The sequence below is a fragment of the Trachurus trachurus genome (assembly GCF_905171665.1).
Source record: "Trachurus trachurus genome assembly, chromosome: 18".
In the NCBI taxonomy this organism is placed as follows: domain Eukaryota; kingdom Metazoa; phylum Chordata; class Actinopteri; order Carangiformes; family Carangidae; genus Trachurus; species Trachurus trachurus.
The window spans coordinates 15,904,825-15,976,913 of NC_139909.1; the positions used below are offsets into that span (position 1 = coordinate 15,904,825).

A 72,089-nucleotide genomic window follows, 5' to 3' on the forward strand; every position below is an offset into this window, starting at 1 on the left:
AAGTGGAGATGCTTTGTGGCGGCCTTGTGTGCCACCATGGCAAAAGTGAACAGAGAGAGCATGACCTGAACTAAACAGCAAAACTCCTGGGTTGTTCAGAACTCACTGCTGGGACTGTCTCCTGGTTATGTCTATCAGGCCTTTAAGTCCCTCCTGAAAATATTCAGGGTGATTATTGAGGACATTGTCAAGAAGTATGGTCACATCTGGACATTGTTGACCAAACATTCTTTGTGCAGCCTCTTGGTCTTCTGCAGTATTGAAGGGGTTGACTCCAAAGGATGACACTCTTGTTAACGATCCCACCTCCTCCTCGTACCAGTCTGCAGCCACTGATGCATCTGGTAAGAGGTCTGCGCACACTCGTTTTTGGCATCCCTCTCTGGCCAATACATTGGGGATCCCCTTCCCTAAAATAAGGTGGAGGCAAGGATACATGCTTTAACTGTACATTGAATTTTTAACAATTGTTGTGTTGTTGAGGAAGTATTTACCATATTCTGTGTGCCTTTAATAGCTGACAAAGTCTGAGAGAACTTAAATTACCCAGTGATAGCATTAGACCATTTTCCAAAAAGGTTTTAACAAATGAGCTGGTTCTAATTAAGAAATACTATCCAAGAGCTATTTGTTAGCTAGGTTTTTGTTTTTACTCTAAATTAGCATCCAAGAGCACCTTAGACAAACCCAGGGGGGTTTATACAACAGTAAAGAAATGATACTTGATTGTTTTAGAAGTCACATGTTATCTATTCCAGCCTGTTTCCCTTAGAATAATGTTTCTAAATAATTTAAGTTTCTTCTGATTTAATAGAAAAGATGTCTTTGGTCAATTTTTCGTCAGTTTATAAACACTTGGTGTGACAAAATGTGTGTGTTTTTTTCTCTATAATGCTATCACTTACTGACATTTTGTGTCAAAGGGCTTTACACAGCATCATAACAACATCCTCACAACAGACCCTCACATCAACTGAGGAAAAACACCCAGAAACCCTTTTAACTTGGAGAAACCTCAGGGTGAGCAACAGAGAAGGGATCCTTACCCAGGACAGGCAGATGTGCAATAGATGTTGTTACAGACAAGAAAACAGTTTACAACACAGAATATGCAAAACACGGAAAGCTGGTGAAGGCAGTGGGGCTATTGGGGGAGGTTGTTGAGTGCAGTGTACAGTATGTATGTAGAGTCATGAACTCTATATGACTTGACTACACTGAAATTTGTAAATTTGAGGACTTTAAAATGGCAAAGTGACTCAGATATGATTTTTACTGAAGTGTATACAATCAGATTTGACTTTGTTAAAACTTTGCTTGAGTCTAACACAAACCTGGAATCCTGTGTGCATTCCAAGCTTGAACAACACGCTCAACTCCAAGCTGGGCCAACTGGCATGTCAATGATGACACGCAAAATTTGGTCAGGCTGTCCTCCATATCCAGCTCCTCCTGATCAACCAGATGAACCAAGGGGATTTTCAAAGGGTAGTTCACCCTATTGTTGATCTCTGGCCAGATCCTCTCAATTGTGTGATTCTGTCATTGTAGAACAAATAAGATTAGGCATGTTTGTTAGTTATACTTTCTTGCTTACATTTTAGAACCTTATATGAATGATCAATAAGGCATACATTTATATTGATTCACTTAAAACATTATAATTACAATCGGTGTGTGTACAATCCATCTCCACTGTATAGGGTGATATCAGCTACTATTTGGTTAATTGCTTAGGAAACGGAATGTATGACACTGGATTGTGTTTTTAGACATTATAGGGGGGCAGTGTTTAGCTCAGTTGGTAGAGCACCCGCCCCATGTGTTGAGGCTGTAGTCCTCGCTGCAGGCGGCCCCGGTTCGAGTCCCGCGTCGGACGGCCCTATCCTGCATGTCATTCCCCCCATCTCTGCCTCCCATTTCCTGTCACACTCTCAACTGTCCTATCAAATAAAGGCATGAAAAGCCAAAAAAATATACAAAAAAAAAGACATTATAGGGATGTTTTTAATATTTTGGGGTTGAATTGATGTAATAAAATATAATCAATCAGGTCTTACAGCTTTTCAAACAGATGTCCCAATTTTTTTGAGATGAGCAGTGTCCAGGAAAATGGGCCACTTAATCAGCTAAAATGAGCCACTGAAACTTCGAAGTGAAACCGTAATTTCTGATAAAACAATCTGATTAAATTTAATTTTAACACACATAAGACAATATAACATTCCATTAAAAGAACTATAAAATATTTCACAAATAATGAGATTGAAACTAGATTAAAACTAGCAATTTTTGAACTCTAATGTTAGTTTGTGTATGTGTGTGCGTAGCTCACAATGCACCCTGCACCAAGCTAAAACACACACAGGACCTACATAATTAGAAGGGAAATGTGAAGAGGCCTGCAATATGCTTTTCATAAGAAGAACCATCAAAATAAAACTCAACTTTGAAGGTGGCTAATTTTAGCTGAATTGCATTTTAGCTGAATTGCATGTTTGACCTTACAAAAAATATATTTTAATTTAAAAAAAAAGTTATCTTAGCAAAAATCCCCTTTATCAAGTGGGATTTAAATCAGAAATACCTTGGTTGATGGCGTTTGCCTGTAAGGTGTCCTCTCTGTGTTGTGGCGGTGGCTGGCCAACTTTTCCTGCATGTATAGAGTTAGATAGAACTCTCTTCCATTGTCCACCCTGACCTGGTCCCATATACCATGCTCCACTACTGCACTTCTACAAGAAAACAACAACATTGAAGGCCGGTTACATGGGCATGCACTTTTATTAGGAAAAATGCATCAAGCAGTTGATCAATATCATGTAATGAACCTATTCCGGTTCTGTTTTCCAAAATAACAGAATTATTCTGGTTTTAAAGGCTTCATTTGAACATGTATGGGAATATGGGAATATGGGAATATAGTCATTTCATAATAAGGTCAAAACCAGAATAATCAGATAGTAGGCTTCTTTGTATTTTTGCAACAGGGACAAAGAAAGGTTTTTTAAATTAAGTTGTTTGTTACCTGTAGACATCGTTGTAAATGGTGAGATTATTTTTGATAGGCATTGTGGATCGTCCAACAATTTTGCTCGAGAAGCCGTCAATCGCCAGTACATGAGTCACGCCGAACATCACAAGTTTTTCATTTTGGTCAATATGTATTTTATGTCCCACATATTCAGCAGTATATGGAACTGGATTGAGGTTTCTGGCTCCCTTAAAGACAAACAGAGAACATTATAGGATCTCATTACACAGTTAAAGCACAAAAAGAAACAAAACAAACAGGGTGAAATTCCAAAAAACTTTCTTCACTGCCTCAAACAGATCTGAAATCTATTAACCACTTTAACCGGTTGCTTGAGATGCAAATAGGCTTTATGCCTTTGCCTAATTTTTAAGTATATATTTGGGGGGGTTTTGACTTTAATGGAGAACAATTGAGGCATGAAATGGGGAGGCAGAGAGAGGGGGAATGACATGCAGTAAATGGCCGCCCAGTGTGGGATTTGAACACAACGCTTTATGCCTACCGGTATTATAACGGTAAAATTGAAGGGTTACATTTGATGAAACTTACCTCACATCTTGCCCTATGATAAGGATGGTTAATGTTGCGCAATGCACGTCCAACGCGACCCTCCGATGCACGGACTCCCACAGCTGAAAGATAACCAGTCATCATCTTTCTTCCATACGTTGGACCAGTCTAAAGGTAAAAAGAAAGAAGTTATTGTGGTGGCTGAGTCTAGTCCTTCAATCGCTACTGGTTGTCAATTGTGGAATTATTGTGTAAAACTCAATACGTTTTATTGAGTTTTTTAATAGACTGCCATCAAACTGTTTATTACAAGTAGTGTCCTGTAGAAAATCCCCACCTCCTTCCACATCCCTCCTTCCACCTCAACTCCTTCTATCCCTCCTCCTTCCCCTTACATCACCGGAGGGTAGAGCTCGGAGGCTGATTTAGGCAGGTAGCTCACCTGTGGCAAGCCCTTTCTGCTCTGGGGAACAAAGGAGCTGCTGCCTAGTCCTCCTCCTCCCCAACTCCCTGATTGTTGAACTGCGTGATTGATGTAAGTGATTCAGCTAAGTCCCACATACTCTTTGTTTATGTTGTAGGCCTAGTTAATTGAACCTTATTGTTGCTACCTCTTTTACTCTTTATTAAGTTTGAGTTTGAGTAGGTTAACAAAGATTGAGTACTTGTTGACTTGAACATTTGAGTTTTGTGGGCTAATCTTTTCTGTTCTTTCATTCTCCTTTTCATCAGCATTAACCAGCCAAACAATAGGCCTAAATGAGATGAATTGGACCTTCTGCGTTTGTGCCATTGTTTCAAACCACCACTCACTGCGTTGATCTCTACAATAATCCGGAACCAGCCTAGTCCCACAACCAGTCATATTTTACACATTTATTGTACAGTCAACACAGGCCGGTAACACAGAATACGTATGTTTCACATTTTGACCAAAAATGCTCTTTGATAACAGAACAAGTGCGCACAATCTCATTAAAGTTATGCTCCAAAAAAAAGGATGGATGGGTGGTGTTTCACCATTGTAAACGCCCCTGTTGACATCAAAAATCGGGAGCGTGCCTATGTTCCCACAGCCCTATGTTCCCTCTGGACTCTCTCTACCTATCTGGACTCTACCTATCTGGCCTGTCTAGCCTCTACCGGGTCTTTTTACTAAACTTAACCAACTCCTTTCTTCATTGCCTAAACCTAACCAATGGTGGGACCAAAGGGCTGAGGGAACATAGGGCCTAATTTTCAGTGACAACAAAAGTTAGAAATGAGGGAACATAGGGATGACCCCCAAAAATCATGGGGTCATTCACAAAAATATTCACAATAGCCTGCATGAAATAGTTTATAGGCCTACTTACTGTGAACCACCATCAATACATTGTTTTTGGGGCAATCAATTTGTTTTATGAAACTTGGTGTTATATCCTACCTCCTTTACAGCACTGAAAACGGCAGCTTCAAGTTGGTGGTCCGTCATTCGCTGTCTCTGTAAACTGTGCTCTGCACAAAAACGGCGAATATTTTCGACTGACGCCCCCCTTTGCAACCCACACTCAAAAATCAAATAGTTACTTATATCAGCATATGTACATCCACTCTTCAACATATTCTGTATGACTGCAACGTGTGGCACCAGACTGGATTCCATATCTGCACGGAGGCGACAACTATTTTGGCGCCTGACTATCTTTGGCAGCTAAAGCATGATTGGTCGACACTGCCCGCCACGCACGCACGCACGCACGCACGCACTCACGCACTCACGCACGCACGCACGCACGCACGCACGCACGCACGCTCCGGTAACGTAATGTGCCGTATAAATTGGAGCGCGCTGATCTCCAGACCCTTTTGGAGCCGAACATTTTCATACGGAGTTTTCACGACAAACGCTGACATGGACATCGGGAGGATAACGCTGTGGCGTGGGCAGCGGACTGTCCACATTCGCGAAATTGATATTAGCCTACAAAATATTTCAAGGATTTTTAAGGTTTGTAGACATTTACAGCCTCCGTTTATCCAACTAAGCCTGCTTGTTCAACGCAAGTCCCATAAGTCAGGGTCAGTTTTTTTTTAAATAAAAAGTTTAAAAGTCTTATGAATTCATACTGCAGCAGGACATTGTGGCCCTCGCATATTAAATATCAGGTCTGCTTATTTCAATTGGAGGTTCACTCTTAACAGCGCGAGGCCTAATACAACGACATTTCATCAAGATGTATCTTTTGTTTTTGCAGCTGGTGGATTCCAGTATTTACCTTGTTGCCGAGACTGAGGTGGTCCTGCTGCCCAGCTCAACAGGCTATATAGGAGACATTGAGCTGGGGGGAAAATATGAAGTGTGTGGAGATGAAGCCCCTCTGCCCTCATCAAGCCACCCGATGAACCAACCCCCCCCAACCGCCCCAAACAACCGCTTTCAGTTTTGTGCCAGGCCGGTGGCTTCTGCTTCTGCTGGACGTCCAGGACCCACACCCCAAAGAAGGGCCTTTTCAAGGTTTGTTCTCATGCAAAACTATATCTGTGTTGGAAAATTTAGCCACATGTGTGGTATTACAAGAAACTATCGACATCATTCCAAAATTAGTCTTGAAAACACTCAAAAAAAATATATGATTGATGGAAACAACTCTCTGAATGTATCTGTGTGATCTGTATTTCTTTAAAGGAGCATCTCCATTGGAAAAGTAGAGGGGGGAATGCTTCTTTTGGATGGAGCCATGCTCTTCATTGAGTTCACTGAGCGTGAGGCCACTGTGCCCACAATCAGTGAGAAAGTGAAGCAGGATCTGCACGCTGATGAAAATATCATCCTCTGTGACGGACAAGGCAACCGGCTTCTGGAAGGGGCAGGGACAAATGGTATGTTTTTTTGTTTTGTTTTTTTTAACAGTCATTCCAGTATGTATCCCCACATGTGCAACAGGAGTTGAATAAGATCCATATTCACATTGATTATGTTATGTTGAACAGTGGTGTGTTTAATTGCCGTAGGCCTAAATTGGGGAACCTCTCTATACAATCATTTAATACCCCAAATCTTCATGTAATATAAAATGTCTTCACATTATTTTCCAAGTTCACAGTTTTCCTCTGATATGGTTTGTGGTACACAGAATGATCAAATATTTATTTGTTTCAAAGATATGGCAAGAAACACAAAGTACACTTCCTAAAATGAAATTACATAGAAAATAAATACAGGTTGTGTTCTTAACCTCTACTGTGGACTAACTCCATTCTCTTCCCTATAGGTTTGGCATTTTGGAAGCAGAATGCCAGAAAAATAGTTGCACTTCATGAAAGTGCATACCAAGAACTGATGAGGAGGAAGAAGAGGAGGAGAAGGTACTTTTTATCCAATGTGATGGAAATAAACATTTACTTGTCTTTTTATACTTACAACTCAGCGTTCCTATGTACTCTCTACTGACTTGAACTTTGTCCTAGTTTTTCTTAATTTGACGTAATTTTCCACAAAGTGTCATCATAGGGGATAGTTTCTTTCATTTGTGTGAGAAAAAGATTTGAAACATACCGTAACTTGCATAACAGACTTTTTACCACGATCAGCCAACATAAGCTATGTGATTTCTGCAAGACTGTAATGTGTCCACTTTCTTTGTCAACACTTCTCCCGCCATAGTCACATGGATGATGGGTGTCTGGACAAATTGGAGGAGCTGGTTTTGGCTGCTGATGAGCTACCAGCGATCACAAAAGCTCTCCAGGACCTTGGCCAGTGTGCCCGCAGCAACAGGATAAACACAGTGTCCCTGACCAATGATCAAGTGTCCCATGCTAAAGAAATGTTCTGCTGTGTTATATGCAAAGGTAAGATACTCAAAATATTCTCTACATACCATGTCCAGAAGCCATTTGAGTGGGTTCATTATTGGCACACTGCACTGTAATTTTGTTTTGTTTAAGACCACAAATTTAGTCTCATTCTTGTGTAGATACCAGGTTGTTTTAAATAACAAAATATTCTGCAAATAATAGAGCAATTGGTGTAAAAAGAAAAGGGGTCAACCAAAAATAGTTTAAAATCTATGATTCCATACATACAAGTCTGATTTGACTGTCAATCTCTCACTAACATGAGAAAAAAAACAGGACAATTTAAACAAAGTTACCCAGAGCAACAGCGACTTAATGATATACACTACTCACAATAAGTGAGAATATTAAACTTGAGATGCATAGGGGGGTGCAGCTTAATACATATGTAAAATCAGTAGATGGGTTCACTTTATATTCAAAAGGGTAGTACCCACTGTGTTAATCAAAATAGAACAAAACTAGAAATGATTACATTAGATGGGCAAATATATTTACACTTAAGCATTAACAGATATGACTCAGGAGTAAAAAAGTGCTTGAGACTGCCATTTGCAATATATTTTTTAATTGTTTTAACATTTTTTTTCTGAATGTTACAGATGTGATGAAGAGCCCTGTGGTGGCACCATGCTGCCGCAGCCTTTTAGGGTGCCATGTCTGCATTGAAGAATGGTCTCGGAACGCACAGCACTGCCCCAAGTGCAGAAATGAGACCGTCTGGAAGACCCACTTTGTGGTCAACGGAATGGAGGAGGTTGTGGAAATGTTGAGAAATACAATTGCTCACTAGGGTCTTTTATGTTTTAATGCAGTTTTGGTTTATGTTACAATTACTCCTTGTGTTTAGTGTATATATATATATATATATATATATATATATATATATATATATATATATATGAGAGAGAGATATAGATATATATTGGAGTTTTGCTGTTTAGTTCAGGTCATGCTCTCTCTGTTCACTTTTGCCATGGTGGCACACAAGGCCGCCACAAAGCATCTCCACTTCTCCCGGCAGCAGTTGTTTTTGCTTCGGCCCATCATCTCCACCCCGCCTCCTCTCTTTCTTTCTCCTCTGTACGTCCCCTGATCACATGCACGTGCAATTAAATAAATTAATTTGTGTTTTTACACTGTTAATGTGACATGCAGTGAGTGTCGTTTATTATTATTATTAGCTCTGATAGTGGTGTCACTCTCATTTTGTAAAATATTGACTTAAGCCTGTGAACCAAGTCCAGTTGCGTTCGATTTAAATTTCCTTGAGAAAAATATTGACTTGTGTGTGGTGAAGAGACTGGTTCTTTGGTAGGAGTGGACCTACGCAATGGGTTGTTGGTTAAAATAAGGCACAAACACCGAGGATCCAGTTCCTTGTTATTTATTGTTAAGCTGGTTGCTTTCTGATGGGAAGGATAAATGACAGAACAGCACAATGTTTATCAAATGTTTAGCAAACTCAGCTAAAACTTAATAAAGGGTAGTAATTAGCATCAATATTCTTTAACTATTAAATATACTAAGTGTTTGTGGAACAGAAATGGGTAACTCACATCAAATACACAGCTCAACAATTGGGGATGAGGATGAGGCCAGCCAGCTACTTTGTTCTCAGGGCAAAGGCCTCACAGGTGAGCTGGCTGCCTATTTGACTCCAGACTCAATGGAGGTAGGTGTTTTTTTTTTTTTTTTTTTTTTTTTTTTTTACAGAGAGTAGTTATGACACTTTCTCAGACTTCCACATGTGTAGTAATTAAACTGTTTAGCACAAAGTATGGATACAAATTATGAAACTTTTCTGATGACATGACCTTGAGGGTACGCTCGCAGTGCGACACCTGCTGGTGTTTTTTGGTAAATGAACAACATGGCTTTTAAAAGGGGAAAATATAAAGGTTGTGACTGGATCTCCTGTGTGGAGAGAGGACTTACACTCAATGTTCTGTAAACATCACACTGGGACTTAGTCTGTCACTGACATAATCTTAACAATGATACTATTATGATTTGTATGCTTGCTGGCGCCGGAATGAGTTTCGCAATGGGCGGACATAGGCTAGTGGGATAACTGTAGATTCATTGATAAGACTGTCATGCACACACAAAGCCAGTAATAGCCTACACTGTTTTCGGCATATAATAATGCTGTGTGACGCTGACGCTCAATTAATGTAGCTACGAACTAATTTCCACTCCACATTTATCCATAAATGGACGAAGACGTCCTGAACCAGCTTCCATATCAATTTTCCGCCTGATCTACCTGTCTGTATACCTCTGTGTAGGTTCCACCATGTCATGAGACAAACATGCAAGAAGTCGCGCAGTTTATTGTGTTTCACCGGCGAAGAGCTGTCATTACGCGCGACATTACGCACGGGAGATCCCCTCATCTGCTGCCAATAGCACTTAACAGTACCACTACAACTCCTGAGAGTGGTGGGACAAGAAGTCCTCTTGGGTGCCTGGGTGTAGCTGGGACGATCAGGACAGTACAAAAGAACCATAAAGGGGCCGCTGCCACCTGCCAAATATGCCCGGGGTTGGAGATCTCAGGGTCGGATTGAATCAGCACAGTCTATGGCTATAATTCAATTCACTGGGCTTTTATTTTGAAGTTCAATGTTGTTTAAGGTCAGAAGCGGGAGTAAAGCTGACCTCATCCTCTCTTCAAAGAGGGACAGCCTGTCGGACAGTCTCTGCTCCGTGTCCGGAGCCCGGTTGGGACCGGAGACGGGCCGCAGAACACGCTGTGAAAATTATCTGACTTAATGGAAGCGAAGCGCTGCAGCGTGCGCAGCGAGGAGAAGATGAACGAACGATGAGCTTGTTGCTAATGTGTAAAAATAAACACAGCTTTGATGATGTATTAATGTGCTCAAAACACAACATTTCCAAAGAAAAAAATATATTTGATAGGCTTTTCATCTACTGTCTTCGGCTAAAACCTGGCTAAAACTTAATTCACTGGGCTTTTATTTTGAAGTTCGGACACTTCCGGTCTGTCATCGGCGTTAATGTGTTGTTTAAGATCAAAAAACGAAAAGACAATCAAAATTTAACCGTAATTTGATTTTGGTTTCCTCGTTTTTTCGTTTTAGAACCAAAAACCAAAAAACGAAAAAACCAGCCTGAATTTTGGTTTTTTGGTTTTTGGTTTGAAACGGAAAACCAAATTACCAGCTGACTTTCGTTTTCTGACAGTTCGGTTTAAAGGAAAAATCAAACTAACGAAACGTACACGGACCTGCTCGCAGTGCGACACCTGCTGGTAATTCTTTGTAAATGCACAGCATGGATTGACAATAAAAGTTGTTATTGGATCTCCGGGGTGTGGAGAGAGGATTTACATATGTTCAGTAAACATCACACTGGAAAGAAATCTGTCACTGATGTAATCTTAACAATGATAATATAAATTGTATGCTGGCGCCGGAATGAGTTTTGAAATGGGCCGATAGTGGGGAAACTGTGTAGATTCATCCGGTGAGGAGCTGTCATTACGCGCGACTATTACGCACAGCGGAGGTGATTCCACTAGTTCCCTGAGGTCTGGGACTGGATCTCATGTGGCTGAAAAGAGTAGTAAAGAACCATAAAGGGTCTGCCACCTGCCAAATATGCCCGGGGTTGGAGATCTCAGGGTCAGAATGAGTCGGGAGTAGGAGTTGGTCTATCATGCACCCAGCCCCCAGCGGTGGCCTTACTGCAGCAGATCGTAATATATATATATTTATAAACAAACACACACACGTATCAGCGGCAAACAGCTGCGAAAATGTATGCATATGCTCAAAACCTGCTCAAAACACAACATTTACAAGGGGGAAACACGTTTTTTTTTTTTCTTCTTGGCTATAAGTCAATGCACTGGGCTTTTATTTTGAAGTCCAGACACTTCCGGTCTGTCATCAGCGTTAATATTATTATCAAAAACGAAAAGAGAGATTTTGTAACAATCAAAATTAAAAATTGGCCGTTATTTGATTTTGGTCTCCTCGTTTTTTGGTTTTAAAAGCAAAAAACGAAAAACGAAAAAACCAGCATGAATTTTTGTTTTTTTGTTTTTTGTTTGAAACGGAAAACTAAATTACCAGCTTACTTTCGTTTTTTACTGCAGTGAAGTTAGTTTGAAGTTGGATATTTGACAGACATTCGCTCACTCACTCGCTTCTCAATATATTAAAAATCCATATAAAATATTAGATGTGTTCAAATGCAATAAAAACAGGTGAGTCTCATAGAGGAGGCTTAGCTCTACCATCCTGTGTCGATTTTGAGCCAACAGGTCACATGACCTGGGAGTTATTGAGCTATTAATGCTCATATTTACTGTATAAAATATATAAAATATTCATAAAAAATAGTAAATGTGTTTAAATGCAATAAAAACAGGTGTGTGTCATAGAGGAGGCTTAGCTCTACCACCCTGTGCTGATTTTGAGCCAACAGGTCACATGACCTGAGAGTTATTGAGCTCTAATGCTCATATTTACAGTATAAAATACATTACAAATTCATATAAAATATTAAATGTGTTTAAATACAATAAAAACAGGTGTGTCTCATAGAGGAGGCTTAGCCCTACCATCCTGTGTTGATTTTGAGCCAACAGGTCACATGACCTAGGAGTTATTGAGCTATAATGCTCATATTTACAGTATAAAATACATTAAAAATTCATATAAAATATTAAATGTGTTTAAATACAATAAAAACAGGTGTGTGTCATAGAGGAGGCTTAGCTCTACCATCCTGTGTTGATTTTGAGCCAACAGGTCACATGACCTAGGAGTTATTGAGCTATAATGCTCATATTTACAGTATAAAATACATAAAGAATTCATATAAAATATTACATTCGTTTAAATGCAATAAAAACAGGTGTGTCTCATAGAGGAGGCTTAGCCCTACCATCCTGTGTTGATTTTGAGCCAACAGGTCACATGACCTAGGAGTTATTGAGCTATAATGCTCATATTTACTGTATAGGCTAAAATATATAAAATATTCATAAAAAATAGTAAATGTGTTTAAATGCAATAAAAACAGGTGTGTCTCATAGAGGAGGCTTAGCTATACCATCCTGTGTTGATTCTGAGTCAACAGGTCACATGACCTGGGAGTTATTGAGCTATAATGCTCATATTTACTGTATAAAATAAATCAAAAATCCATATAAAATATTACATTTGTTTAAATGCAATAAAAACAGGTGTGTGTCATAGAGGAGGCTTAGCCCTACCATCCTGTGTTGATTTTGAGCCAACAGGTCACATGACCTAGGAGCTATTGAGCTATAATGCTCATATTTACAGTATAAAATAAATCAAAAATCCATATAAAATATTACATTCGTTTAAATGCAATAAAAACAGGTGAGTCTCATAGAGGAGGCTTAGCTCTACCATCCTGTGTTGATTTTGAGCCAACAGGGCACATGACCTGGGAGTTATTGAGCTCTAATGCTCATATTTACAGTATAAAATAAATCAAAAATCCATATAAAATAGTAAATGTGTTTAAATGCAATAAAAACGGGTGTGTGTCATAGAGGAGACTTAGATCTTCTGTTCTGTGTTGATTTTGAGCCAACAGGTCACATGACCTGGGAGTTATTGAGCTCTAACACCCATATTTACTGTATAAAATATATAAAAAATGAATGTGACCTGTTGGCTCAAAATCAACACAGAATGGCAGATGTGAGCCTATGACACACACCTTTTTTTATTGCATTTAAACACATTTACTATTTTATATGAATATTTTATATATTTTATACAGTAAATATGAGCATTAATAGCTCAATAACTCCTAGGTCATGGGACCTGTTGGCTCAAAATCAACATAGGATGGTAGGGCTAAGCCTCCTCTATGAGACACACCTGTTTTTATTGCATTTAAACGAATGTAATATTTTATATGGATTTTTGATTTATTTTATACTGTAAATATGAGCATTATAGCTCAATAACTCCTAGGTCATGGGACCTGTTGGCTCAAAATCAACACAGGATGGTAGAGCTAAGCCTCCTCTATGAGACACACCCGTTTTTATTGCATTTAAACACATTTACTATTTTATATGGATTTTTGATTTATTTTATACTGTAAATATGAGCATTATAGCTCAATAACTCCTAGGTCATGGGACCTGTTGGCTCAAAATCAACATAGGATGGTAGGGCTAAGCCTCCTCTATGACACACACCTGTTTTTATTGCATTTAAACGAATGTAATATTTTATATGGAATTTTGATTTATTTTATACTGTAAATATGAGCATTATAGCTCAATAACTCCTAGGTCATGTGACCTGTTGGCTCAAAATCAACACAGGATGGTAGGGCTAAGCCTCCTCTATGACACTCACCTGTTTTTATTGTATTTAAACACATTTAATATTTTATATGAATTTTTAATGTATTTTATACTGTAAATATCAGCATTAGAGCTCAATAACTCTCAGGTCATGTGACCTGTTGGCTCAAAATCAACACAGGATGGTAGGGTTAAGCCTCCTCTATGAGACACACCTGTTTTTATTGTATTTAAACACATTAAATATTTTATATGAATTTTTAATGTATTTTATACTGTAAATATGAGCATTAGAGCTCAATAACTCTCAGGTCATGTGACCTGTTGGCTCAAAATCAACACAGGATGGTAGAGCTAAGCCTCCTCTATGAGACACACCTGTTTTTATTGTATTTAAACACATTTAATATTTTATATGAATTTTTAATGTATTTTATACTGTAAATATGAGCATTATAGCTCAATAACTCTCAGGTCATGTGACCTGTTGGCTCAAAATCAGCACAGGGTGGTAGAGCTAAGCCTCCTCTATGACACACACCTGTTTTTATTGCATTTAAACACATTTACTATTTTTTATGAATATTTTATATATTTTATACAGTAAATATGAGCATTAATAGCTCAATAACTCCCAGGTCATGTGACCTGTTGGCTCAAAATCAACACAGGATGGTAGAGCTAAGCCTCCTCTATGACACACACCTGTTTTTATTGTATTTAAACACATTTAATATTTTATATGAATTTTTAATGTATTTTATACTGTAAATATGAGCATTATAGCTCAATAACTCCTAGGTCATGTGACCTGTTGGCTCAAAATCAACACAGGATGGTAGGGCTAAGCCTCCTCTATGAGACATACCTGTTTTTATTGTATTTAAACACATTTAATATTTTATATGAATATTTTATATATTTTATACAGTAAATATGAGCATTATAGCTCAATAACTCCTAGGTCATGTGACCTGTTGACTCAGAATCAACACAGGATGGTAGGGCTAAGCCTCCTCTATGAGACACACCTGTTTTTATTGTATTTAAACACATTTAATATTTTATATGAATTTTTAATGTATTTTATACTGTAAATATGAGCATTAGAGCTCAATAACTCTCAGGTCATGTAACCTGTTGGCTCAAAATCAACACAGGATGGTAGGGCTAAGCCTCCTCTATGACACACACCTGTTTTTATTGCATTTAAACACATTAAATATTTTATATGAATTTTTAATGTATTTTATACTGTAAATATGAGCATTATAGCTCAATAACTCCTAGGTCATGTGACCTGTTGGCTCAAAATCGACACAGGATGGTAGAGCTAAGCCTCCTCTATGAGACACACCTGTTTTTATTGCATTTGAACACATCTAATATTTTATATGGATTTTTAATATATTGAGAAGCGAGTGAGTGAGCGAATGTCTGTCAAATATCCAACTTCAAACTAACTTCACTGCAGTTCGTTTTTTGACAGTTCTGTTTAAAGGAAAAATCGAATGGCCGCGAAGTACACGGACCCCTGGGGAACATGCAATTTTTGTACCCATACTTGGAAGTGGAGTTGTGACTTTGCATTTTTTTGCCTATTTTTGAGTGAGAAGTTGAGTTGTGACTTTGAGTGAGAAGTGTAATTGTCCCATTGGTTGGGTTTAGGCAATGAAGAAAGGAGTTGGTTAAGTTTAGTAAAAAGACCAGGTAGAGGCTAGACAGGCCAGATAAGTAGAGAGAGCCCATCGACCAGCAACAGCGGGGAACATAGGACACTTCTACGTCCTATGTTCCCCGGCAACAGTGGGGATATACATACGCAATACACACTGGGGGATCCCCAGTATGTATTGCGACCGGGGCACATAGGACCCTTTTTGGGAAAACCGGGGAACATAGGACCCTTTTTCAAAAAGAGGGAACATAGGACCCGGGAAACATAGGTACGGTCCCGTATTTGAATTAGGAACCACAGCAGTATCATGGAGTCAAAGTCAAAGTCAAAGATCTCTATTATATCTATATATATATAAGATATCTAGATATCTTTATTATCCCCTGGGGGCAATTTGTTTTGCAGCAAGCAGCAAACCGCACCACTGCTGCTGCTGCTGCTGCGTGTCGCCATTACCAGCGCCACCTTCAAGCTGAAGCATGGACACAAGGTTATAGTTGCCAATATCAGTCTGCTGCACTTTTATGGTGTTAGACTTGGCACTCTTGAATCACAGTGGACGAAAAACAGATGTGAGATTGTGTGACAGTATCTTGTTCAATATGAATAAAACAAAGGCAATAAAACGAAATGCTTTGTTGTATTATGCAGGACATGTGTTGTTTTGTGCAGTCTATGTGAACCATGCCACAGTGTCTTGTGTTTGGTACCAAAGGGGAACAAAGGTCTATCCCTAACCCTACCTTTTTTCATTTCCTAACTCTATTTCCTCACATTAACCCAAGCCCCTCACCTGCCCCATGGTGGATTATTGTGGGCTATTACTTTATAAACAGGTGTTAAAAACCAGAAGTTTTGGGTGTCATCATAGCTTTTCATTTGGACTGGCTCTTCAGCTCAATATGTTTCTCATTGCATCAATCTTAAAACATTTGAAGCCACCTGTAATGTTTGGCAGTATACTCAAAAATGACTTGATAATAACAACATTTATATTCCTAGGGAAATTCCTGCACAATACGAGAGAACCAGAAGATGTTTCTCATGATTGAACTGTTTCTCAGCCAAGTTGCGTAGCACTATTCTTTTTTACAGCTCATCCATGGTTAATAAACTGTCTGCTTGCAGTGACAAGACCATAAATCTGTCAAAGAAAACATACACACTGGTAAACAGTTTTTGTTGACTTCTTCTTTCTTTTTACTCAACCATGATGCTCCAGACAATTCTTTGGACACAGACACGAAATCTCTATTGACAATTCTTTTGTTTCTGGCTAAAAAATGTATCTTGCTGCGGTGGTCGACTCCCCAGGTCCCCACAGTCGACATGTGGATATCACAGATTTCTGCTCTTATTCCTCTCGAGAAGTTGACTCATGACCTCAATCACAAATCAGACAAATTTTGGAGGATCTGGGAACCATTACACTCCTTTTTACAGAAGCTTTAACTCAGCATCTGTCCATGCAAGATGAGGACTGCCAGTTTTGTTTTTTTTGTTTTTCCCTTTAACTTATTCTGTGTTTGTGCTCTTCATTTACCTGTCTCTCTTTATTTATTTATTTATTTTTATTTTTATTTACTTATTCACTTTATGTATGTACATCGCAGCGCTCACTGTTGGTTTGGGGTGGGTTTTCTTTTTCTTTTCTTTTCTTTTTTAGATGTTCTGTTGTGTCCTGTTTGTACTTATAAAACTGAAAAAAACAATAAAAAAGAGTATTAAAAAAAGAAAAAAAAAGAAAACATACAAATGTCCACATAAACTTTGGTTAACAACTGATTGCGAGATTAACCAGTTCCCGCAAGATGTAAAAACAACCACAACAACAACAACAAACACCATCATAAAAGTGACTTATGTATCTAGTCTTAGGGTGACATCTGCTGGTTCTGTAGGTCAATGCAGTGGGATGTCAGTGTTAGTCAATGCTGTTCTGCCAGATCTGTCAGTGTCCTCTTATAACACCACAGACGTAGTGAATTTGGATATCATGCAAACATTTTAAATGGCAACCTGACCTTGTTCCTGTGCCAACATTATAGTAGCCTTACCTGCACGGTCAGACAAACAAGGAAACGTATTGAAAGTCAGAACTCTTGTGTCTTAGGGCGTGTCCAAACTAAATGACCTTGGTAAGTTTGGGGATTCACAAGGAACAAAAATGTAAAATGACATCAATGATTTATTTTAAGCCTGGCTGGTGACAGACAGGGAACTGCTGTATTGTGCTAAAGGCTCTCCCGTAAGTTCACCAGTGATGGATGAATATCAGCATCCTCTGTTATTTGAAGCGAAACATCTGACAGACCCCGAGAAGAAGAAAATCAGGAGACACTTTCAACGAAAACGAGCCTCAGGTGGAGGTGAATGTGGGATGATTGAACACGCTGGAGGCAACGTCTATAAAATCAGTTTCAAGGAAAAAGAAGGTAAGCAGTTTTCACTTAGCAGCTCAGCCTAGGCATGCTCACAATGACGTAGTGATGACAACTCTTTATACGAGAAGGTATAGGGTTGTTTACTACGTTCACCACCACTACTAGTTTATCATGAGTGAATCAATGCTATCTAAAAATGCTAATTAGCAGTGAATACAACATATAGCTGGAGCTGATGGGAATAGAAACAACTTAAACAGAAAGCCTGAAAATGTAATTTGTGAGTCACTGGTGAGGTTGAAATAGTTTCGCTTTCTCTTCCCATTGTATCACTTGATTCTGGCATCGTTGATAATTGGTGTGCTTCCCAAACACTGACAAAGAAATAGTTTCTTTACTGCATGGTATAGGAATAAGTATTTCCTAAGTAGGGCAGCTTCCCAGTTCGCAGTCCAAGGCTTGAGGGGCCTTGACGTGTGCGATTCATGCATTTCTATCAAGTGGCCTAGGGGTGATGCAATTATTCTGGTATTTCATGAACTCAAGGGAAGTTTAAATGTAGTCCTTTGTTTGAGTGATTTTCTTTTCTGCAGATCAGGAGAGAGTTTTGCAGAGGAAATTTCACACCATCTCTCTTCCTTATCGGGAGTTACATCTGACCATGACCCAAACCACTTTTCTCCACAACTATAAACCCACTGACCAGACATCCACTAGTCAGTCACAGGTAAGATGACAGTGTAATACTACAGTATGTTCCAGAAACTATGCTGACACTTATAAAAAGTTAGAGAAGAGATCCTGATTAGATTTAAATGTTCTTCTTTTTTTTTTTTTTTTTTACCTTAGCCTCATTTCCAAACAGACTGCCCAGGAGTTGAGATCCAGCAAGGAAATATATATACCATCATTTTAGAGGAACTTGACAGAGACGTGCAGTCAGGTATTACAGAAAATGATGTATTGATGAAAAACATAAAAGAGAAGAGAGTTAAGATCCCTACGGACTTAATTACCTTCATAATATCCAGCGGGGCTATCTCCAAGTACAACACTCGCTTCAGGCAGACCCTCAGAAATCCTGTTTCCCTAGAAGTGGGCTCAGACCTGGTTCTGTCCAGTTTGTCCTCTGATGATCTGAATGAGGCTTGGGCAGCAGTGCAGAGAGACTTGAGTGTGGACACCGTGAAGCTGCAAAGCACTGCAGATCTGGACAGAGTGAAGGAAGTCCTCAACAAAGCCAAGGGAGAGGCAAACTGTCGAGAGTTTAAAGTGGATGTCCGCTTCATCCCAGAAATCAGTGGATCCTCAGAGACCAAAGTACGGATGGTGGGCTACACTGAAAATGTGAACAAGCTGAAAGATGTCCTGAATGACTACCAGATGAACCATGCTGAGGTACAAGAAGCAGTGAACCTACCACATCCTGAACTGGTCAACTGTTTTGATGAAGTCTTGGGTCTGATTGGGATGAAGCAGACGAAAGTGATATTAAAACCATCAAACTCCCCGCATCCTTGTGTGCTTGTGTGTGGTCCACGTTGTCATGTCCAGGAAGCCAAACAGGCCTTAACGTCAACTCTAGCCAGCCTGACGGTAGAGAAACTAGTTCTAGACGGACCAGGGGCTCAGCAGTACTTCCAGGCAAAGGGTAAACTCTGCAAGTATCTGGTAGAGACGTCCTGTCAAGTGCTTATCAGGGAAATACAAGATGTGTCTTCAGCAGGAGCGAAAACCAAACCACCAAGCATCAGCAGCACTGATGTCACGCCAAGACTTTCCATTGCTAGGTGGCACAGCAAGACTGCGCTCAACAAAACAAGCCTGAAGATCAAGATCGGCAGATTAGAGGATGAGGAGGTTAGACTATTTATTTTATTTTCTCTTCTACAATAAATCAGTGAACAGCTTTCTCAAGTCCTTATACCTAACTTCTACAGGTGGATGTGTTGGTGATCCCCATGCTCAATAAGCAGCTGGCTTCTACTAAAATTGGCAAACATCTACTGAAAAAAGCTGGGAGCAGGATCATGGTAAACTTTGCTCTGATGACAGCAAAACATACCTTCACGGCTGGAGATGTGCTGCAGATTGACGCGTCTCGGTCCTTGAGCTGCTCCAAACTATTCTTCATTGAGTGTTTACCTTGGGATGGAATCAGAGGAGAGAGCGTGCAGGTGAAGTGAAATACCTACTGTAGATGATTTATGTATAGGTTTAAAAGAAGTGGTTTCTCTGGTCAACAGAAGCTAGGTTTTACCATGCTAGCTAAAAGCTAGGTGAGTATGCTAGTTAGCTGGGAGCATGTGCCATCATGAAAGTAAAGAGGAACTTAGAATAGGGACTCCAGTGAAAGTAGGAGGTTTAATAATTTCTAAGGCTGTCAATAGATTAATTAACTTAAATAAATTAACTAATTAATCTCACAATTTTCTGTAATTCATTGCGATTAATTTATCAACGAAAACTGCATTTGTCCTCTTACGACTTGAGCTTATAATGAAAATGTATTCATGTATAATCATCAAATTAGTGTAGAATAAACACAAATTAAATTGAATAGCTATCGACCGATCGGTTCATTGTTTTATTTAGGTATTGATCTTGCTGCTCTTCTGTCCAATTCACACAATGAAGCTTCACTTTTCATTCAAACAAACTAATCAACAACTAAACAAATTCAATAACTAATCTAAAAAGACTTTTAACCAGCCGGCGGTGAACCTCTAAAGACCTGCGGGTAAGTTAATCGGCTCTCTGTTTTACCCATGGTCTTACCCCGGGGACGACGCTGTGTCTACCCGGCCGACCGGCTCCGCAGACCGGGCTGTTGCCTAGTGATGCTCCGCTACGGTCGCTGCTGGTGGAGGACGTCGTCGGAGCAAACTTCATCATCGTGTGGATAAATAACCGCATATTGGTCACCTAAACGGTTACTTACTCGCATGAAAACATATTAAAACCGGATAAAGAGAAGAATAACAGCGTTACAGCCTTCTTTTTACAGTCTATGGTTACAGTACATGCTTTGCCTGCACAGGTCAGCCACCACCGGAAGTAAACAGAACGGCGTTCTTCATTTTTTTTATTTTTTTTTAACGTGTTAAATGTTTAAAATGAATCTCCAAAATGAACGCATTAACTTTGACAGCACTAATATTTTCTTAACTTTTATCACAGTTCCATGGTTTGTTTTTATGTTTAACTGTGTATTACCTGCTTTCTTTGATAAAATGTCAAACTTTTATTTTGGAGGCTCTTCGCAAGGGGCTGAAGAGGTGTTTGGATCTCTGCGTACAACAGGGCTTCAGGTCAGTGGCCTTTCCTGTTATTGGACCCGGACTTCTTCTAAAGTACCCGCTACGCGAAGCCATTCAGGTGCTGACTGACAGCCTTCGCCAGTTTGGTTCATCCACATCATCAAGTTTTCTCTCCACCATCCATGTCGTCATTAAACCTGGTGAACGCGACTCTGAGCAGGTGAATTAAAACTCATCTTCTTGCAGGCTAATTGTAATGTGTTTGTAGGATGCATCTGTGCATGATTTTTTTTCTTTTTCTTCTTCTTTTTTGTACTTTCTGAAGAGTAAAACCGCTGTAGCTCGGTGCAGCAGTGGAGGTGAAGTCTGTGGTCAGTTGTGTCTCCATCAGATGGAGGCAGGATTATACAACTGCTCTGTTCAGCTACTGCACCACAGAAAGAAGACTGCTCTCAAAACTATCTTTCTCTAATTCTTGTTCACACTAGGTTTGGATGATATGAAGTATAATAGATTATGTGATACATTTTTTCAGATCATCAAATCATAGTAGGTTGTTTGTTTTTTGTTTGTTTTTTTCATCTGAGCATTTGATTCACATGTGTAAGTAGAAGCCAGTGCTTACGAGAAGAAATTTGTGTTTGCAGTGCTACCGGGATGTCTACAGACACCTCAGTGTCAGTATGAATCGTGGAGACCAAGGTAAACCAGACAGATAATTAGTTGTTAATTATAGCTATACACCATCACTGTATTGTTAGACTATTGTTAGATAGGTGAAGTGTTAATGTGAAGTTTGTGTTAATTTGAAATTCTTATTGAGGTATAAAGTAAATAGCAGTAGCCTATCTAAAATATCTCAAATTTGATCTGTATTACAGTACTGGAGTTTAGACTACCTACTTTCCACTATTGTAGTACTATCCACATCGATTAGGATAAGTATCAGATTTGAAACATGTTTTCTCCCTCTCAGTAAACTTCAGATCCCTCACCAGCGACCTTGATGAAGTCACCATAACCGTGGGAGGCGGGGTTAAACTACAGCTGGTGTTCGGGGACATTAGCAGCGAGACTACAGACGCTGTGGTGAACACAACCAACTTTGTTGACTTTCAGAGAGGTGGGTGTGGACTTTTGGGTAAAGTGGCTGCGAGGCGTCCCACTCAGCAAGAGGATTTGTTGTTTTTTTTTAATGTAGCTGCTGTGATTATTCCACAGATGGTGTGTGCAAAGACATCATAACTAAGGCAGGAACCCAGCTGGAGGCACTCCTAAGAACTGGTAAGACGTGAGAAAAACTAGCCCCAACCCCACACCCCTAAAAATCTGCTCAACATCTTCTTACATCTTAAATCTCTTGTCTTTGTTGTCTTGTGTGTAGCAAATGTGAACAGCGGGGAGGTTTTTAAGACCGAGCCTGGATCATTTCCTTGTAAAGCCATTTTGCACGTGTACGGGAAAAACAATGCAAGTGTTGTGGAGGGACTGGTGTGTCGCATCATTGAACTCTGTGAATCCTCAGGATACAAATCTGTGGCTATTCCTGCTATATGTGCAGGTAAATACTACACAAGACAATCTAAACACAAAAGAAACCTATTTCAGTATTACCTATAGCAAAGTATCCAGGAAGATGGACAGAATAAACAGAAAAGAGAGAGCTAGATACACCCTAGTTGTAAAGACGTAACTCTTGCTTTGTGCAGGTGGCGGTGGTTTGGACCCTGGAGTCGTAGCACGTGCCATCCTCCAAGGAGTCAAAACTGCCACATCATCTACTTCTCTTTCCTCTCTCACCATCATTCGCCTTGTGCTGGTTAAGATCAAAGTTTTCTCGGCATTTAAACACCAAGCAACACAAATGTTTCCCTCAGATGTTATCAACACTGGTAAGAGGAAGTCTGAACGATCAAAGTCCTACTCTGATATCAATAAAGCTGTTCTGTCTGTCTGTACTGTCACTGATTATTATATTTTCATCCATTTTGCAGTATCGTTGTCAGCAGCTCAGACCCAGGAGTCTGTTGATGCAGATCAAAGCTGCCTCCCCACCGCCCCCAACAGTCAGCAGCAGAAGTCGGCCTTTATGTTCTTGGGTCTTGACAAAAACAATGTTGAAGATGCCATGACAAGAGTAAATAATCTGTATCAGGCTCAGTGCTCGACTGCAGCTTTCTCAGGGGAAGACCTTCAAGACCTCACCGAGGAGGACATGAACAATATAAGCCAGCTGGTGGAGGTCCTGGGTCTGAACATGCAGAAAGACCAGTCCGGCCTGGGAAGCTTAACGGTGAGTGGGCTGAAAGATGGAGTCAACCAAGTGATACAGATCGTTCACACCATTAGTTTGCTGAGAAAAGAAGTAAGAGCCAAGGAGGAGGAACATTTGTACGGCCATGTGGCTTGGTGCATCCTGGGGGAAAGTGGAGAGTGGGAAAGGCTACCGAAGAGAGCCAATCACTACCTGGAAAACTGTGATACACTGAGAGTGATAGTGGACGCAAAGAGCAACCTGTGGAAAGTTGATCCACAGAAGATGGAGGCCACAAGAGAAGTGACTGGACAGACGACAAATCTGAAACGACTTGAAAATCCACCAGGTGAAGATATGGTTCTTGACAAGTTCAGTCAGATCCATGAAGTGTGTTGTTATTATACATTTTTAATGTTGATTTTTTTTCACGAAGACCAATTTTTTTTGAATTGGCACTTGAAAGATCACATTGTTTGTTGCTGAGATTTCACAAATTGATCTTATTTCACTAAATAAGATCTTTTGGAAAGACATCTACACATAAACATCTGAGAGTTTCCTGCCTATTAACTTGTCTAACTGACTTTCAGAGCTAACTCTCCCCCTGTACTGGGACACCATGACCGAGGTAGAAAATTTGAAGGTGGTTGCACTGAATCCTTTATCTGCGGAGTACCAGACAGTGGAAAAGGCCTTCAGACGAACCGTCACCATGACTATAGAGAAGGTGGGTGGCTTTCACCATTTGAATTCAAAAGCACCTCTCAGGCTTGAATACTGTAAAAATCCCATCGGTTTCTGGCAGCTCAACCTTTGTGGTCTTTTTCTGTTAGATTGAGCGATTGCAGAACATCCACTTGCGTCGGGCCTACGAAGTGTACAAGAAGCACATTTCTGATAAGAATGGACAGAAAGGAGCAGGTGAAAAGATCCTGTACCACGGGACATCTCAGGACAACTGCGACTCAATCATCAAAACTGGTTTCAACAGGAGCTTTGCGGGACAAAATGGTAATGAATATTTTTGTTTGCTTTTTTTCCAAGTGTTCAATTTGTTACAGAAAATTAAATTGCATGATTTTGAAAGTTGAACACTAAATTTCAAATATCTGATATGTTTCCAAAACGTTATCCCTGTTAGCAGACTTTAATTCTTTGTTCTCTTACTCCAAGGAACGTCATATGGACAAGGGACCTACTTTGCTGTAAAGGGCAGCTACTCAGCCAAGCAACACTACTCCATACCAGCTGATGATGGTTCTCAGATGGTGTTTGTAGCTCGAGTACTGACTGGCAGCTTCGCTCAGGGCCACTGTGACATGGTGGTGCCGCCGCCTCTCAACTACCGGCAGCCAAATGACCGCTACGACAGCGTGGTGGATAGAACAGACAAGCCCAGCATGTATGTTGTTTTCCACGATGACCAAGCGTACCCAGACTACCTCATCACCTTCAAGTGTCTGTAAGGGAAGTTGCAAAAGTGTATGTTCAAGTCTGACTGAAATTGTTCTTTTATTTGTCTTGTAAACTACAACATCTTGTAAAGCACTTGTTGTGTGTTCTGCTTTATGGAAGAAAAAGAAATTCTGAAATTGCTGCTCAGTTTCCGTCCACTTGATTGTTACCGTTTGCTATATGAAAATGATGGATAAATTCTCTCAGATTTTAGAAATAATATGCTTTTTTTTTCTTTTAATCGGAAATTGTTTACTACATGCCTATTATGTTGACATGTTTAACTCTTTGTTCTGAAGGCCAAAGTTTGTAAAAACCAAGTGAGTAGGAACAAGATCATATACATAAAAAATAACTCACTCACATCACTAACTGTTACTTCAACAGCTTTCATTTGCACATTTGACACTTTGAATCTCTTTTTTCCCCCTTTTGGATTAAATGATAGATTATTTAAAATAGCAAATTGTCCTTACCTCCTGTTTGTTGACTTGCTGTGTTACCAAAGGTTCTGATCACGTACTATATATTTATTCCCTTTTGTGTTAGTCAGATATTGTCAAGTTAATACAGCATATTTTGTGAATTGTTATTTCCTTATGTTTGGAATAATAAAAAACATTGATAAAATATGAATTAGTCCATGTTGCCTTAATACTACATTTCCATGTTTACTGAAGACATATCTAGATGTTCTATCAATGAAACAGCAAGAAAGTTTAAGTGTCCTGGGTTGATATTCTGTGAATACAGCCTTGCATTTGGCTGTTTTATCAGAAATGATTCCAATTATTGTTATTGCAAGTTCTGCAAACAGTGGTTCAGGCCTGCCAGCTGCCAACTATTAAACAATGTCGGGAGAGACAATGATCCATGATACTTAACAAAACTTAGTGACTAAAGCTTGTTATTTATTCATTAAGGGTGACATGAGGGCAGTCAATAATAGTTCACCAAGTGACTGTATTTCAGAAGTTGTGTGAGAAATTGCTTCACATCATATTACTAAACAGCACAGAGTAAACGTGATGCAAGAAAACGGAAAGACTACACATCGAAAATCTGATTGGGTTGTTGGGGTTAGGGGTTAGGTCTGAGGTTGTCTAAGTATGACATCTAGTGGGTCGATGAGGGAATGCAACAGGAAGCCAGGTTTACACAAGAACTTCACATGTGATTGTGTTTTGTTTATATTTATTAATGGGTTAGTGTTGGTTGAGGTGAAGGTTGAATCACAAACAGGTTAGTGGATCAAATGTTTGAAACTTGATAGGTGTTTGATGCTTTTTTACTGGTAGAATAATTATCCACATGTGTGGTAAAACCTGGGGTAAAACCACAATCAGTGTTATCATTATTACATTTTGGTATCACTGGTCAGAGTATCAACAACAACAGTATCAGTACAACAGGAGAAACAAGGAAATGCCCAGAAGTATTCAGGTCAGTCAGTGGGTGTGTATTTGCTGAGAGGAAGGAGCATTTACAGTAAGTGAAAGTGAAAGCAAAGGCACTTCAGACACACGGTTCACTAAGCAGAGTTTCAGACAGAAGTTGCACAGTCTGCTACAAAGTCAAGTTCAGATTTGCCTGGAAAATGGACGAATATCAGTATCCACTGTTCTTTGAGGCGAGAGATCTGACTGTCAGAGAGCTGGAAAAGGCCAGAAGACACTTTCAGAAAAAACGAGACTCAGGGGGAGGTGAATGTGGAATAATAGAAAAAACTGGAGGCAACATTTATAAAATCTGCTTCAAAGAAAAAGATGGTAAGGAAAAACTTTGTGTTTATAGTTCTATGTCAAATAACACTTCATGTCGTCTTTTGTTTGACTTTGTACTTTGTACGTGGCTGTTTATTACAGAGCAGGAAAGGGTTTTGCAGAGGAAGTTTCACACAATCTCCCTTCCTAGTGGAGAGCTGCAGCTGACAGTCAGTCGTACCAGCTCCCCAGATCAGCCATCGACACAGGTGAGCTAATATCATGCTATAGAAACGTTGGATGGTACCTTCACAGTTCTGGAACAAACATCCCGGCCAAATGATCTGGTCAGACTGGTTTGTGGGGATTTCTACGATGCGTCAACATCTGATAATTTTTCACCTTAACCCAAACATTGTGACTGTTGTGACATTACAATGGCTTATCCTTTACAGCTTTAATTTTAATCCGATTTACTGATGTAAACTCATGGTTGTGTTTTACATTGTTTTTTTTTTTAGACATCTACAAAAACAAACACAAAAACCCTTGAGAAAATTTTCAAGATGGACATTTACCTCCTGTATTACCTAAGAGACAACATTAAAGTAAATAAACTACTGCATAAACAGCTCTCTTGGATTGGCTGCAAACTTGAATTAAATTTTGATGAAGAAGAAGCAGTGGTTCAAGGGGATATTGAGAAGGGACAAGGAGGAGCTTTTAGTGCTGCAGAGGACTGGGAGATGAATGTAGATCGGGTCTTCATCAACCTCACTGAGGACTACCTCTCCTACCATGTGCTTGAACCTAAACAAATCAAAATGCTTCAGCAAGACCGATCCTTTGAGACTGATGATATCAAAGTGTACTCAGAGATTGGTTACTCTGTGGTTGTGGGAGAAACTAAGGCTGTGAAGGCAAAAATTGCAATCCTGGAAAAGAGTGTGACATCCCGGAAGGAACTGTCGATCATGACGAAGCAGTTCAAACTGATAGAAGAGGAGTTCAATCAAGAAATGCGGGCACACTACCCAGAAGTCAAATTCCTCATCGGCAATAACGTGATCATCATGGAGGGGCCTGATGATGGGGTACAGTCAGCAGCGACCAAACTCGACGAAATGGTGAAAAACATAAAAGAGAAGAAAGTCAAGCTCCCAACAGAATTAGTCAACTTCATTAAATCAAGCGGGGCCATCGCCAAGTATGAGACTCGCTTCCAGCAGAGCCTCAGAAATCCTGTTGCACTAGAAGTGGGCTCTGAGCTGGTTCTGTCCAGTTTGTCCTCTGGTGCCCTGGATGAGGCTTGGGCAGCAGTGCAGAGAGACTTGAGTGTGGACACCGTGAAGCTGCAAAGCACTGCAGATCTGGACAGAGTGAAGGAAGTCCTCAACAAAGCCAAGGGCGAGGCAAACTGTCGAGAGCTTAAAGTGGAAGTCCGCTTCATCCCAGGAACCGGTGGATCCTCAGAGACCAAAGTACGGATGGTGGGTTACACTGAAAATGTGAACAAACTGAAAGATGTCCTGAATGACTACCAGATGAACCATGCTGAAGTACAAGAAGCAGTCAACCTACCGCATCCTGAACTGGTCAACTGTTTTGATGAAGTCTTGGGTCTGATTGGGATGAAGCAGACAGAAGTGACATTAAAACCCTCAAACTCCCCGCGTCCTTGTGTGCTCCTGTCTGGTCCACGTTGTCATGTCCAGGAAGCCAAACAGGCCTTAACATCAACTCTAGCCAGCCTGACGGTAGAGAAACTAGTTCTAGACGGAGCAGGGGCTCAACAATACTTCCAGAGAGAGGGTAAAGTCAACAAGGATCTGGTAGAGAGCTCCTGCCGCGTCCTTATCAGGGAACTACAAGATGCGTCTTCAACAGGAAGTTCACCAAGTATCACCATCAGGAACCCTAGCCTACGTGTCATACCCAGAACGCACAGCCAGCCTGTTGGGAGTATTGCAGTCAACAAAACAAGCTTGAAGATCAAGGTTGGCAGTTTAGAGGATGAGCAGGTAAGAAAACTTCCACTATTCCACTCAGATCTTAAATAAAGAAGCACTGCAACACACATAATCCTAACATTTCACATTTATTTCCACAGGTGAATGTGTTGGTTGCGCCCATGCACAACAAACAGCTGAATTCTACCAATATTGGTGTAGGCCTGTTGTCTAAAGCAGGGAACACACTGAAGTTAAATTTCAATTCAGCAGCAACAAATACCACCGTCACACCTGGAGATGTTCTGCAGGTCATTGGGCCTCCATCTCTTGGATGCTCCAAGCTCTTCTTCATTGAGTGCTTGCCTTGGGATGGACCCAGAGGGCAGAGTGTCCAGGTACAGTAAAACACCCAGTGAATTAAAAAATGTTGTGTTGATATGTAGTAGATCAGGAATTACAGCAACAGCAATTGTGAAAACAGGCAAACAGGCAATGGAAAAGTGACTTTACCTTTTGTTTCCTAGGCGCTCAATGGTGGGTTGAAGAAGTGCTTGGACCTCTGTGTACAGCAGGGTGTGACTTCAGTTGCATTTACAGTTATTGGACCTGGACTTAAGTTTAAGTACCCGCTGAAAGAAGCCATTGAACTTCTAGCTGAGAGTATTCGCCACTTTGGACTATCAGCATCCACAGGTTCTCTGAAGACAATTCATGTCGTCGTTAAACCTGACTATCCCGACTCTGAGGAGGTGAGTATCAACACTAGTACAACTGTTGTATCTGGTTTTGTCAGAAGCTTGCTTTACTGATGCAGAAGCATTTAATATGTGTTTTTTTTTTTTTTTACAGTGCTTCCATGATGTCTACAGACAGCTCAGTTCAAATATGAACCACGGTGGCCAAGGTAAACTAGACATTTACTCAGATGACCTTCATTAACTGTTACAAACACAGAAAATAATTGAATTGCTGATAAAGACGTGTATTATTTTTGCTGCTAAAATTAATGTAGATTAGCAATCTGTGGTATTAAATTAAATGTGAAATATTTCTGCCCTTTAGTAATCTTCAGTTCCCTCACCACTGACCTTGATGACATCACAATGACGGTGGGAACCGGGATTAAACTACAGTTGGTGTTTGGTGACATCACCAACGAGACTACAGACGCCATTGTGAACACAACTGACTTCGTCAATTTTCAGAACGGTGGGTGGGAGGAACCACGATGAAGCCTCATGCACAGGCTGATGTGCTGTAACTCTAAGTTATTACTGATGTCAGGTCCAGACAGAAATACCTCAATGAACATCAGATACCATAAAATTCCATACAGGTAGCTATTCGTGGTGTCCCTCAGGATGAATCTTTATAAATCCCAGACTTCTTTCAGTACCACCAATTGGTCAATATTTGTTGGGTTGGCACATTTTTTTAACCAAGAAATTTGATAGGCTACAACCTCAAGTTGAATTAAAAAAACCTTACATATAAAAATAATAAAACCATTGTTAGCCTCAGCTTTGCTTTCTGTTAGTTGTTCTTAGCATGCTAATCCTAAACGGGGTCATCCCTATGTTCCCCGGGTCCGATGTTCCCCGCTTTTCCCCCAAAAGACCTGGGGAACATGCCATTTTTGGTCCCATACCTGGAAGTGGAGCTGTGACTTTGCAGATTTTTGCCTATTGTGAGTGAGAAGTTGAGTTGTGACTTTGAGTGAGAAGTGTAATTGTCCCATTGGTTGGGTTTAGGCAATGAAGAAAGGAGTTGGTTAAGTTTAGAAAAAAGACCAGGTAGAGGCTAGACAGGCCAGATAAGTAGAGAGAGCCCATCGACCGGCAACAGTGGGGAACATAGGACTCTTTTTTTGAAAAAGGGTTCCCCGTTTTTCCCAAAAAGGGTCCTATATTCCTCAGTATGTATTGCGACCCGGGAACATAGGACCCTTTTTGGGAAAAACGGGGAATATAGGACTCTTTTTCAAAAAGAGGGTCCTAACCTGGGGAACATAGGACCCGGGGAACATAGGTACGCTCCCTTCATGGCTACTATATACTTGTCTTTACTCTGCAGATGGTGTGTGCAAAGATATCTTAACCGTAGCTGGACAAGGAGTGGAGGCTCAGCTGAAAACAGGTGAGAAAAGATCTGTGTTGTGAAATTTTCAATCAACCCACATTTAACAGCTTCTTTATTGTTACTTATCTTGTGCCTGTTGTATGTAGCAAAAGTACAGAAAGGAGAAGTGTTCAAAACCCAGGCAGGATCATTCCCTTGTAAAGCCCTTTTGCACGTGTGTGGAAAAAGAGATGAAGGCATCACTGAGCAAGTGGTGTCTCGCATCATTCAACTTTGTGAATCCTCTGGATACAAATCTGTGGCGATTCCTGCAATCTGTGCTGGTAAATATGGCATACCTTCAATCAGTTCAATCAGTCAATTTAATTGTCAAATACCTTTTCAATTGAGTGTCAGTCTGATCCTGCCAGTGATAAATTCAACCTCTGTGTGCAGGAGCTGGTGGGCTGGACCCTGGTGTCGTGGCCGGTGCCATCATAAGAGGGGTCAAAGCTGCCACATCGTCCACCTCCTTCTTCTGTCTCACCGACATCCACCTCGTCTTGATAAAGATCAATGTTTTCTTGGCGTTCAAAGAGGAGGCGATGCAGCAGTACCCCACTCCTTCAATCAACGCAGGTGACAAGAATTTTCAAGCAAACATCTTTTCTCTTACTTCTTCTTTCCTCTTTCCACTCATTGTTTTGATTTGTCCTGCCTTGCAGTGTCAATGCCTCTGTTGCCTCATGTATACCAAGAAGAGTCACCAAGGTCTCTGAGTGCAGACCTTAGCAACCTTCAAACCACCTGCACGAATCAGACCTCCACCTTCCTGCTCCTGGGTGTCACCAAACAGGAAGTGAGTGATGCCAAGACAAAGCTGAAGGATCTATATGAGACTCAGTGTGTCACACAAATCCTCCCAAAGGAGCAGCTGGAAGGCCTCACAGTGGATGACATGAAGGATCTAATGCAGCTGGTGGAGACCAAGGGTCTGCATATTCAAACAGACCAGTCCAGCCTGAACAGCTTAAAAGTGAGCGGGTTGAAAGATGGGGTCAATGAGGTGATGCAGATTATTAATAGGTCACAAGTCGGCAGCCTCATGCAACAGGTGAGACTCAGAGAGGAGGACGATGTTTACGCCCGTGTAGCTTGGTGCATCCTTGGACCTAACGGCAACTGGGAACGACTTCCCAAAACAGTCAATCACAACCTGGAAAAGAAGGATATAGGAAGAGGGATAGTGGATGCACAGAGCATTCGGTGGATTGTGGATCTGCAGAACATGGTGGCCACAAGACAAGGAAGTAGACAGGTGGCGCAGTTAAAACGACTTCAGAATCTGCCAGGTGAGATGAAAATTTGTATCAAAGTGATGTCTGTAACTTACACTAAAAATAATCAGGACTGCATATTTTGAATGGACAAACTCAACCCAACCTTAAGTTGCAAATTTAATTTTCAAATACAAAGAAAAATGCTCTCAATAAATTAGTTATTGCAGTTTCTTTCTTTCTTTTCAGACCCTACTTTAGCAAATGAAAAACAACATCTTGTATTTTTCTATTCTCAGACTTCACTCTCCCTCTGTACTGGGACGACATGGCTCATGAGGAGAGTATGAAGGTGGTTACCCTGCAGCCGTCCTCTCCAGAGTACCGGGCAGTTAAGGAGGCGTTCAAACGAACCGTCAGCAAGACTGTTACAAAGGTCGGTGGCTTTCCTTGAAGGAAATAGATGTAATTGTCTGTGGACACAAAACGCACATGGTGCATTTTTTTAACACATATATTTTACCTCGAGTGCACTATTTTCTTGACTTTGTGCATTCTATTGATCAGATCGAGCGTCTGCAGAATGTTCACCTGCGTCGGGGCTACGAGGTGCGGAAAAAGCAGATTTCTGACAAGAACACAAATGACGGCGCAGGTGAAAAGAGTCTATACCACGGGACGACCGAGGACAACTGTGACTCCATCATGAAGACTGGGTTCAACAGGAGCTTTGCTGGTCAAAATGGTAATGATCCTTTAGAGTAGGGCCTGGCCAAAAATAATGCTACAGTGACATCTACAGGCTGCTTACTGTCATTGCTGCTGTTGGAGATCGATCACCTGGGTTGACCCCTAACCCTAACCCTTAGCATTTTCTAAGATCTATCTATTGATCATCCATTGGGTACTTCTTGATAACTCCCTGTTCTCTCTTATTCCCAGCAACGGCCTATGGACAAGGGACCTACTTTGCCGTAAAGGCCAGCTACTCAGCCCACCCAACCTACTCCAAACCAGCTGCCGACGGCACACAGTTGATGTTTGTGGCTCGAGTCCTGACTGGCCTCTACACTCAGGGTCAAAGTAACATGAAGATGCCGCCACCGCTCAACGACCAGCAGCCACATGACCGCTACGACAGCCTGGTGGATAAAATAGACAAACCAAGCATGTATGTTGTTTTTCATGATAACCAGGCGTACCCAGACTACCTCATCACCTTCAAGTGACCGATGGAAAGTTAATATACGTTCATAGATGTTCTCAGGTATTTGTTTTTAGCTAAGTCATCAAATATCTAAATATTGAGGATAAATGAAAGAAAGGGTACTGGGCCACATATTAATATACATGTAAATATTTGGTCTGTCATAATGTATTATTGCCACATTGTAAAAGCTAATGGCTCCCTTTTTCAATTATTCAGTGATCAGTTTTGATGGATGATTCTGTGACTGTTGTCACAAATCTAAGCATTTAAGATGGAGTGTGAAACCCTTACATATCAATGACTGGCAGTTACATTCAAGGCCTCGCCAAGCAAGCTCCTATTAACACCAAAACGACGAGGCCAAACACAGATTACCACTGTTATATGGCCCATTTTTGAAGTTACTGTCACTGCCAATGTTCAATACCATAAAATGTTGAATCATTTATTGTGCCAAGTTGTAGAGGTTGAAATAAGTGCCTGATGAAGTAGATGTAAACATAACATCCAGCTATCAGCAATGACCCACAGACGTTTGGAGTTAAGGAAGAAAGTGTCACAGCTTTCTTTTATTTGTTTGATTTTTGCACTTGTTCTTGTACAGAAAAGAAGAGAAGCAACTGACTTCATAGCTTGAAATGAAAAAGGTAGAAGAGTTAGACATGTTGATATTTTATTTGAACTGTAAGTGAATGGTGGGGGTAGATTAAAAAGTGGTTATTTTTATTCTTGTGTCTTCCAGCTCATTGTTTTGACTCAACATTAACTGTTTAGTTCTTTCTCAATAACCCAGTCAAACCCACCTCACTTCTCATCATGCCAACCAGCAGAGTATGTGCTAAAGAACCAGAGTTAGTTGTAAGGTACAGTAACTGATTATTGGAACAATATCAATCAAGAAAACAAAATAAGTTCAGTGCTCTGTGTTCACAGGACTTTTAAGAGGATTTTTTTTTGGGTGTAATTCTGCCTCCTAGTGGCTGAAAATCGATTTGATTTGTATTAGTTTTTCCTCAGTTGATGTAAGGGCAGAGGATGTTGTTATGATGCTATGTAAAGCCCTTTGAGACAAACTGTTTGTAAAACTGGGCTATTCAGATAAAATAGCCTTGCTTTGCCTATTATTCTGTATTCTAACCCTGTAAAGCACTTTTTTTTTTTTGGCTTTTTGCCTTTATTCGATAGCAAGCAGTAGAGATAGACAGGAAACGGGGAGGCGACATGCAGGAAAGGACTGCCCGACACGGGATTCGAACCGGGGACGCCTGCATTGAGGACTGTAGCCTCTACGTGGGGCGGCCGCTCTACCCACTGCGCCACAAACCGCCCCATTCTGTATTTTAACCCTGTAAAGCACTTTATGAGTTCTGTCTGTGAGAAGTGCTATACAAATAAATGTTACTTACTTATTACTGCAATTTAAAAATACAGACATTTCCCAATGGGCAAAATAAAAAAAATAAAACCCAATATGAGACAACCTTGATGTGTTTTGGATAGGATAAACAATCACAGTATGTATATCGTTTTCCACGATGACCAAGCGTACCCAGATTACTTCATCACCTTCAAGTGTCTGCAAGGGAAGTTGCAAAAGCAAGTCCAACTGAAATTGTTTTTCTGTTTGTCTTGTAAGCTACAACATACGTGCACAGGGAAGCACATAACTTTTTTAATGAGCTACTCAGATGAGTACCAGGAGATAGTGTCTGGTACGCACCCATTATGAATCTATTAATTCACTGAGGGTGACATGGGAGCAGTCAGTTATAGTTCACCAAGTGACTGTATTTCAGGAGTTATTTGAGAAATGGCTTCACATCATATTACAAAAAGAGCGCACAGAGTGTACAGTCAGAATGTGGTGCAAGAAAACAGAAAGGCTACACCTAAAATCTGATTGGGTTATTAGGGTTAGGGTTAGCTATAAGGTTTAGTCTAAGTATTACATCTAGTGGGTTGATGAGGGAATGCAACAAGAAGCCAGGGGTTAGTTGGTGGTGAAAGGTTGAATCACAAAGAGCGAAGTTGATCAAATGTCTGAAACTGATAGGTGTTCGCTTTATTACTGGTAGAATAATTATCCACATGTGTGGTAAAACCTGTGGTAAAACCATGACCAGTGTTATTATCATCATAATTTTGGTATCACTGGTCAAAGTATCAACACAACAAGAGAAAAAGGGAAGTGCCAGGTGCTATTCAGGTCAGTGGGTGTGTATTTTCTGAGAGGAAAGAGCAGTTACAGTAGGTAAAAGTGAAAGCACTTCAGACACACAGTTCACTAAGAAGGGTGTCAGACGTCACATTCTGCTACAAAGTCAGGTTCCGATTTTTCTGGAAAATGGATGAATATCAGCACCCACTGTTCTTTGAGGCGAGAGATCTGACTGTCAGAGAGCTGGAAAAGGTCAGAAGACACTTTCAGAAAAAACGAGAGTCAGGGGGAGGTGAATGTGGAATAATAGAAAAAACTGGAGGCAACATTTATAAAATCTGCTTCGAAGAAAAAGATGGTAAGGAAAAACTTTGTGTTTATAGTTCTATGTCAAATAACACTTCATGTCGTCTTTTGTTTGACTTTGTACTTTGTACGTGGCTGTTTATTACAGAGCAGGAAAGGGTTCTGCAGAGGAAGTTTCACACAATCTCCCTTCCTAGTGGAGAGCTTCAGCTGACAGTCAGTCAAACCAGCTCACCTGATCAGCCACAGCATGATCAGACTGATCAGACACAGGTGAGCTAATATCATGCTATAGAAACGTTGACTATCGCCTTCACAGTTCTAGCACAAATATTTCAGCCAAATGACTTTTTTTTTTTTTTTTTTACGTAAACCCAAACATTGTGACTGTTGTGACATCACAATTGCTTACACTGTACAACTCTTTTATTTTAATCAGATTTATTGATGTAATCTCATGATTGTGTTTGATGTCTTTTTTAGACATTTACCAAAACAAACAGAAAAACCCTTGAGAAAATTTTCAAGATGGACATTTACCTCCTGTATTACCTAAGAGACAACAGTAAAGTAAATGAACAACTGCAGAAACAGCTCTCTTCAATTGGATGTACACTCAAATTAAATTTTGATGAAGAAGAAGCAGTGGTTCAAGGGGATATTGAGAAGGGACAAGGAGGAGCTTTTAGTGCTGCAGAGGACTGGGAGATGAAGGTAGATTGCGTCTTCACCAATCTCACTGAGGACTACCTCTCCTACCATGTGGTTGAGCCTAAACAAATCAAAATGCTTCAGCAAGACCGATCCTTTGAGACTGATGATATCAAAGTGTACTCAGAGAATGGTTACTCTGTGGTTGTGGGAGAAACTAAGGCTGTGAAGGCGAAGATTGCAGTCCTGGAAAAGTGTGTGCCATCCCGGAAGGAACTGTCGATCATGACGAAGCAGTTCAAACTGATAGAAGAGGAGTTCAATCAAGAAATGCGAGCACACTACCCAGAAGTCACATTCCTCATCAGCAATAACACGATCATCATGGAGGGGCCTGATGATGGGGTACAGTCAGCAGCGACCAAACTTGGCGAACTGGTGAAAAATATTAAAGAGAAGAAAGTCAAGCTCCCTACAGAATTAATCAACTTCATTAAATCAAGTGGGGCCATCGCCAAGTATGAGACTCGCTTCCAGCAGAGCCTCAGAAATCCTGTTGCACTAGAAGTGGGCTCTGAGCTGGTTCTGTCCAGTTTGTCCTCTGGTGCCCTGGACGAGGCTTGGGCAGCAGTGCAGAGAGACTTGAGTGTGGACACCGTGAAGCTGCAAAGCACTGCAGATCTGGACAGAGTGAAGGAAGTTCTCAACAAAGCCAAGAGCGAGGCCAACTGTCGAGAGTTTAAAGTGGATGTCCGCTTCATCCCAGGAACCAGTGGATCCTCAGAGACCAAAGTACGGATGGTCGGCTACACTGAAAATGTGAACAAGCTGAAAGATGTCCTGAATGACTACCAGATGAACCATGCTGAGGTACAAGAAGCAGTGAACCTACCGCATCCTGAACTGGTCGACTGTTTTGATCAAGTCTTGGGTCTGATTGGGATGAAGCAGACAAAAGTGACATTAAAACCCTCAAACTCCCCGCATCCTTCTGTGCTTGTGTCTGGTCCACGTTGTCATGTCCAGGAAGCAAAACAGGCCTTAACGTCAACTCTAGCCAGCCTGATGGTAGAGAAACTAGTTCTAGACGGACCAGGGGCTCAGCAGTACTTCCAGAAAGAGGGTAAAGTCAACAAGGATCTGGTAGAGACGTCCTGCCACGTCCTTATCAGGGAACTACAAGACGCGTCTTCAACAGGAAGATCACCAAGTATCACCATGAGGAACCCTAGCCCACGTGTCATACCCAAAACGCACAGCCAGCCTGTTGGGAGTATTGCAGTCAACAAAACAAGCTTGAAGATCAAGGTTGGCAGTTTAGAGGATGAGCAGGTAAGAAAACTTCCACTATTCCACTCAGATCTTAAATAAAGAAGCACGCAGGGGCAAGAGGGGGCAGCGCCCCCTCAAATAAATGTCTTGCCCCCTCAAATCCAAATTTTAGAAGTTGAGAAAGCACATTTTAATATACTCAAAAAATTTGTATATTACAAGTTGACAAAATGATCTGCAGTAGCACAAAAATCTGCCGAAAAAGGGACACTGGGCCTCATTCACCAATATCTTCTTAAGAACCTTCTTAGATTCTTTCTTAGGTTGTTCTTAAGAGGTTCCTTAAGAAAACCCTACGTCAGATTCATCAACGCGTTCGTAAGCCTCAGAATTGTTCGCAGCTGTGTTCTTATGCCATCTCCTCGTAAGTTGAGGGCGTGTGCCAGGTGAGTCTAATTAACATAGGATTAGCATAGGTAACTGCCCCATCAATGCCCGTAAAAGGGCATGAGACTGCAGGGCCGTGTGCACACAGAACCCACAGGCACTGAGCAGAGAAGGTGAAGTGAGAAAGAAAGTTGAAATGCTCAAATGAAAATCTGGGAGGGAGCACCAGACTCCAAATGTAAAAAGAACTTTAGTAGTGAAGTGGAGCTACTGCGGCAGGAATGAAACAAAGAAAAGGCTTATATTTAGTTTATATTTTTATATTTATATTTAGGCTATATTTAGTAGCGTCAGCAGTGGATGCAGCTCTTCGGGTTGTTAACAGAGAGACCACACTCTCACGTGTGCCATCATAAATATCATCATATTATCACATATGAAAAAAAAAAACAGTTGTGTGCACTGTTGCAGCCCGCAATTAGGGAAAAAAAATCATAACGGCAGCTGTATGTTGCGCACAACAACAACAAACAACATATTTAAAAAAAAAACTGATATGAATTAAGTGTCTATAATGTTTTTTTAAGAGACTGCAATGATTTGTCAATTATTATTATTAATATATGATTATTAAAAACATCATAAAAGATAAGAAAATAATTCTTATTCATATCATACAATATCATACAACTGCAGAACAAAAGAAAACGCTATTGTAAAATATGACTGGATGTGGGAATCGACTGGTTCCGGATTATTGTAGATCAACGCAGTGAGTTGTAGTTTGAAACAATGGCACAAACACAGAAGGTCCAATTCATCTCATTTATTGTTTCGCTGGTTAAGTCTGATGAAAAGGAGAATGAAAGAACAGAAAAGATTAGCCCACAAAACTCAAATATACAAGTCAACAAGTACTCAATCTTGGTAAACCTAACTCTAACTCAAACTTAATAAAGAGTAAAGGAGGTAGCAACAATATGGTTCAATTAACTATAAACAAAGAGTGTGTGGGACTTAACTGAATCACTTACATCAATCACGCAGCTCAACAATCAGGGAGTTGGGGAGGAGGAGGACTAGGCAGCAGCTCTTTTGTTCCCCAGAGCAGAAAGGGCTTGCCACAGGTGAGCTACCTGCCTAAATCAGCCTCCGAGCTCCGCCCTCCGGTGATGTAAGGGGAAGGAGGAGGGATAGAAGGAGTTGAGGTGGAAGGAGGGATGTGGAAGGAGGTGGGGATTTTCTACAGCTATAATCGGTTATTTTTGCAGAAGTCTCAGCACTTAAAAGTGCGTAAGTATACTCCTGACTGTTCGTAGATTTTGTTCTTAGTTAAGAACAAATTCTGGATAAGAAAACATTCATGAATGCCACAATCTTCGTAAAAATTTCGTAAGTAGGACTTATGAACAAATTTGTTTCTAAGAACGGTTCGTGAATGAGGCCCATTGTTCTTTTCTAAAATGTTCTGTTCTTTTTCTTTTTTTTTAGTATTCATAAGACTATCTTTCAGTTTTGTAAATCTTGACCATAGTAGACCCCCCCCCCCCTTCTCAGAGTACACCAGAATGCTTCACTCACATTTTAAAATCACAAACATTTTCGGGGGGGGGGGGGGATGCCCCCAGACCACCCTACAGGGGTTTAGCTACTCACCTTTTTCACCCCCTCTGGGTTTGCAATGCATCTTAAGGTATATGCACCCCTAACCCCCCATATAATGTGGCTCTTTGCATTACGACAGTCAAAAATGTGGGCTCTAAGACCCTGGTTGGCCACCCCGGCCCCTAGTTAGACAGGTCTGAAGGTAGAGGCCTGACAAAGTGCAATCCACTTCTCCAGGTTGGGGTTGGACACATAGCCAACAACCCAATTCAATGAAGTTACTATAAGCACGGAGAAAAAAAAGTGCTGGAGCATGATGTGTTCACATGATGCCCCCTTCACATTTCTGACTACCCCCTCATATATGCCTGCCAAGAACGGGCCCTGACTGCAACACACATAATCATAACATTTCACATTTATTTCCACAGGTGAATGTGTTGGTTGCGCCCATGCACAACAAACAGCTGAATTCTACCAATATTGGTGTAGGCCTGTTGCGGAAAGCAGGGAACATATTACAGTTAAATTTCAATACAGCAGCAACAAATACTACCGTCACACCTGGAGATGTTCTGCAGGTCATTGGGCCTCCATCTCTTGGCTGCTCCAAGCTCTTCTTCATTGAGTGCTTGCCTTGGGATGGACCCAGAGGCCAGAGTGTGCAGGTACAGTAAAACACCTAGTGGATTAAAAAATGCTGTGTTAATATGTAGTAGATCAGGAATTACAGCAACAGCAATTGTGAAAACAGGCAAACAGGCAATGGAAAAGTGACTTTACCTTTTGTTTCCTAGGCTCTCAATGGTGGGTTGAAGAAGTGCTTGGACCTCTGTGTACAGCAGGGTGTGACTTCAGTTGCATTTACAGTTATTGGACCTGGACTTAAGTTTTACTACCCGCTGAAAGAAGCCATTGAACTTCTAGCTGAGAGCATTCGCCACTTTGGACTATCAGCATCCACTGGTTCTCTGAAGACAATTCATGTTGTCGTTAAACCTGGCTATTCCAACTCTGAGGAGGTGACTATCGGCACTGTGACAACTGTTGTATCTGGTTTGTAAGAAGCTTGCATGCATGATTTACTGATGCAGAAGCATGTGTTTTATTTACAGTGCTTCCATGATGTCTGCAGACAGCTCAGTTCAAATATGAACCACAGAGGCCAAGGTAAATTTACTCAGATGACTTTAATTAAAGCAGAAGTAAGCGATCCGGTCGTTTTGGCTATTGGTATTATTTTTGCTGCTAAAATTAATGTAGATTAGCAATCTGTGGTTTTGAAATAAATGTCAAATATTTCTGCCTCGTAGTAATCTTCAATTCCCTCACCACTGACCTTGATGACATCACAATGACGGTGGGACCCGGGATTAAACTACAGTTGGTGTTTGGTGACATCACCAACGAGACTACAGACGCCATTGTGAACACGACCAACTTCGTCAATTTTCAGAACGGTGGGTGGGAGGAACCATGATAAAGCCTCATGCGCAGGCTGATGTGCTGTAACTCTAAGTTATTACTGATGTCAGGTCCAGACAGAAATACAATGAAAATCAGATACCATAAAATTCCATACAGGTATTTGTGGTACCCCTCAGGATGAATCTTAATAAATCCCAGACTTCTTTCAGTAGGCTACCACCAATAGGTCAAAGTTTGTAGGCCACCTACAACAAAATATCTCAATATTTGTTGGGTTGGCACATTCTTTTAACCAAGCAATTTGATAGGCTACAACATAGCTAATCAAGTTTAATTAAAGAAAAAAAAAACCCAAACCTTTATAAAGTGATATCATCAGGTCAAAACCCTAATTTGTCCAATAGCCTATTTAGATTTTGGACCTTATACAAATAATAAAACCATCCAGCCTCAGCGTTGCTTTCTGTTAGTTGTTGTTAGCATGCTACAATGCTATGACATCCACATCATACCAAGATCTAACATTTGGCTCATTTTAGCATGTTGACATCAGCATTTAGCCTGAGTGCAGTCTCACAGAGACATTAGTATGTCTTTAGATGCTCTTGTTTAGTCTTATCCTTAGTGGTGTTTTACGTTTAGTGCTAAATGGCTGATGTTAGCATGCTTAAAAGCTAGATAGATAGATTAATACTGAATATTGTAAACACAACATCTTCTTCATCAACATCTTACCATATGAAACTGCTAGCATGCTGGCATTAGCGCTTAGCTCAGCTGTGCCTGAGTACAGAGATGCATTCATGGCTGCTTACACTTGTTTTTACTCTGCAGGTGTGTGCAAAGATATCTTAACTGTAGCTGGACAAGGAGTGGAGGCTCAGCTGAAAACAGGTGTGAAAAGATCTGTTAGAAATTTACAACCAACCCACATTTAACAGCTTCTTTATTCTTACTTACCTTGTGCCTGTTGTGTATAGCAAAAGTACAGAAAGGAGAAGTGTTCGAAACCCAGGCAGGATCATTCCCTTGTAAAGCCATTTTGCACGTGTGTGGAGAAAGCGATGAAGACATCATTGAGCAAGTGGTGTCTCACATCATTCAACGTTGTGAATCCTCTGGCTACAAATCTGTAGCGATTCCTGCAATCTGTGCTGGTAAATATATCATAATTCAATCAGTTCAATGTTTAATTGTCAAATACCTTTTCAATTGAGTGTCAGTCTAATCCTGCCAGTGATAAATTCAACCTCTGTGTGCAGGAGCTGGTGGGCTGGACCCTGGTGTCGTGGCCGGTGCCATCATAAGAGGGGTCAAAGCTGCCACATTGTCCACTCGCTTTTACTGTCTCACCGACATCCACCTCGTCTTGATAAAGATCAATGTTTTCTTGGCGTTGAAAGAGGAGGCGATGCAGCAGTACTCCACTCCTTCAATCAACGCAGGTGACAAGAATTTTCAAGCAAACATCTTTTCTCTTACTTCTTCTTTCCTCTTTCCACTCATTGTTTTGATTTGTCCTGCCTTGCAGTGTCAATGCCTCTGTTGCCTCATGTATACCAAGAAGAGTCACCAAGGTCTCTGAGTGCAGACCTTAGCAACCTTCAAACCACCTGCACGAATCAGACCTCCACCTTCCTGCTTCTGGGTGTCACCAAACAGGATGTGAGTGATGCCAAGACAAAGCTGAAGGGTCTGTATGAGACTCAGTGTGTCACACAAATCCTCCCAAAGGAGCTGCTGGAAGGCCTCACAGAGGATGACATGAAGGATCTAATGCAGCTGGTGGAGACCAAGGGTCTGCATATTCAAACAGACCAGTCCAGCCTGAACAGCTTAAAAGTGAGCGGGTTGAAAGACGGGGTCAATGAGGTGATGCAGATTATTAATAGCAGCCTCATGCAACAGGTGAGACTCAGAGAGGAGGATGATGTTTACGCCCGTGTAGCTTGGTGCATCCTTGGACCTAATGGCAACTGGGAACGACTTCCCAAAACAGCCAATTACAACCTGGAAAAGAAGGATATAGGAAGAGGGATAGTGGATGCACAGAGCATTCGGTGGATTGTGGATCTGCAGAACATGGTGGCCACAAGACAAGGAAGTAGACAGGTGGCGCAGTTAAAAAGACTTCAGAATCTGCCAGGTGAGATGAAAATTAATTATCTAAGTGATGTCTGTAACTTTTATACACAATGAAATAAAATAATCAGAACTGCATATTTTGAATGGACAAACTTACCCCAAACTTAAAGCAGAAGTAAGCGATCCGGTCGTTTTGGCTAATGCTGCGTTCCAGGCAGGCTTTTGAAACTGTAAGTTACGGCTTCAAGTCACGACTTAGTAGTGTTCCAGGCAACCCCTAACTCGTGTTTTTCCGACCTGTTGCCTGTGAAAGTCACTATAACGGCCACTCGTAACTTCCGACCCGTGAACTCTTACCAGATCGAACTGGTACGACTTAACAGGTCGGAAAAACCTGTTACGAGTTACGAGTTGCCTTGAACGCAGCATAACGTCTTGTCAGCCGATGGAGTTAGCAGTCCCCGCCCTCGTCATGGATCTATTGGTCCTCGTCCCTACGTCACCACATTCAGGCGCATCCCTTGGCTGCACACACAGCCCTTCATGCCGTTCTCTCTCCTCATTGGATAAAGGTTGTAGAATACAAGGAAAGTTTTCTCCTCGGCTTACAGCAGAGCAGAGTGACTGACAGACCCGTGTTTCAGACCAAACACTCTATGTAAGTGATTGCCGTCGGAAGATATAACTATTTAAGACTTATATTAACACAAAAATTCCGCTTACTTCTGCTTGAAGTTGCAAATTGAATTTGCTCAATTGTCATTAAATATTTTTTTTCTGGACTTTCAGGGTCATCCATGTTGGTTTATATCTGAGTCTCTGAGTAAAAAATATTCTATATTCTAACTGTGATAAATTATTTTGAAATATGACAGAAAATGCTCCCGGTAATGAGTTATTGCAGTTTCATTTTATGCTTTCAGACGTTACTTGAGCAAATGAAAAACAACATCTTGTATTTTTCTATTCTCAGACTTCACTCTCCCTCTGTACTGGGACGACATGGCTCATGAGGAGAGTATGAAGGTGGTTACCCTGCAGCCATCCTCTCCAGAGTACCGGGCAGTTAAGGAGGCATTCAAACGAACTGTCAGCAAGACTGTAACAAAGGTTGGTGGCTTTCCTTGAAAGAAATAGATTTAAAGGGATACTTCACCCAAAATCAATAATTCACCAATCATCTGCTCACCGTCATGCCAAAAAAGGGTTTGGAGAACTTTCGGGGTCATCAAAACGCTTTCGGAGTTCCAGGGGCAACAGATTTTCATATAATGGCGTCTGTTCCTCAGTGTTTACATCATACATCCAATGGTTTACAACAACGACATCTAGCAGCAACAAGGCTAAAAACAGAGATCAAATCAACTTTTTCATGTGGCGGCTTCAGGACACGTGGGTCAGTACGGACGAGCAGTATGGAGGTATCTGGATGTTTCATAGTGTGTGTTTTGGACTATTCAGAAGTGAGCACATTCTGCCGCCATGAAAACCCCTTGCCAGCCCCCCCCCCCCAAAAAAAAAAACTCCTAAAGCGTTTTGATGACTGACGACTTTCTTGGGATGACGGTGAGTAGAAAATTGGTGAATTATCGATTTTGGGTGTATCCCTTTAATTGTCCATGGACAGGAAATGCACAAGGTCACACTGCATTTGTATATAACACTTGTATATTTTACTTGGCAAGACTGCCGTGCCGTGTATTATAACTATAGTAAATCTGACCTTGAGTGCACTCTTATCTTGACTTTGTGCATTCTGTTGATCAGATCGAGCGTCTGCAGAACGTTCACCTGCGTCGGGGCTACGAGGTGCGGAAAAAGCAGATTGCTGACACGGGCGAAAAGTGTCTGTACCACGGGACGACCGAGGACAACTGTGACTCCATCATGAAAACTGGGTTCAACAGGAGCTTTGCTGGTCAAAATGGTAATGATCCTTTAGAGTAGGGCCTGGCCAAAAATAATGCCACAGTGACATCTACAGGCTGCTTGTTATCATTGCTGCTGTTGGAGATTGATCACCTGGGTTGACTCCTAACCATAACCCTTAGCATTTTCTAAGATCTATCTATTGATCATCTATTGGGTACTTCTTGATAACTCCCCGTTCTCTCTTATTCCCAGCAACGGCCTATGGACAAGGGACCTACTTTGCTGTCAATGCCAGCTACTCAGCCCAGGTCACCTACTCCAAACCAGCTGCTGATGGCACACAGTTGATGTTCGTGGCTCGAGTCCTGACTGGTCTCTACACTCAGGGTCAAAGTGGCATGAAGGTGCCGCCACCGCTCAATGACGAGCAGCCACATGACCGCTACGACAGCGTGGTGGATAATATAAACAAACCCAGCATGTATGTTGTTTTCCATGATAACCAGGCGTACCCAGACTACCTCATCACCTTCAAGTGACCGAGGGAAAGTTAATGTACGTTCATTGGTGTTTTCAAGTATTTGTTTATAGCTGTGTGGAAAGTAGGAGTAATTACAGTCATCAAAGATCTAATTATTGAGGATAAATAAAAAAAAAAGGTACTGGCCCACATATTAATATACGTGTAAATATTTGGTCTGTCATAATGTATTATTACCACATTGTAAAAGCTAATGATTCCCTTTTTCAATTATTCAGTGATCAGTTTTGATTTTGTGACTGTGTTGAAAACACATATATGAAGCATTAAAGCTTGAGTGTGAAACCTTTACATATCAATGAATGGCAGTTACATTCAAGGCCTCGTCAAGCAAGCTCATAAATGACGTGGCCAAACACAGATCACCACTGTTATATGGCCTGTTCATGAAATTACACTCACTGCCAAGCTGAAGGTTTAATACCCTAAAATATTGAATCATTAACTGTGCCAAGTTGTAGAGGTTGAAATAAGTGCATGATGAAGTAGAAATGTGAACATAACATCCAGGTATCAACAATGACCCAAAGACGTTTGGAGTTAAAGGAAGAACGTGTCACAAATTTATTTTTATTTGATTGAAATTTGCACTTGTTCTTGTACAGAAAAGAAGAGAAGCAACTGACTTCATAGCTTTATATGAAAAGGTAGAAAAGTTACCGGTAGACGTGTTGATATTTGAATTTGAATGAATAGTGGGGATAGATTAAAAACTGAAGTGGGAAAGTTAAAGCTGCAGTAACCACTATTTTGTTCACTAATACATCACCCAGCTGTCTTTTGGCTCATTGTTTTGACTTTACAGCAACTTTTTAGTTTTATGTCAATAACCCAATCAAACCTGTTTCTCGTGTTTGCAGAAGCTTTTTAAACCCACTTCATTATCAATAACCTATCAGCTAGAGAGACAGATATTTTTAACATGAATTGTAAAGTAAGGTAACTAATTATTGGAATAATATCAATCAAGAAAACAAAATAACTCCAGTGATAATATTGCTCTGTGTCTGTTGGACTTATGTTGGAGTAATTCTGCCCCCTAGTGGCTGAAAATCTGTAACTGCAACTTGAATTTTGGGACATTGGTGTATTTTGATATTTTTGATCAAAAAGATTTCCAAATAAAACCCAATACGAGACAACATTGTATGTAGATGTGTTTTGTCTTCTTCTAAACTTAAAAACCATAGGTTTCCTTCGTTTAATAGGTTATAAAATTGATTTGATTAACCCCTGGTGCTTCAAGAAGAATAGATCCTAATGCACATGCTGTTCTTATGACTAATAATGCAGAGTATTTTAAAACTAAAACCACTGTTATAAGTACTGAAGCTACACCTGTTGTAAATCTACGGTTACATGAGTTATATATTTTTGCCGAAGTGTAACTGAGTTAAATGATGAGGGATATGTGTGATCCCGTGGCAATCCTGTAGTGATCCTCCGACGATCCTCAGGGCTTGACGGTGAAAGTTGCCTGGCCGGACACCTGCCTGAGGGCAGCACAGTCCAGAGTAGCGATCATCCTGGTGGGGCCGGGCCTCTGCGGGGTGAAAAACTCGGTCCAGGTCAGAGAGGAGCCTGCTGGGATCAGACTGAAACCAGAACAGCTGGAGTTGGTTACCGAAAGGTCACAGTCACAGCAGTCACAGTCAAAAACACAGGCCTTAATACTGAAAAAAGATAAATAAATAAATAAATAAAAAAAACCTCACAGTTGCTTCATATATTAATCCATAAGAACAAATGAGCTACAATTGAAATAGGATTTAGTATCAATGTAACAGAACAACTTTTGTAGTTATAATAAAAAATGGAATTCATTCATTAAATGACCATGAGTGATACATTAGCCATGTATAAGTGAATAGCACATTTAGCACCATTATAACACTCTTTTCTTCTCTGGTGCTTTTCAGGGAATAAAATGGAACATAATGTGGTTATGAATAAAAAGCACCTGCTCCACATCCTACATCAAAAAAACACAGTTTTAGAGTATTCTTTGTGTAATTTGAATATCAAAACAGGAGTTGGATGGATTTCCTTTATGATGCAAATTTGGAAAAAATGTCTACAGCCCATCAGGAAGTGTTTGTGCCGCGCAACCTACACACGGAGGTGAACAGATGAATGAATCCGGCGACGTGATGAAAAATTGTGCTTTCAAACTAAAAACGAGTGATTTTCACTTCAGTTGTGTGTCAGTTATGACAAGGGTCCCATAGTTTGACACCCAAACACACACACACACACACACAGACACACACACATTCCTCTGTGCTATGCTCACCTGTAGTATTTGTACTTGGGTGTCATCATCGCAGCTCCTTCCAGACGAATGTAGACTCCCTCCAGGCTGAAGGTGAAGGGGTTTGTAAACTGCACGCTCACCATCATCTCCTCGTGGACTCTGCTTCCGCCGGACACCTGAAGTACACACAGGAAGTAGGCTACATCACACAAATTCAACCAACTACATCTATATAGCACGCTTTTGAATTACAAAGAACTAGAGGTAAGTTTTTTTTCTAAGTGATGAACCACCAATCTCAATCTGATGTCAAAAAATCAAATTGATTGATCCGTGTTGGGAGAAAACGTTATCTCAGACCTCGACGAGGAGCTCAGGACTGTGCAGGACGATGACTTTCATGGCGGAGACGATCTGGCCGGTCTCCTTCACCTTCCCAGTGATGATGAAGTGAAGGTTGGCCTGTTCCACCAGCTCGTCCATGTATTTCGTCGACTTCACTGAAACCAACTCTTTCACACCTGCAGAACAGAAAAACACAACACTGCAGTTCTTCCTCTCTTTAATCGGGTGTTTTCTTTTTAAAGTCTAGATCTGAAACAATGTATATTTGTGAAAGGTTTTACTTCTGTTGGGGCCGATCTTCACATCTGGAGACTGAAACAGGAACTCGGAGCTGGTGACTCCGGTGTAATACACCACATTTCCGCTGATGTAGGCGGTCACCGTGCGCTTCTGGTCGCTCTTGTTGACGAACTCCACGGCCAGCTCGAAGTCGTCTCCGACCCGGACCTCCAGGGCGGGCAGGACCACGTCCACGTCAGACACGGGAAGCTCGGACTTGTCTCGTTTGCAGCCGTACTCCTCGGCTTTCTCCAGGACGGTCCGCTCCTCTGTGCTGCCTGGATTGGGTGATTGGAAATGAAATGAACTAATCTGCACAACAGTTTAGTTTAGTGTGTTTATTTCGGTCTTTGTAAAAACAAATACTACAATTGGCAAATATAAAAGTATAGATACAAAACAAAACATAACAAAAACAAAACAAAACAAAAACACAACAAGCAATTCAATGCACTTTGACCGAAAAGGTGGAGGCTGAAGCATCGGCTTATTTATTACTTACCCTTCTTAAATTAACATTTTCCGTTCACTCATTTTAAAAATTCTATCTATCTATCTATCTATCTATCTATCTATCTATCTATCTATCTATCTATCTATCTATCTATCTATCTATCTATCTATCTATCTATCTATCTATCTATCTATCTATCTATCTATCTAACTATCTATCTATCTATCTATCTATCTATCTATCTATCTATCTATCTATCTATCTATTGTTCGTAAAAAAAGAAGAAAAATATTAACATTTGTTTTTGGTTATATCGCAAAATGTTTGACCTTCCTGATCATCTGCATCTGTTTTATTTGGGGATAATAAGAAATAACTTTGGCTAACAGTTTTCCGAATATTTGTTGCCAAATTCATACCAAAGTGACAGTAAATTCAGCCCCAGAACTGAGCCAACTATTCAGGTCCTCGTGATGCCAGCTGGAGCCGATCCCCAGACCAAAAGGGCCTATGTCCACTCCCCAAACACGCCGCCTGAGCTGGCACCCTCGTGAGGGCATGTGGCTGGTGCTGCAGAGCCAGAGCAGAGCCGACTGTGCCAACACTCAGCCACCATCATCCCAAATTAACTGTTTTTATACAGCATGAAAAAAACAAACAGATTCAGGATCGGTTTCAGTGAAATAATCTACCAGATATGAAGCCTTGAACTGTGCATGTTTTTTTCTCTTGTTGTTGTTACCTTCAGGAAACTTGTACTGATCAGTGATGTCGCGGCGCGTCATGTCTCCGGGGGTTTTGGTCAGAATCATGCGGCCTACGTGAGTCTGGTTCACTTTGACCGGCTTCATGGACCCGTCTTTCATCCGGGAATAAAACACCACATCACTGTTGACCTGTTGGTAGAAAGAGGGAGAAAGAGAGTGAGCCTTTGAAAGGGCAAAGAAACCCACCCACAGGTATAGTGAGAAGTGTGAAGCTTCTTAACAAAAACAAGTTTAAGATTCACCTCAGCAAACACAAAGGCGGCATCGAAGGGGAAGCATATCTGCCCGTGTTTGATGGCCTGGACAGATGCAGGGCCACATCTGTACATGCCTTGATGGATAATGGAGGAAGAGATTAATTATTGATGTGCCATCACTGTATTTTCTAAAAACACTGAAAACAATGCTCCATTCGTTACATTGAACCTAATTATTCCACATTGTTCTGCTTTGTCACTCTGATTCAGCCGTAAATCAAATAATAATAATAATGGCAATTAATACAACTCTTAATCAACCAAAACCTGTTAAAAATATCACATAATATTTGCCAGCTTCATATTATCATACCATCGCTGGTCTCCTGTGGTGTTGCATCCACAACTTGCCAGCCTCCAAAGCCAGTTGGCAGGTCTGGTCTGGTCATGTAGCACTCGTTCCAGCAGTGATAGTTCCTGACAATGACAGATATATATTTACCACACATCATCATCAACATTATCATCATCATCAGTATCTAAACCTGTTTGTTATTGATAGATGCCTTAAAAACTGTATTTCTTCCATGCACCACAGCCTGGCAACGGCCTGTATTGTGGATGTGATCTTTATAGTATTGGGATTGAACGTGTTTGTCATGAGACTGGTGCTGCTGTAAGAGGATGACAGGAGGAGGGGTCATGACCAATGTTCCTCAAAAGAGGCCTGAATGGTTCATGAGATCTTGAGATTTTCGTCTGTGGAGCCACAAGAGAGAAGTTTTCAAAATGTAAAGGTTAAAGCAGAAGTAAGTGGTCCGGTCGTTATCGCTAATGCTGCGTTCCAGGCAGGTTTTTGAAATCGTAAATTACAGCTTCAAGTCACAACTTACGACTTTGTAGCGTTCCAGGCAACCCACTCATGTTTTTCCGACCTGTTTTACCTGTGAAAGTCACTATAACGGCCACTCGTAACTTCCGACCGGTGAACTCGTACCAGATCGAACTGGTACGACTTCACGGGTCGGAAAAACAGGAGTTACGAGTTGCCTTGAACGCACCATAACAGTCCTCGTCCCTACGTCGCCACATGCACAGCGTCCCTTGGCTGCACACACAGCCCTGCATGCCGTTCTCTCTCCTCATTGGATAAAAACTGTAGGATACGATAAATGTTTTCTCCTCGACTCAGAGCAGAGCAGAGGGACTGACAGACCCGTGTTTCAGTCCAAACACTCTATGTAAGTGATTGCTGTCGGAAGATATAACTATTTAAGACTTATATTAACACAAATATATCACTTACTTCTGCTTTAACTTTAGATTTTTTTCTGTGCAACAAATTGAATCAAAGGCAGACCGATGCGTTGCAAACTTATGAAGCCCCTTGGATAAGAGGCGAAACGTCTTCCTAGACAAATACAAGTCCAGTTGCCTTTGATTCAATTTGTTGAGACGATGACCTGGACAAATGAGAATATCCATAGACAACTTCATATTTTGTTATTCCTCAATTGTAAAGGTCAAGGGGTCACCTAAAGTATCTGGAGTCATCATCTTTGTTTAAAACAACATGTCATAAACCAGAGTGGAGTTCAGCAGCTCAAAAATGTCAGATTTGTGAATTGGTACCAGATGGAGTCCTTGGTGCGGTTGCGGTCAATCCTGCCATTTTCGTCCAGGATGATGTCGGTCTTCAGGTTCCCGTTGTTGTCATGAGCAGAGTAGAAGTTGGTGACGACGCGGGACGGGATACCCAGGCAGCGCAGGACTGGGACACAGAAAGACAGAAAAATGAAGAGGAAAGTGGAAAGAGCGGGTTAAATCTATTCTTCTTTTCTATCTGGGTTCCTTCGAGATCTCACAGGAGTTGAAGACGGCGGCGTAGACCCAGCACTGAGCGTAGCAGACGGACATCTTGCTGCTGGCGAAGGTGAGCAGGATGTCTGTGCTGCCGGTCCAGGAAGTGGGCGCCACTCCGTAGGTGTAGTCGCCAGTCCAGTTCCCAACCAGCACGCCCTCGTCATCACGGGAGTTCAGCTGAGTGAGAGCAGGTGTTAGATTTCATTTCTCTAATAATAACCTGTCTGTATATGATGTTTTAAAGGATCAAACATCATCTCACTATAGCAGAGGCCTTTCTGGTTATCTTGATGGGGTCTCCTCGGTTGGTGATGGGCATCTCAGCCCGGTCCATGATGTACAGGCAGGCGTCCAGGACTCCATAGTTAAACTGGGAAAACAAAAAACAATGATGATGAATGATGAATGTTTGACTTTGACTTTATTTTACAGGATAGCCCCTTGAGATGTGCCATCTCATTTTCGAGGGGGTCCATGTTATCAACGGAAATACAAACATACATAGTACATTGTAACATACAAAGAAAGTAAGCAGAACAAACGAACAGACAAAAAAAAAACAACAACGAACAAACAAACAAACAAAAAAAGAACAGACACATGATACAATATAAAGACACAGACGCCCATTCACACACACTCACACACTACAATGCTCTATCGATCCTGACTCTCCCCCCATACAACACACCAGTAAAAATAAAAAATAAAAATAAATAAATGAGATAAAAATAAATACAGTAATTTATTTGATTAGTTACACTTCATGTCAGAGGGACCTTACATCACAGACAGGAGCAGGGTGTTTGAAGGTAGGTAAACAATGCTGATTTAAAAAGATGTTAAGAGGATATAGACCTAATTGAACCAGGGAGATTATTCCAGTCAGCAGGGGCTTTGTATTTGAATGCACGTCGACCAGATTCTTTATTGATTCTAGGGGTAAAAAAGAAAAGTTGACCAGTATGCCTAAGGTTGTATTGTGAACTGAAGGGAATCAAATATTGTTTCAGATATAGAGGGAAATTGAAGTAATTGCAATTGAGTAAGTCTTAAAGTCCTTTATCGTGTTATTTCTCCTCCTCCTACCTGTCCATAGTTCCAGTTTCTCTCAGAGACGTCGTCAAAGGAGCCGTGGTAGATGATCCCCACCTCCGTCATCACACACTCCTCCCTCTCGGCCTCATCGTCCAGAAACACGGCGTCATCTGAGAAAGAAAAATAAATAAAACAAAGAGTCACATCGATGCTTAAAGGGATAGTTCAACATTTTGGCAAATTGGCCCATTGCCATAATCGCTACAGTCATAGCAGTAGGTTCGTTACCTTTAATTGTCAGTGCAAGCTGTTTTTAGAACGGCGGAGCAGAGCCGTGAGCTGCTCAGAGCTACGCTACAGAGGCTCATGGGATTTCTTGGTTTCCTTCATCAAACTCATCAAATAAAAGTTGTGACCTGCACATTCACCACGCTATGAGATAATAACAAAACATTACCAGACAGAGTTGTTTTAGAGGTAAATTCATGCAAAACCGCTGATGCGCATTGTGTTCAGTGACAGTTTTTCAGCAAGCAGACTCTGTATTTACCTTGAAAATGGTTCCGTTTCGTAACGTTCTGTTATTATCTCATAGCGTGGTGAATGTGTAGGTCACAACTTGTGCACGAAAGCGTTTGACTTTTTGGATTGTGTATTTGATGAGTTTGACTAGGGAAACCAAGAAATCCCATGAGCCTCCATAGCATAGCTCTGAGCAGCTCACAACTCTGCTTCGCCGTTCTAAAAATAGCTTGCATTGACAAATAAAGGTAACAAACCTACTGCTATGACTGTAGCGATTATGGCAATGGGCCAACTTGCCAAAATGTTGAACTATCCCTTTAAGTGAATAATGAGACAAGAGTCCTAAACTGACCTCGAGCCCAGGGGTTGAAGAGGATGTAGAGGTCCCGGCTCCGGTCCTTAACGGTCCTGCGGACGCCATACATTGTTGACACGGCGACGTACATGTGGTACTTCCCCACGATGCAATCTGCCCTGGGAGTGACGCCCATGGTGACCTCGTTGCCCGATGTGTTGGTGACGCGACCGGCCCAGGAGGTCTGACGCTCCGCGGTGGGGAAGACGGGGATGTAGGTGCCCTTGCTGTACTGAGGGCTGGAGCCTGGTGGAGGGAAAACACACTCACAACGACGGATTCAAGTGTTTCCTGCAGGATGAAAACGACCGTCGACAACGACTCACCGATGATAAACTCCAGGGCGATCTTGTCTTGAGCCGGGTTGTAGGGGCGGTTGAAGGTGATCTTGACCTCGAACTCTTGACCTCGGCGGACGATGAGATTGTCCGAGTTGTAGTACATGGTGTGATGCTGCATCTTGTTGCTCTCGGTGGGCCTCCGCATCATGTCCACGTCGACGATGTCAAGCATATCTGAACGGACAGAGAGCGACAAGGAGACAAGGAGAGCGGGACATCTCAAACACTTTGGGATGGATTTGGGACCGCAGAGTGAGAAACACTCAGGTATTCATCTGCTGGCATAAACACTCTGTGCCTTTGTTTAGGGCCACAACCACTTGTGAGATCCAAATGGTCAGAAAGGTCCCAACTGCGGTTCAATTCAATTCATTTAACACATAAACATGTTCCACACTGTTTTCCTTACAAAAGTTAAAGGGGAACTATGCAAGTCCGGTCACTTTTCTGCTGCTATGCTAACCCTCCTCCCGGCCATGTGCATTTTCAATTTGTTTGTTTTCAATGAAGCCAGCGAGAACTCAATCAATGGAGCGCTGGATAACGTTACGATGTGTATATTTGTAAAGTCTTATTTATAATAAACAACAGATTATGAGTTACAGGGCACGCTTGAGTTAGGGTGATCTTACAAGGTTGGTTTTCGGCCAAAAGATGCTAGGTGGAAGGCAGAGAGCCTCCACCTCGCATTATTCAATGATTATTTAACCATCACAATTACTCTGAAGTTTTTTAATGAAGGTAAAAATTAATCATAGTTCCTCTTTAATTCAAATATTTTTTCTGTAATCTTCTGTAGCCCATAATACGTAGGGCGTTATGCACACCATCTCCAATTACTAGCAATAGCAATAAACCCAAAGAGATCTGAGGTTAATTAATTTGCCTATCTCTATTATATGCATGTGTCTGTTCATTCAGTTGTAAGCAATGTGTGTAATTTGGTGTTTGCACTTTAACACTGTTTTGTGGGCCACAAACAAAATCTTCAAAATCCTATGGCTGTTATTGGCTAATAATCTGTTTATTTACAATAATTACCAGACATTACATTCCTGTCACATCTGTATATCTGTGTGTGTGGAAGGTTGGAAGCTGCGGTTTAACCACAACCTGCAGGAAGTGAATTTATCCAGTTTGGACGTGGTTCATGTGTCAGTCATTAAACAGAGTTGACTGGAAACAGCGTCACTGCTGGGAAAAGGAGTTTATCTTCTCCGACCAAGACGCACTGTGACGCCTTGTCTGGGTTCTTACCAGTCATAGGTGGATACCCTCTGGGGCCCGGGGCAACGTGGTACTCGCGCTCGGGGATGTCCATGAAGTCGGAGTTGGAGGTGGCCAAGGGATCTGTGGAGCGGCCGCGGTTCGTCACCTTGGGGCGGGGTCCAGAGGGCGGAGGAGGGGGTGCAGAGGGAGTCGGGACGACATCTTGGTCAGACATGGTGGTGGTGGTGGTAGCTCTGTCTGGATGATCCTGGGCAGGACTGGAAGAGGAGAGAGAAGGATGACAAAGGACAAAGTTTTCTCACTTGTGTTTGCTGTGTCTCCATTGCTTTTCATTTAGATCTTAGAGCGGTCAAACATTTTAAAAAGTTTTAAAGGAGACATATTATGCCCCTTTTCCACAATTTAAAATAGTTCCCAGGTGTCTTAAAGACATGTCTGTGACATATTCCGGTCAAAATACCCCAAGGATCAAACATCACAGCTCTTTTCATCTGCTCAAAACAGCCCTGTTCAGAACAGCTGGTTTCAGTGCCTGTCCCTTTAAATGCAAATGAACCACTGCCCTCGCCCCACCCCTTCTATTGGTCCCAGGTAGAGGTGGGATTATGCAAATTCAAAAACTAATGACATTGTCAGACAACCGAGGGAACAGCTCGTAAAACTACATGGAGTTCAATTTAGGGAGCCTGAATTTTTTTGCCAATTCTCACATTTTAGGGGCTGGAAGACAAGAAAAACACCTAAATATATGTTAAAGAGCCTTCAAAAAGTAATATTTCCATTATATGTCCCCTTTAAGAGCTTCTGCAGCTTTGAAAGCCTGAATTCCCATCATGCTCTACTCATTCCTGCATGGCGAACAACCTCTTCTCACATTTTTCACTCATCTGCCTTACATCTGTGTGAACAGGAAACGTGCCAGTGTGTGTGTGTGTGTGTGTGTGTGTGTGAGAGAGAGAGAGCGGGAGGTGTTCAAGTAGCAAATAAAATACAGAAGTTCATGAATGACGTAACTTTCTGCATGTATTATTAAATACAAAGAACATTTCTATATCACATGTGGATTCAGTGTGTGTTTGTGTGTTGGTCTGTAGGAGGAGGGTGTGTGTGTGTGTGTGTGTGTGTGTGATATATTGTAACGCCCTGTCCGGTAAGACGTTGGCTCTGCTCTTAGTGTTGAGCCGCTTATTTTCACTTTGCAAATATTGTCTTGTGTGTTTGTGGTCGCGCAGAGAGGAACATCCGCTTCAACACAGTGCGTCAATCATGTCTATAAAAAGACAAAGTTGTGTAGAAGAGACAAATAAGAGTCCGTCCCAGTCATGGGAGTTTTCAAAGGTGTGATGTCACGTCAACATGATAAATTATGATAAACAGAAAAAAAAAACTGTGAAACCAAAAACACAAAGTTTCAACAGTGGTTTGTTCATGTAGAGGAAGAAGAGCTGTTTCAGAGAGATATTAGTAGTTTTTATAGCTGTTAACCACAGTACAGTGTCAGCACATGTTCTACTTATAAACATATATAAAAAGTCATACATGTGTACTATTTAAAACAGGTTTGAAGTACTTGAGTATTTCCATTTTTAGCTACTTCCTGCTTCCATCTCACTAATGTTTTATCATATTTATTTAGTACCTCTAGTACCTCTGCAGTATTTTAAGTAGTTGGTGTTTGTTTTTACATGTAAAATATATGATAATCTAATAACAATTGTAGTTTAAAGTATCAAGCAACAAAACAAATGAAAAGCTTTATGTTTTTTGCATAAAAACCTATAATATAACATAATAATACAACTTTAGATTGAGTTTAAATACATCTGCATACTTTTAAACTAAGTATATACTATTGTTTGTCCATGTCCATCTCTGCCACCGCCGGTCCAGGTGAAAACAGACCATCCACTGTGTGAAGTCATGACTCATGCAGACCCCTGCCCACTCCCACATTATGCAACCGTGAGGCTTTTCCTCTGCCAGGTGTTGTACCACAAATGCACCAACTCCATACTGTGCCCCCCCTGTTTGCATCTAATGAAAACAGATGCTGTGTGTTTAACGGTTAAATCAGTCTTACCTCACTCTTACATAATCGTCATGGCTTCAGGCCCCTCCGACCTGCAGCTCGGCCCCCTGGGAGCAGGTTTTAGGTGGTAGACCCCATGTGGGCCCCCTGAGGGGTTGATGTCATTTACTGTATGTTGTGTTTGGTGTGTTGTGGGTTTAATGAGTCACAGCGAGTACACTGAGGGTCTTTGTTTACATCGAGGTGTTTGCACCATAAACTTGGATCTAACAGTTTGATTCATTCACACAGTGGAGGGTTCGTTCAGTTTTGGTCGTTTTGCTTCATTGTTTTCACTTTTATGGACTCATGAGTGGAAACATCTCGATTTCCACTTCCATTACTATTGGATTAGATACTGATGAATCCCTGGCACACTTCTCTACTATGGCTACAACCCACTATTATTAACAGCTATAATAAGTCTGATCATATAGTTTTGAATGATGCTATCCTCAATTTTTTTTTCTTTTCCTAACCCATCAGCCCTAAATACACTAAACTCGATTTTTTTTTGCACTGGAAAAGATGAGGAAGGTTTAGTAAAAATACAAAATTATTATTTGCATAATACTGAAAAGTATCATTATTCACACTAGAGCCCAGTGGTAATATTCTGCATTGTTGTTACTGATGCTGTTGTAAGTTCTTACAACCTGTAACTGTAGAGTTAATAAAATGGAATAAAAATGACATTTTTCTATAAAATATTTACTGGAGTAGGTTATTGAGTCACACAAATTGGAAAAACTCAAGTAAAGTACATCAAAAGTCTACTCAATTTCTATGATTATACTGCAGTATGGTTCATGTTTTAGCAACAATTCATAAAAAAAACTGTTGTCAAACATGTTTAGAAGCAGAACTCAACATTTTCACATTGATGTGATAAAAATATACAGTATCATAAAACATACTTTCAAAGACAAAAAAAGATATAAATCAAATATAAATTCTGCAATATGTTTCAATGCTGCATATGCTGAACAAGACTAGAAGCAAACTGTTGATTTAGCTCCACTGTTACTATAAACACTATTATTACTAATAGTTCAGAAACACTTTGTTATGACTCATGCAGCCATGTACATAGTGTTTTGTAAGTGAGTTTCTTTTGCTGCTGCAAAAAGTTTCAAACACTGCAAAACTTTTTAAGTGACTCTCAGATGTGTCAGCAAATTAATTTGCATCTTCACATCTGGAAGGTATAAACAAAACAAAAGAAACCATTAAGAAACCTTGGTGCAATAAAAGTTTTGCACCAAAGCAGAGGTCGTACTTACGAATTCAGTCTTCGAGTCTGTCTCGGTGCCGAGTGGACGCAGCTCAGACGCAGGTGGAGAGAGAAGCTGCTGCTGGTTGGAGTCAGTCTGCTGCTGCTTCACCGGCTGGGAGTCTCCTCTGCCTCTGTTTATATATCCTACAGGGGCAAGGAAGATCTGTGTGTGTGCATGCATGTGTGTGTGCGTGCATGTGTGTGTGTGTGTGTGCATGACCGTGTGCATGTGTGTGTGTGCTCTGCGGGGAAACAGTGTTGTCGTGGGTGTAGCTGGTCAGTCCAAGTTGGGAGCAGGATGTGGAATCTACCATCTCTGCACAAACCACAGCTGGACGAGGCTCAGACAGATAAAGTCACAGACTGATCGAGTCTCATTCAAGATGACACACACAAACACACACACGCACGCACACGCACGCACGCACACAAAATAATCATCTTACATCTTACTCATATTCTTTTCTTGCATCTTTGTTTTGTTTCATAGAGTATCACTATTGATGGATGAACGGTCATGAAACATTGATCTTAGATGATCTATACATGTATTCATCAGCTTTTCTGCTTACTGTATGTCCTTTAGTGTAATTGGGGGTGGGTTTAGGGGGAGGGGGGTCTGGGTTGAGAGTCTGGGTACAGCATGTACCAGCTGCCAGTCTGCCACAGAGCTGACATACAATTCATTCAGATTTAACCTGTGCTGCTGCTGCTGCTGCTGCTGCTGCTGCCTGTGTTTGGACGGTGGGAGGAAGCTGGAGAAGCAGGAGGAAACCCACACAGGGTGGAGGAGGAGGTGGGGGGATGGGTGATGTGGGGAGGGGGCTCATCAACAGACAGACAAAGGCCCTGGTGAGGCGGCCGGCCGTCAGGTTCATAACTGATAAACATCACCATGTTAGCAAATTAACACCCGTGTGTTTAAGTACAGCCTCACTGAATCGCTATTCTAGTTAAAACCATTATTATTCTAAGTCCGACCAGATGTCTGAAGTCGCCACTGGGAGTTTATTCTTGGCTGCGAAGCTGAAAAGAAAACCTGTCTGCCATCTTGTGCAACATGTGCATATCATGTATTAATTTAGTATCACAAGTGATTCATGTTGATCTTCTGCCCAGTTTTGTAACAACATGGTTTTTGCTCACCGGCGGCGGTGGCGCTGACTGATCTCTATTTCCGTCCAGTGTTTGTTTCTAGTATTGTTGATCTATGTTATTTATATCTACGCTCTTTGTAGTGATTTAATCCCGTCTCTATGGCCACAGGTGTGTGATGTGTGTATGTGGTGTGCTCACACTGCAAAAACTCTACATCTTTCCAAGAATATTTGTCTTATTTCTTGTCAAAATGTCTCATTTCTAGTCTAAACTAAACTCTTTCCACTTAAAATAAGACTCATCACCTAAAAATTAACTTGTTTTTAGATTTTTTTCACTTGAAATAAGTAGAAAAATCTGCCAGTGAAAGCAAGTTTTTTGTGCTTGTAATAAGAGAGAAAAACTTGATCCACTGTCAGATTTTTCTACTTATTTCAAGTGAAAATATGCTTGAAAGAAGTAAAAAGTGTCTAAAAACAAGCTACTTTTTAATGTGACGAGTCTTATTTTAAGTAGAATTAGATTTGTTTTGACTAGAAATGACATTTTGACTAGAAATAAGACAAATATTCTTGGTAAAATTTTGAGTTTTTGCAGTGCACTTCTGATGGTTTACCAGTGTTTTAATTTTAAGGGTTGTTGTTTTTTTTATTGGTTTGTGTTATTGTCTCCATGGCGAGGACACTCCCGGTGCTGCACCAGTGGGTTCTGGTCGTGGTTTTTTGGGTTTTTTTTTGTTCTTAATAAATAACCAATTGTGCAACAAGTCCTCCAGATTTAACAACTCCACTCCAGAGCAACACACACAGAAGTATTTAGTCATCCACCACCACCAGCACCATGAGGTCATGGTGTCACAAATCACTGTCGTCCTCCTCGTCCACTGTGACGGACTGAAGACTGAAGACTGAAGACTGGAGCGAGACGTTTGATTCAGGCTCATGAACCGGTTCAGAGGACGATCAGGGTCTGAGTTACACAACTATACACACTTCTACTACTTTACTATTAGTGATACTAGTACTACTATCACTACTATAACACTACTGCACTGCTACACTACAGGGTATATACAGGAATCTTGAAGTTAATTTTAATACCTTTTTAAGACTTTTTCAAGACCTTATCAATATTTTTTAATACCTCACCACCACTTCAAGCTGTAACCATTTACATCAATGACACTTTTAACTTAACAGTTTTAGTTTGTGATAAAGACTAACCACTATGATACAACATAATTCAAAATAGGCTGGGAGAATAAATCAAAGGCAAATTTGATCAATTTACAAACAATTTACGCACCCACAATAGCCTAGTTTTCTATGTACCGGTTCATCTTTGTTTTTTAATAAAACTAATAAATTCACACACTTTCACAATGTTTTTTAGGACTCTAGCTAATTCAGCTGATTCAGAAAAAATACCTTCAAAATTTAAGACCTTATAAAGCTGTGAAAAGACTTTTTAATACTTTTTAAGGGTCTTAATTTTCCCAAAATTGATTTATCACCTTTTAATACTTTTCAAGACCCCGCGGATACCCTGCACTACTACTACTATCATGACTACACTTCTATCACTACTACTACTATTATCACTACCATAACACTACTACTACTATTATCACTACACTACTATCACAATTATAACACTACTGCACTGCTACACTACTACTACTACTGCCACTATCACTACACTCTAATCACTACTATAACACTACTCTACTGCTACACTACTATCACTGCTGCACTTCTACTTCGATGCTACTATCACTACTATTACTTCACTACCATACTACACTACTATTACAACACCACTACTCCACTTCTACACTATCACTACTACACTACTTCCACTACTACTACTGCTTTTATGTAGCCTACATATAAGGAAGTTTGGGTTCGCAGCTCCCACATAAAGCACATGATTAGGACTGACTTATTTCACCAGCACAGTAGCTGGCTAAGATCCTCTCTCAGAGTAATGCTGAGAAACTGGTAAGCTTCATTATTTTTGGTAGATTTTTACTTTTGTGAATGCTTATTAATGCTCATCTTATCAATCTCATGATGTTACAGTATCTTTATTTCTTATTTCAAATTAGCCATAATGGAATGTCTTGACTGGACTTTAGGCTTCCTATGTCAGTCCACCCTACAGATTGAAAGGCATTAGATCCCTGTTGATCATTCAAACTGAGAAACAATCCTGAAATATTGCAATCATGTTACAAATAAGCTGTAGATAACATCCAGGAGCTGAAAACATTGTAGTTTATATGGACATTCTAAATGGAATGTGCTTTTAACATGCGTTTTCTCAATTAAAAAAAGGCATTTTAAAAACATGTTTATTCCGGATACAACGTGTGATCTCACTTGTGTCTTAGGATAGATTTATTTGTATGACCCTAAGGTACTTCCATCCAATCCAATCCAATCCAATCCAATTTATTTATAGAGCACATTTAAAAACAACCAAGTTGACCAAAGTGCTTTACACAAAAAACAGTGAACAAATCAACATTCAGTAAGAAAGCACAACAGATAAAAAACAGCAAAACCAATAAATAATAAGACCATAGTTGCTAAAATATTAGGATTTCAAACTGTGTTAAAAGCCAGGGAGTAGAAGTGCGTTTTAAGACGTGTTTTAAAAACAACTTCCATGCCAAAGGGGATCTTTGCATCATGACTTGAAGTCAAATGTCGCTTAACCTCCCTACTACTAGTGCTACTACAACTCTCTGACTGGCGTGTTGGACAGTAGTTGTTATGGTTACAACTGTAAACACACCAACTGTGTCTCCGGCTCCTGTCATAACTGCTGTGACCATTAGATGTCACTTGGCAACAAAATGTCACTGGTCATCATGACCTTCTGCGGGATCAACTTATGGGCCTGTTTTCTTTTTTTTAAAGGAGGTCAGTCTCCACAGCTTCTACCTTTCCTAATGCTGATGCGTCACCTACTATTAACCATGACGCTACGACAACCACTCTAGCATGTAGTTTTCCATATTGGCACTGACATGTTGCTGCAGGGAAGTGAAAAGCGAGAAACGAGTCCAAACACCATAACAAAAAGTCCCTCTGCTGAAGAGCCAGTGCAAAAGATTTCCTTCAATCATCTGCGGCTCCCGCCAAGAGTTTCCATCAGTGCTGCACCAGAACATAAAACACTGTTTCATTTCTCTCTCTCTGAAGCAGGGAGGTGTGTGTGCACAAGCATTGATTCACTGAATTGATTCTGAGTCTGAAACACATGTGGAAACAATCTAAAAACACACACACTTCATTGTAGGTTTCTATGGCTCCAATTTCCACCACTAGCTCTTATACTCTTGATTAACCATTAATTTCAAGGACAAAATAATCAACAAATGCAAAGTCAGATGTACATTTTGCATTAAAGAGAACCAGTGAGAGCCTCAGGGCTGATTATTATTTTTATTTCGAGGGGGTGTGGCTGTTTTCTATTCATGATATGGAGACTTTTAAATGCCAGGCTGCCTCATATTTGGAGGGAAGTGCTGCTGCTGCTGCAGGCGGTCCAATAAAAAGTAATTCATTTGACATTTAAAAAAAAAAGCCTCATACATGTGAAAAGGCATCCATCATGGTAATATTCACCAAACACTTAACAGGCCTCAAAACAACTCTGCTTGGGTTAATGGCGCCAAATCAGTGCAGCTGATTTAGTCCTTTCCATAAACAGGGTTTGTTTTTATTAACCCTGACTGGTGCTGAGGGAAGGGATGAATCATAAAGGACGTGATCTAATGTGTGTGTATGTGTTTTCGTGGTGCTGCACATGGGAACGTGTTGTACCATGTATGCAGCCAGGGACGCCACACAGCCAAGGTGTGGCAGTGACAGCAAGCAGCTCCGACCACAGGCCCGATGAAAGGACGCTGGCTCGTCACACAATACGACGACTGTTTAGAGAAACACATGTATCTCTATTTTCGATCGCGATGAGTTACGGCCACAGGCTTCATCTATCATTAGCTGCTCTGTTTTGTTCTCTTTGGTGTTGATTTAGTATTTCCTGTACGACACCGACACCACAAACCAGAGCCGAAGGAGTAAAGTACAAAATATTGGACCTGATTCCTGCACTGAATCATTTTAAAACAGGTCAACATGTTTTGAAATGAAACTTGTTTAATTAGCAAAAAATAATCTCACCAAGGTCGAGGTCCTTTTAGTGGCTGTTCTGGGTCTTTCTATTGAATACCATGATCTCCATCAGCTGATGGCGTTTGTCCAGAGCAGCGGCGATCAGGGGTCGGTGTATTCTCAGAGAGAATTAAGAGACAATTTACATTTGAGACAAATCAGATGAATGGGATAATGATTGTGCAATAATGCAATACATGTAAATAATGCATAGAACAACTGTACACTTTAGAATTACATTACTGAATGTATATTTGACTGATTGAAACATGTTTATTTAATGACTACTGCACTTTACTGTTATCCAGACTATTGCACTTTACAATGTACTGCTAGATGCACTTTATTAAGACTGATTGCACTTTGTTATTAATTGCACTTGAGGCATGTACGCACTTTACCACTTTGTTTTAAGAATGTTATTATCTGTTTTTATTTGTGTCTCTACTTTACCCAGGGAACGTGTGCTAGAAATTAGCCAATGGCTACAATCTGGCATGTTTACATTATCGTATATGGTGATGTCCATTAACTTGCACTGTCCCTTTAAATAAAATAAATAAATAAATAAATAGTTTAACAAATCGTAATATCAGTATCAGTATCATATTTAAGATTTTGTACCAAAGAAATCTTAAACTCACATCAGGTAACGTTAATAGATCTGTCTAGAAACAGAGAGACAACTTAGAGAAAAAAAAGCACTTAAAACTAAAAAATAATTTATATAATACACGTATTTATCTACAATGTACAAATAATAATAAACTAATCAGATTGACAGTTGACAAGTAGGTTTTAGTCGTTGGTGTGATCATGTGATCATGTGATTTGGGGGTTTGGGTTTGTTTAGTCAGCGGCTGTTTCTGAGAACCATGACGAAGTGTAACAGTGCATAAATAAACACATACACTCTGTGCTTTGACGCTCCGATAAACATGACGACTGATGATTCTTCCTCATTCATTTGCATTTGTTTTATTTCAGTTTCTATACTGATTTCAATCAAAGATACTGCAGGTAATAGATGTGCACTTTGTATAAAAAGCAGCGGGAGCAGCAGCAGCGTCTACCTGCCGTTTGATCACGTTGTCCGATTGAGCAAAGGCAGAAAAGACAAAAGTGCACAGGAAGTGTTCACCACAGGGCTGAGTCTGCTCTGCGTGTGAGTTTGCCTGAGAGGAAAGGAAACAGATCTGCCACACATTTACCACAGGACAGTGTCTGTAAGAGGCTCTGCAGCTCTTAGCATGAAGCCTGCATGTGTGTGTGTGTGTCTGCATGCACACACTTGTATTGTGAATGTACAACATGTCATGTGCATAAATGAATGAATCCTTGCAGCTGTGTGCAACATGGATGCACCTGTGTTAGTGTGTTTTTAGCATGTGTTTTTGCAAGTGTGTGTGTGTGTGTGTGTAAAACTGAAGTGTGCCATTAAAGCTTCAAGGTTCCTCCTCTTCACTTCCTGTGTTCTTCAATGAGCGTACGTTAGAAAAAGGAAAAAAAAAAAAAACCACAGGTGGGTCACATGACCACGGTGAAGCCTACATATCACTTTCTGTCTTGAGCAGCGCCGCCATTCGTCATCTTGGATCGAATAACTATCAGAGTGTTTCAGTTCTCTGTCACAATGAGGCTGACGAAACTCTTCCTGTGAAAAAGTCGCACGCAGGAACCGAAAAAGAGGAAGAGGAAGGACAAGAGGAACAAAAGTGGACAGATAGGGCGATGGACACGACAGATGAGAACGGCGGCAGCCCGGTCAGCAGCGTCACCGCCAACGGAGGTGAGTCTGTTGCTGAGCTCCTCCATTGTTTCTTCTTTTAAACATTTAAGCTCTGTAAATGTGAAATAAGCTTGTAAAGACGCAGCTTACTTAGGGCTGCAGCAGAGGATGATGCAAGTTTGTCGTTTTTGTTGGCAAATTGTGATTTAACTGTATGTTCAAGTATTTATGTGAATATAATAACTATTGCTATGAAAAGTATAACCCTGTAGTAGCAGGTTTAAAGATAAATCAATTAAAATAACGATAAAAAAGTTTAAATTTATGTTTGAATTAAGCGACTCAACGACTGACTGTTGTCACACTTCTGTGTTTTGTGTCATTCAGCTTATCCGGTGCGGTGCACTGAGGAAGTACTTCTCCCTTTCTTCACAGATGAGAGTCTGCAGGCTGCAATGGAAACACAACGCCGCCTTCCTTCTCCTTCTTCTCCTTCTCCTTCTCCTTCTCCTCCTTCTCCTCGTACAAGCAGCGTCCCACCAGCTCTCCCAGAACTCAGACTGGTCCTACTGGGCCGGAAAGGGACGGGGAAGAGCGCGGCGGGGAACACCATCCTCGGGGGAGTGGGCGGCTTTGAGAGCGGGAAGCCCACGGAGGAGTGCGTGAAGAGACGGGCCGATGTGGAGGCGAGGAAGGTCACGGTGGTGGACACGCCCGGGTGGGAGTGGTACTACCCGCTCAACAGCACCCCCAACTGGGTGAGGAGAGAGACTTCCCGGAGCGTGTCGCTGTGTCCCCCCGGCCCCCACGCCGTGCTCCTGGTGGTCCGCTCCTGCGCCTCGGTGAACGACGCCTACATCCAGGAGATAGAGGAGCATCTGGAGCCGCTGGGGGGAGGGGTCTGGGATCACACCATGCTGCTGTTCACCAGAGGAGACGAACTGGGCCTCGCCACCATGGAGCAACGCATCGCCACCAGCGGACCGCCGCTCCAGAGACTCCTCCAGAAGTGCGGGAGCAGATACCACGTGGTGAACAACCAGCGCAAAGGCGACAGGACGCAGGTGAAAGAGCTGATCAGGAAGCTGGAGCAGATGGTGGCGGCCAAGAAAGGCGGGAACAGCCACTTGGAGATGGACAGCTCCGTCATGTCGGGTCTGGAGGCGGACGCCAAGAGGAGGGCCAGGGAGAGGAGGAAGAAACAGAGGCAGATGGAGGCACAGATGCAGAGAGGAGCCATCAAGGAGACTCTCACAAGTGAGTTCATCAGTCAGTTGATTTAGAAAACACTAAACACTCCTCTCAAGTGCATGCAATCATTTCATTTCATAATACGGCACAGAAAGGCTTCATACAACTTTACAAAACATATTCAGAAAACATCTTTATTGGAAAAATTGTTATAATATTATGCAAATATGAATGAAATGGAGCTTATTTAGCCTCATTTAATTTAATTACTTTAACCTTACATATTCATATTTCTTGTATGGCTATATTTAAAATAAATAAAACAATATGCAGGGAAACATGTTTGTTACTGTACTGTACTCTGAAGATGGTGGAGACCAAAACAGAGTTATAACAAGACCTGTATTCATCAGCTCCATATGATGCAAAACGCTCTGGTGGACAAGTTGTGACCTGCACATTCACCACGCTATGAGATAATAACAGAACGTTACAAGACGAGTTGTTTTAGAGGTAAATGAAGAGACTGTTTGTTGAAAAACTGCTCCTGAAGGCAACGTGCATCAGCGGTTTTGCATGAATTTGCCTCTAAAACAACTCAGTCTCGTAAAGTCCCATCACTATCTAGAGAAGATAGGGCTCTGGACGTCATTTATCTGTTTTTCTCTCTCTCTCTCATGTCTGTCCCTTCTTCTTTGTGTGTATATCTTGTTGCTGCTTTCTTGGCCAGGCCTTGCTTGGAAAATAAATTCTTTTTTTATCTCAAGCAATCTGCCTGGTAAAGTAAAGGTAAAATAAAATAAATAAAATGAAATATCTCATAGCGTGGTGAATATGCAGGTCACAACTTGTCCACCAGAGCGTTTTGGAGTTGTTGGATTGTGTATTTGATGAGTTTGATGAGGGAAACCAAGAAATCCCATTAGCCTCCGTAGCGTAGCTCTGAGCAGTTCGCGGCTCTGCTCCGCCGTTCTAAAAATAGCTTGCACCGACAATTAAAGGTAATGAACCTACTCCTAAAACTATAGGGATTATGGCAATGGGGCAATTTGCCAAAATGTTGAACTATCTAACTACTGTAACTAACTAACAGCTGAATATATAGTCAGTGGTGCAGTTAGCAAGTGTGATATCAGAATTACACACACATCAGCAGCTTTCTTATCGTTGTGGCTCAAATATTCTTTTGTGTGGTTGTGTTTTCCAGCACAGCAAAAAGAAAGCTTAAAGAAAGACCAGATGTTTCAGAAGTTGGACATGAACGTAGTAATGATGCTTTTGTGCAAAAATACAAAACAGATGATTGTAACTCTGTACCTCTGTCCCTGCCAGATGACGATCCTCGGGGCTCGGTGCTCGATGCTCACCAGTCTTTCTCCAAGGCCTCCAGGCGTCTGCCCGAGGTCAGGCTGGTTCTCCTGGGCGAGCGTGAAACCGGGAAGAGCTCCGCCGCCAACACCATCCTCGGGAAGGTCGGCCTCTTCCAAGGCGGAGCGGTGACCGAGGAGTGCGTCCGTCAACAGGCGGAGGTGTCCATGCGGCTGGTGACGGTGGTGGACACGCCGGGCTGGGAGCTCGGAGTGGCGGGCGCTACACCTGAGAGGGTGAAGAGGGAAATAGCGGGAAGCGTGGCCCTGTGTCCGCCGGGGCCCCACGCTCTGCTGCTGACGCTGAGGGTGGACACGGTGGTGAGCGCCGGACACGTGAGGGAACATCTGGAGCTGCTGGGTGAGGGCGTATGGAGACACACCATCCTGCTCTTCACCCACGGCGATCAGCTGCGAGAGGGCGTGGACATCGAGCAGCACATCCAGGGCGGAGGCCGAGACCTGCAGTGGCTGCTGGAGAAATGCAGGAAGAGGTACCACGTCATCAGCAGCGTCGACGGAGGAGGAGGAAGAGGAGGAGGAGGCGCAGGATCCACGGAGGTGACGGAGCTCCTGAAAAAAGTGGAAAAGATGGCGACTACAAACAGATGCGAGGCCTTCTGCTCTCTGGTTCAGGAGGTCAGAGACCTGAGCCGACAGAGGAAGGAAAAGTTCGACCAGCGGCAGAAGGAGATGGAGGATAAGATCCGTCGCCTGGAGGCCGACTTGAATATCATGAGAGACAGAGAGAAGAGCAGGCGGTTCTTTGATCGGAAGAAGAAGGTGAAATCACCTGGAAAAGCTGACATTCAGAGGGAAGAGGAGGACGACGAGGACAGGAGGAGCCTTGACGAGAGGAAGAGCGATGGCGACTTGGAGGAGAGGATACGATTCCTGACAGAGGATAAAGAGAGAGAAATCCAGGATCTGGGAATAGAGAATGAGAGAAGGCGCATGGCACTGGAGCAAAGTAACCAAGAGAGGGACGAGGTGATGCTTAAACTGGAGCTAAAGGAGAGAGAGATCGAGGAGCTGAAAGAGAGAATTGATGAGCAACAGCTAAAGCTGCTCGACCTTGAATGTGCTGGTCTGGAAAATGAACACGCGAGAAAACAGAGGGAGGAGGCCATTAAAGAAGAGAAACAAGAGTGGAGGAGAGAAGTGGAGAAATTGGAGGAATCAGTGAAGCTGCATGAGAGAGAAAGAGCAGAGTGGATGGAGAGAGTTGATTCTTTAAAAGCAGAAATGGACGAGACCAAAAGACACTATGACGATGTTCTGCAGAGGAAAGAAGAGGAAAGTAACAGAGAGATGACAAAGCTGGAAGAAAAACTAAGAAAAGAGATGGAAATAAAACTGCTGGAAAAAGATAAAGAGCAGGAAGAGCTGAGGAGGAAAGCCTCGGAGGAAAATCAGAGAAATCTTGATAACGCAAAACAACATGAAAAAGAAATGGAAAGGAAGGCCGAGGATATGAAAACACAGCATGAGAAAGAGATGGAGAGAAAAACCCAAGAGAAAGAAAAGGCAGTACAAGACATGAAGGAGGAGATGGCCAGAAAAATCAGTGAAGTAGAACAAATACTGGCAAGAGCAAAAGTTCAACACAGGGAGGAAATAGATCAGAATTTGAAAGAAAAAGCTCACGATATGGAAAGCATCAAACGACGGCATGAAAATGAAATAAAAGACTTACAGCAAGCAAACCAGAGGGAGCTTAAAGATCTGAAAGAGCAGTTTGCAAAAGAAAAAGAGGAACATGAAAAAGCAAAAAAGAAAGAGATGGTGGAGCTAGAACAAAAGTGTACCACCCAAATTAAGGAAAAAATGCAAGAAAATGAAAAAGACAAGGAAGTGATTCATGAAAACCACAAAAATGACGTCGCACAAAAGATGCAGGAGAAAGAAAAAGAAATAGAAGCTTTGAAGCTGCAACATCAGCAGGAAATGATGAGAAAAATCAATGAAATGGAGAAACTGATGGAGGCAAGCAGCGCTGAACAGCAGGACGAGATGGAGCGAAAAGTGAAAGAAAACAAGGAAGATTTAAAAAGAGTGCAACAGGAGCACCAGGAAAAACTGATGGACTTGGAGGAGGAAAGAAAAAGACAGACCGAGGAGCTGAAAGAGCAGTTTGCAAAAGACACAGAGAAACAATTGCAGGAAAGACAAAGAGAGATAAGAGAGTTGGAACAAAAGTTTTCTGCTCAGATGGAAGAAAAAGTGCTGGAGAGCGAGAAAGAGAAAGAAATGATCCATCAAGCCAATGAAAAATACATTTTGGAAAAATCGCAAGAGCAAGAACGACTAACAGAGGAGTTAAAACTACAACACGTTCATGACATTGAAGAAAAAATTAAAGAAAGTGAGAAGGAAAAAGAAAGACACAAGAAAGAGATGGAGAATATGATGGAACAAAAGGAGAAGGAGGTGGAGGAGGTTAAAGAGAAAGTCAAAGGGCTGGAGAAAACTCTGCAACAGAAGGAGGAGAAAGAAAGAGATCATGTGAATTACAAAAAAGAAACAGAGCGAAGCCTGGAGGAAAAAGAAAGAAAACTTGACGAGATGGAGCTGAATGTTAGAGAAATGAAAGAGAAACTACAACAAAAGGAAGAGGAAGAAATACTGAACTTAAATGACAAGAAAGAAACGGAGCAAAAACTGGAGGAAAAAGAACGAATGGTAGAAAGACTGAACGTCCTTTTGAAGGATATCGAAGAAATCCTGCAGAAGAAAGAGGAAGAGAGAGGAGAAATTATACTGAACCAGAAGAAGGAGGAAGAGCAGCGACTGCAGGACAGAGAGAGAGAGATGCAGGAGATGAAAAGTCACAAGAGACAGATGGAGCAAAAACTGGAGGAAAAAGAACGAATGATAGAAAGACTGAACGTCCTTTTGAAGGATATCGAAGAAATCCTGCAGAAGAAAGATGAAGAGAGAGGAGAAATTATACTGAACCAGAAGAAAGAGGCAGAGCAGCGACTGCAGGACAGAGAGAGAGAGATGCAGGAGATGGAGGAGCAGCTCCTGAACGAAATGGAGAGAAAGGTGAAGGAGAAGGAGAGCGAGACGGACAGCGTCAAACAGCAGGCCGACTCCAGGGAGACGAGATGGAGGGAGGAGCAGAGGAAGAAGGACGAGAAGGGAGAGAAGGAGATGAACAAGCTGATAGGAGTCATCGACGAGAAGAACAAAGAGATGACACAAGTCCGGCGTCGTCTCGCAGAAAGAGACGGAGAGGTGGACGAGGCGAAAAAGATGTGCGCGGACTACTCGAAAGAAATAGAAGAACTGAAAGAAAGGAACGCCGAGATACAGCGACGCCACGCGGAGGAGGAGAAGAGGAAAGACAAGGAGATGACGGAGAAGCTGCAGGAGAAAGACGAGGAGCTGGAGCAGCTGAGGAGCAGAGAGAGAGAGAACGAGAAAGAGATCGTCCATCTGACGCTGACCATCGAGCAGACGAAGTCCGAGCTGAAGAATCTGACCAAGAAGATGGAGAAGGAGATGACGAACATGATTCAGGAGTACGAGAAGGAGATTGCGAGAAGAGAGGAGGACATCGAGTCGATCGCCAAGGAGAAGGAGGACGCTCTGAGATGTTTGGAGGAGGAGAGGCAACAAAACGCTGTGGATGCCTCAGAGAAACAAGAGGAGAGTCGAAAGAGAGTCGAGGAGCTGCAGGAGCAGAACGAGAAGATGAGAAAGGAGATGGAGAACCTCCAGATAAAATACGATGAGCTGAAGGAGCGTGAGGAAGAAGTTAGGAAACACCTCAGTGGATCGGAGGAGCAGGTGAAGAGCAAAGAGTCTGAAATCCAAAGTGTCCATGAAGAGAGAGATCTGGAGGTCAGAGGATTAAAAGAGGAAAATAACAAACTGAAAGAAGAGATGGAGAGGATCAACGATGAGGTGAAACTGCAGATGAATGAGCTGAGAGAGGATTTTGAGAGAAAGCTGGGAGAGAAACAAAACGAGGATGAAGAGATCGAACAGAAGTTCTTGAAAAGAGAAAAGGAAGTAGTCGAAAGGGAAGAGGAGCTAAGTAGAAATGAAAAACAGCTGAAAGAAAGAGGATGTGAATTGGACGCGAAAGAGGTAGAACTCGTTGAAAAGGAGGTGAAGCTTCAAAATAAAGAAGAGGAACTTAGAAAACTGGAAGCTAATCTGGAAACACAACAAAAAGAGCAAGAGGTGACGCATCAGTACGAGCAGGAAGCGAAAATGAGAGCGCAGAGCATCGAGAAGAAGGAGCGGGAGCTGGAGAGTTT

The 72,089-nt window shown here is 41.4% G+C and overlaps 4 protein-coding genes and 1 long non-coding RNA gene across 5 annotated transcripts in view; 3 read left to right on the top strand and 2 right to left on the bottom strand.

Annotated features, from left to right (window-relative positions):
- Window positions 1-1,323: 1,323 nt before the first annotated feature.
- Window positions 1,324-5,021, bottom strand: LOC311001912 (uncharacterized protein; the record flags this gene model as incomplete). The annotated part of the gene is made up of 5 exons (XM_083993090.1): window positions 1,324-1,539; window positions 2,588-2,735; window positions 3,029-3,222; window positions 3,587-3,715; window positions 4,974-5,021. The coding sequence occupies 5 exons, from the start codon at window positions 5,019-5,021 to the stop codon at window positions 1,324-1,326; spliced, it is 735 nt and encodes a 244-aa protein (XP_083849216.1).
- A 21,255-nt stretch (window positions 5,022-26,276) lies between these two features.
- LOC311001627 lies at window positions 26,277-27,467 on the top strand. The gene is made up of 3 exons (XR_014596188.1): window positions 26,277-26,521; window positions 26,618-26,724; window positions 26,977-27,467. It is a non-coding gene; the product is annotated as an uncharacterized lncRNA (long non-coding RNA).
- A 2,006-nt stretch (window positions 27,468-29,473) lies between these two features.
- On the top strand, window positions 29,474-32,971 carry LOC311001913 (protein mono-ADP-ribosyltransferase PARP14-like; the record flags this gene model as incomplete). The annotated part of the gene is made up of 8 exons (XM_083993091.1): window positions 29,474-29,616; window positions 30,481-30,543; window positions 30,633-30,809; window positions 30,922-31,104; window positions 31,191-31,817; window positions 32,042-32,178; window positions 32,310-32,487; window positions 32,685-32,971. The coding sequence occupies exons 1-8, from the start codon at window positions 29,511-29,513 to the stop codon at window positions 32,969-32,971; spliced, it is 1,758 nt and encodes a 585-aa protein (XP_083849217.1). The 5' UTR covers window positions 29,474-29,510.
- Window positions 32,972-46,710: 13,739 nt separating this feature from the next.
- f13a1b (coagulation factor XIII, A1 polypeptide b) lies at window positions 46,711-55,119 on the bottom strand (the record flags this gene model as incomplete). Its single annotated transcript, XM_083993284.1, has 14 exons — window positions 46,711-46,852; window positions 47,551-47,687; window positions 47,872-48,032; window positions 48,138-48,413; window positions 49,332-49,485; window positions 49,599-49,687; window positions 49,927-50,030; window positions 51,186-51,324; window positions 51,419-51,593; window positions 51,679-51,786; window positions 52,506-52,624; window positions 53,332-53,580; window positions 53,661-53,849; window positions 54,933-55,119. The coding sequence occupies 14 exons, from the start codon at window positions 55,117-55,119 to the stop codon at window positions 46,711-46,713; spliced, it is 2,229 nt and encodes a 742-aa protein (XP_083849410.1).
- A 10,075-nt stretch (window positions 55,120-65,194) lies between these two features.
- The window catches only part of LOC311001914 (uncharacterized protein), a gene marked incomplete at its 3' end in the record, with an annotated part of 8,144 nt that continues 1,249 nt past the window's right edge, over window positions 65,195-72,089 (top strand). Inside the window, exons 1-3 of the mRNA XM_083993092.1 lie at window positions 65,195-65,320; window positions 65,648-66,517; window positions 67,784-72,089. The exon at window positions 67,784-72,089 is cut by the window's right edge and continues 1,249 nt beyond it. Of these exons, the coding sequence (XP_083849218.1) occupies window positions 65,263-65,320; window positions 65,648-66,517; window positions 67,784-72,089 (5,234 nt within the window). The 5' untranslated portion in view covers window positions 65,195-65,262. The remainder of the gene's footprint in view (window positions 65,321-65,647; window positions 66,518-67,783) is intronic.